Source organism: Quercus robur, chromosome 11 (genome assembly GCF_932294415.1).
Source record: "Quercus robur chromosome 11, dhQueRobu3.1, whole genome shotgun sequence".
Classification (NCBI taxonomy): Eukaryota; Viridiplantae; Streptophyta; class Magnoliopsida; order Fagales; family Fagaceae; genus Quercus; species Quercus robur.
In genome coordinates, this window is record NC_065544.1 from 10,278,138 (window position 1) to 10,339,085 (window position 60,948).

Sequence of the window (60,948 nt, forward strand, 5' to 3'; positions counted from 1 at the left end):
GTATTTGAAAGATACCCAAGTCTCAATGTCTTCATCCAAGACGATTCTTTGACCTCGGCTTAATGGTTTTGAGACATCTATTTTCACCATAACCCGGACAAAATCACCCCCTACCATCTCCTTCTCGGCTTCCTTGGTTAACACCTCCCCAAGGGTTTCTCCTAATTCAATGCCAGTCTCGGGGTCTAGCATTCTCATAGGCAGACCATGTATTTGCACCCAGAACATGATCTTTGTAAAGCGTAGATGTTTGGCCAGGATCGAATAATCATATCGTTGGAACAGAACAAGATGCTTATCAAACGACCACGGTTCTTGGGCTAATACTCTTCCGCATCTGTCTCAAGTTCGAAAACAAATAATAAAATGTGGTCTCCTACTTCTCTAATCTTGAACTCGTTCCTAGCCCTCCATAAGGGTTTGAAAGTTCTCCCTATAGCATCCACATTTAGGGCACATTTTGTTAGAAACTTCGCTGCAAGAACATATTCTTTTCTTCTTAGATTTTTTGATTTTGTCAGGCTAAGTTTTGTTCTTCCCTCGGTAGTAAGGGACAATTTTTTCCATGCACTGAGTACTTCGTCCATGGTTTGAGTACAGAGGATAGTGTAGAAGGTATGGAAAGAGGAAGAAAGAAAAGGTGAGATGTGTTTCCCTAAACCCACGAAAAAAATAAAACCAACGAGCCCTACTACTAATAGTGTTAACAGAGGGAGAAGGATATCATTCTGGAGAAGATAATTGAGTTTCTACTAACCTAGTTTCTCAGAGAGAAAGTGAGGCTGAGAAAATACATTTATATATGAAAAATCAAGATCTAGGGATATAATGCAAGTTCTTCCAAAAGTGGAACAAGTTTTAGAAGTGCATTCGATTGATTCAAGCTCAAAGAGTTGAATGTTGATACCCATTTTTTCACATATTTTATCCTAAGAAGAAAAGCCCAAAATAAACCCAATAAAAAGCAAGGCCTAGAAGCCCACCAAGGAGACCGAGAGCAAAAAAGTGAATAGGCTAGGCCCAAAAGCCTAAAATGAAAGAGAAGAAAATAAAGCCTGTAGACTTAGACTAAGAGAAAAATATAAGTGAGAGAAACCTGCAACAGAATGCCTTAGAATGGGTTAATAAATGGAACCTAAGGATGATCCACCATCCTTTGAATGAAGAACAAAGCAAGAAGGATAACCATTATAAGGGGCATCTTTCAAGAAGAGTAAACTTGGATCTAGTATAGCCCAAACACCAAGTGAAGAGAACAAAACTTGAAACAGGTCTTCTACAAAATGACTAGGGCAAATTAGGCCCAAGACTCTTTTAATCTAGTAGATAATATTTGGCCAGCAAAGGTCCAACTCCTTTTGTATAAAATGATAAGAACTAAACACTTGTCATGATCTAAAGTGGAGCCAAAATCCCAAGACAAACAAGCAAGGTAAGGCTTGGGCTCTGCCCTTCTACATCATAGCCATGTAATGAGAGTAAGGCCTATGAATATTGAAGCTTAAGGGGGAATGGTTTCATGGATGGGGGAAAGGCTTTAGTTTTGGCATCCTATCAAGATCTTTTTTGGGAGATACTCTGCTTGGAAAGTGTCTTTACTATAAATGGAAAAGACTGGTAGGAGTCATGTGATGCATGCTTAAGAGTGTAGCAAATGACATTTACGAGTCCTCATACTGTTTTGAGGAGGAATGAGTAGATGGAAAATGACATTTATAAGTCCTCAAGACTTCCTTAGTGAGATACTCGGTGCCTAGAGAAGTCAGTGGCCAATGGAGAGCATGAAAAGGAGCTAAATGCCCATAGCAAAGGTTAGGACATATGTGATTTGATGTTAGGAACATATGTCAAAATAGAATTGGCTAATCCTTTGACAAAATGCACTATACTTGTAATTGGGTAGATCTAGAATGTGTTTAATACTTCAAAGAACAAGAGTTAAAGTCTAGTATTGAAGTCATGCAAATTTGTCCAAGAAATAATTGAAGAAGAGCTATTCATTAAAGCTGGATAGATTCCTAACATATAGTTATCTATTGAGGTCTCGACAGCTGCTCGACAAATAGTATCTATCAAGGTTTAATGAATCTCGACAGCTACTCGACAGATAGTATCTATCGAGGTCTCAACAGTTGCTTGACAGTTACTATCTATCGAGAATTACGAAATCAGAAGTTTCAGATCTGATTTTCGGCCCATGCTGACATATATGTGTAGGGTTTTTTTTTTCTCACAACCCTAAACATATCTAAGGCTTATTTTAAAGGCCATCACATATGAGAATACAAGGAGAACACATGCAAAAGGTGACCGATGCCTTATTCTCTCTGAAAGAAGCTACTATGTCTTTGTGCCTTCGGGTTTTGTAACCAAGTGCTTGTTGATCTTCATTGTTGATGAAGTGAAGAACTTTGCATCCAACAATCTTCTTCAAGTTGGTGTGTTAGTCATGTACTAGGAGTCATGCATTATTGGTTAGTCATGTACTGTGATCCGTACAAAAAGGGTGGCATTTATATATTGAAGAGTTTAGAGGTTCTGAAGCAGTAGAAGGTTTCTACTGTAAGTTCATCTACAGGGATTGTAGAGTCTAGGGACAAAGGTTTTGTACTAGATCTAAAACTTCTCTTTACTATAGTGGATTGCTTTTCGGGAAGGTTTCCCCCAGGTTTTTACTGTGAAACTAGTTTGTTTCATTGGTTTTCTTGGGTCATCATATCTTGTCTTATTTACTTTTCCACTGTGCATGATATTGGCATTATATTGATGTTTGTTTGTTTTAATAAGGTTTATTCATAATAAATCTAATTAACAACATAGGTTTAAAACTTGTTAATTATATCAATCGGGGTCTAAATTTCCCAATAAGTGGTATTAGAGCAGGTACACTCTAATTGGATTAATTTCCTGAGTGTGATCCTTGACCCCATTGTCATGGATCGTGGACAATCTCTTTTGATTCCTCTTTTATTTGATGAAATTAATTATGCGTACTGGAAAGTTAGTATGAAAGTTTTTTTATAGGCTCTAGGTGAATAGGTATGGCAAGCTGTTGAAGTTGGCTAGATTAAGCCAAAAGAAGCGCCGGTGGATTGGGATGAAGCAATAATCAAAGCGGTAAATTTCAACAGTAGGGCCTTGAATGCTTTGTTTTGTGGGGTGACCAATGAGGAATTCAAGAAAATATCATCCATGGAAGTTGCCAAGGAAGAATGGACCATTCTTGAGATCACCTATGAAGGTACCAAGGCAGTAAAGACTGTGAAGCTTCAAAGACTCACTAGTAGTTTTGAAGAAATAAGGATGGAGGAGGACAAGACCTTTGAGGAGTTCTATGCTAAACTCAAAGATATTGTGAATTCTACCTTCAATCTTGGAGAATCTATTGCGGAATCCAAAATTGTTAGGAAAATCCTTAGGTCCCTACCTAAAAGATTCCATGCCAAGATCATTGTCATGGAAGAAGTGAAGGACATTGATCAAATTCCTTTGACTGAGCTTGTAAGGAACCTTCAAACCTATGAGATGGGATTAGGTTTAATGGGAAAAGGTGGAAAGAGTAGAAATTTGGCTCTTAAGGGTATAGAGGAAGAGATTGATGACTTTGAAGATGGAGATAATGATGAGGATGAGGATGATGATCTAACCTTCATAACTGATGAGATTATCAAGCTTCTTCAATTTAGGAAAAAGAATAAGGACAAACCTCTTAGGAAATCCAAATCATCTAGGAAGGGCAAGAATGAGAAACTCTTCGTCTAGTGCCATGAGTGTAAGGGTTTTGGTCATATGAGGATAGAGTATCCAAACTACCTTATGAAGGAAAAGACCAAGAAGTCAAAAGATAAAAGGTTGGTTGATACCTGGAGTGATACTGAGAATGACTCTTCTGATGAGTATATGGGTGAATGTGGTCACTTTATGGCTTTTGCTGCCACAACCGATAAGGTGATTGTGGAGAGTGCTAGTGACAGTGAGAATTCTTCTGATGATGAAGTACCTAAGAAGTTGACCCTTCAGGAAGCCTATGATAAGCTATGCATTGAATTAATAAAATCTGAAAAGACTTCTCATCTTTGTAGAAAAGAGCTTAATGAGGTAAAACTGATCTGTTAGTCAAATTAGATGAGACTACAAGGTTAGTTGAGACTCTTGTTGTGGAGAACACCTCATTAGAAGAGAAGGTCAAGAATCTCGAGGTTGAGCTTAGTCAAGCTAGAACTCAAATAGAGAGGATGTCTAGTGTGAAGCTTGATGAGGTATTGAGTGCTCAAAAATCTAATTCTGATAAGACTAGCTTAGGATATGCTATCTCCTTCGGCCCCTCCTCTTCCACAACTCCTAGATTAAAGATCGTCTTTGTGCTCCAATCTGAGAAAGGTGATAAAGGTATGAAATCCATAACTGATTTTTCTAATTCTAAATCCTTTGTTAAACCTCATGTTTGTCACCATTGTGGTGTTTTTGGACACATTCGTTCTAATTACTTTAAGTTGTATCCTTAAAAGCAAGTGCCCAAACGGTCACAGGTTTCCTCTCAAGGACCTACACCTTTGTTTGGAGAGTTATTAAAATTTTTGAGCTTTTTAACTCAAATTCAAGAGAATTTTAATTCTTCTATGTCCTTAAGTAAACATACTAGGACATGTGCCTTTTCATCTTCATAGCTAAAGACTCGTGTTGTGTGGGTGAGAAAGGAGCCTAAGACTTAATTGTCTTTTTTGTTTGTCCTTTACTTTAATTCTTTCTATCTAAAGTAAGACTCTTTGCTTGATTTCTTATTTGCATTTGGAATCATGCTTTCATGCATATGCATCTTTCTTTCATGTTGTTTGTCTATTTTTGTTTGGTCGTTTAGTCTTTATTTTGTTTGTTTTTCAAAATAAAAAGAGAAAAATAAAAAAATCAGAAAAATACAAAAACAGTGTGTGTTTTGTGTACATTAGTACTTGTGTACTTTGGATGGCCATTGAAACAAAGTTTTCTAAACTTTGAATTGTTTGTAGCTTAGATGAGCATCTCTATGCACAACGAAGTAAGTGAGCTTTATGGCTCGTGTTTGTGATGAGTAAGGTTAAGTAATCTCTTGTGCTTAACACTCGTATCACCCTTTTTTGACAGGAAGGACTAGAAAATCCTAAGAGAAAGGCATAAATAACCATCTCACCATTGTTGCCCGCCAATCATAAAATGACATTTGTATGCTTCGGCATAGCAAAAGTGGAATATCAAATGTTTAACATCATTTGGTATTTCTTTTATATCTCTTATATGCCCATGCATGGTTTGCTTAAAAGAAAAAAGATGCGAAGAAAAATAAAAAGCAAAAAGAACCAAAATACTTTATATATGATTACAAGCGTGTATTCTAGGAGATGTGGGAGTTATAGGATGTACCTCGAAGGAGATAGTCCCTATTAAACAGTTATGATTATGTGTGAGTTAAAGTGTTTTTCTCATATCTCAAATCGTCATAACATGTTGACACTTATGCAATCTTGCGATGTTTTTCACACATAACACGCAATATTCTTTGCTACTCTTGATACACATGCAAGTACAACGTGATTTGGCCATCATAAGGAATACATGTGTTAATGTATGCTTGCTAAACTATCTTAATTTGTTTTTGAAATATAAAATTGGTTAGACTTGTTTAGTGTGTGTGTGTGTGTTTTGGATCTAAATGCTTGTCATTTTTCTTGTTGAGAGATGATTTAAGAGCTTATAATATTGATTGGATCTTTGGTTGAGTAGCACGTTTGATTGCATTCATGTCTGTGTTTTTCTCTTCTTTGAAAGCTGATTTTAAGCAATCTCGACAGCTTTTTGATACCTCTTGACAACTAGGCTATCTATCGAGCCCCTCTTTCTTCTTGTCTCGATAGAAGTTAACGCAATCTCGATCCATCGAGCTTTTTGGACTTTGTCTCGATAGCTTCTCGATAGATTCTTGATCCATCAAGAAACTTTTTGTCTACTCGATAGATGCTTGATAGCTGTTCAATCCATCGAGGTTGACTTCTGCTCGATAGCTGCTCGACAGCTTCTTGATTTGTCGAGATCCTTTTGCATGCATTTATTTTCACATGTTTTGCATCTTTCTGTTATCTTGTCATCCATAGCATCTTGTTTCATTACATTTATGCATTTATATGGATTCCTTGTGCCCCTTTGATCATCCTCGATCATTGTTATGTTTCTTGGGTGAAGCTTTATAGCTTCTTGTACCCTTTGTCAATCATGACAAAAAGAGGGAGAAATTGTGGTTTTTTTTAAGATTCTACATGTTAGGGGGAGAAATTCATGACCTTGTAAAGGGGAGATGTGTTTCATCTTGTTAGGGGGAGTGCTTACCATTTTTACATACATTGTGCTTATCTTTGATATATATATATATGATGTATGTCTTCTTCACCTATCTCCACATGTGTTGTTTCTTTTCTCTCTTTATACACATGTTTCTATTGTATGCAATTTTTTATTTCTGTTTCACACTAAGATGCCGTGATGAGTTTTGTTTGAAATGTTTCAGAAATACAGGTTGTCAAAGTCTTCCATGCCATGAACTCTCTTCTTGCAAAGTTTTTCAAGAGTTTGTATTAGGATAGATTTTATTGTATTCAACAAGTGAATATGAGTTGAATGATTTATGACTTCTCTCATATTTCATTTGTTTGTTGTGGTTTTGTCACAGATTGCCAAAGGGGGAGATTGGTAGGACATATGTAATTTGATGTTAGGAACATATGTCAAAATAGAATTGGTTAATCCTTTGACAAAACGTACTTTACTTGTAATTGGGTAGATCTATGATGTGTTTAATATTTCAAAGAACAAGAGTTAAAGTGTAGTATTGAAGCTATGCAAATTTGTCCAAGAAATAAGTGAAGAAAGGTTGTTCATTAAAGCTGGACAGATTCCTAACAGATAGTTATCTATCGAGGTTTTGACAGCTGCTCGACAAATAGTATCTATCAAGGTTTAATGAATCTCGATAGCTACTCGACAGATAGTATCTATCGAGGTCTCGACAGTTGCTTGACAGATACTATCTATCAAGAATTACAAAATCAGAAGTTTTAGATATGATTTTCGGCCCATGCTGACATGTATGTGTAGGGTTTCTTTTCTCACAACCCTAAACATATGTAAGGCTTATTTTAAAGGCCATCACATATGAATTATACAAGGAGAACACATGCAAAAGGTGACAGATGTCTTATTCTCTCTGAAAGAAGCTACTGCGTCTTTATGCTTTAGGGTTTTGTAACCAAGTGCTTGTTGATCTTCATTGTTGATGAAGTGAAGAACTTTGCAGCCAACAATCTTCTTCAAGTTGGTGTGTTAGTCACGTACTAGGAGTCGTGCATTATTGGTTAGTCATGTACTGTGATCCATACAAAAAAAGTGGCGTTCATATATTGAAGAGTTTAGAGGTTCTAAAGCGGTAAAAGGTTTCTACTGTAAGTTCATCTATGGGGATTATAGAGTCTAGGGACAAAAGTTTTGTACTAGATCTAAAACTTCTCTTTACTATAGTGGATTGCTTTTTGAGAAGGTTTCCCCCCAGGTTTTTACTGTGAAACTAGTTTGTTTCATTGGCTTTCTTGGGTCATCATATCTTGTCTTATTTACTTTTCCACTGTGCATGATATTGGCATTATATTGATGTTTGTTTGTTTTAATAAGATTTATTCATAATAAATCTAATTAATAACTTGGGTTTAAAACTTATTAATTATATCAACTGGGGTCTAAATTTCCCAACAGCAAACAAAAGAGTGTGTGAGAAAGACGGAAAAAGAGTATAAAGACACTTACCCAAAATTGGGTATAAAAGGAGGAGTAGTACCCATGAAGGGGTAGCACAACAATCGAGATGATCATTTGAGGAAATAGAGCGAGAAAAGAAAGAGGCAAAAAGTGACATATGAGAGAAAAAAAGCTTACAGTATTTATGGCAAGAATAAAAAAGAGTTAGCATGTATCACAAAGGCATTTTTCCTTCCCTCACAAAAGTTATACCTTCTGCAGACTTCCCAATTATTGGAATGACTATCCTGACTCCATGACTTTAGTCTTTTATTGGCAGTAAGGTTGTGTGAGTTGGGGTTGAGATCTCTTTAATATATTTTCTGCAGGTTGCATTTTTACTTATATGATTATATCTGTTTTATATGTATTAGCTTATATATTGTTCTTTTGTGTCTTGGAGTGTATTATTTTGTGCACAAACTGGTTCACAATGCCCATCTTGCAAAGAGAACCAAACCCAACTCCCTTAAACTTGAAAAAGCCTTAGTCCAAGTTTGCATCAGTACAAAAAAGTTACCTTCACCACGCCATACTACCCAGTGTACATGTGCTTGTTTTTTGGCCACTAAATAGGAAATTTGTAATTCATGCTTCTAATTTATTAATAACAGTCTTACACAAACACAATGCACGAATATTCTAAAAAGAAGAAACAAGAGCCAAAAGAAAAAAAAAAAACATTGAAGACAAATTCTAAATAGGAAAACATTGAAGCTAAACTTTAGGATCTCAAAGATGGCCTTGTCTTTACCCAATAGCTGGGAATTAGTGTTGAGCTTAATGCTGCAATCATTGTCTATTTGTTAGAAAACCTCTATATAATTAAGCTTATGCTAGAACCTCTCTTAACTGATTATAGGAACCTTACAAGGATGATCCCTAGATCAACGGTGGAGCAAATTTTTGGAGAAGCCAATATGTGTGTGGATAGTTAAGAAATAACTGGGTCCTTGCAACCCATTGACTTTGTTATCTTTGATGATTCATTGCTTGTAATTGAACTTTTGCTTGCTTTTGATAAAGCTGAGATATTTTGTAATAGACTTGATTGTCGTTAAGAGAAATGTTATATTTACAATATTTTTACAACACTTTCAAATCAAACACTAGGTGACTTCTTGTTACTAGCTATTACTCGTGGGGCAAAAAGTAATTTCAATAGTGGGCTTAAATTAGAACTAGTAAAAACTAGACACCTAAGATTATTATAAAAGAGTTATGCAAATATTGTGGACATAGTTCTCGTCTTATTAATGACATCTATCCAATTTAACCAAATAAAGAAAGGAAAACGTTGACTTTATTTATTCATATGTTTTTGATAATAAGTAATGACTTTATTTCGGTTATTGGTTGACAAAGCCATTCCTTAATTAGTTGCCAGGCCTCTATCTATAAAATGATCATGTAGGTCATTCAAAATTTATACTGATAGCGATAGGAAATCCACGTATTCTTCTCCCAAGAGTAGCGTTTGGCACTCAATTTTCCAATATTCCATTTACAAGTATAATTGACTTTTTCATGATTGCAGTCATACATACTATAGAATGCTTCAAATTCACGTTCCATTTGTCTCCCACCCTTAAACGAGCAGTTGTATCTTGTTTTCCAAAATATGTTTACACGAAATGTAAAACTATATTGCTTCAAAGGATGCAATATATGTGGTTTAAGGGAATGGTCGGATGTGCGGCATTGTATTTGGATTGTATATGGTAAATGATTCGTAATGAGGACTTCCCGTTCATCAAAAATGTAACAAAAACTACATCCATATCTATCAACAGATGTTTTTATTCCTTCTGTCAAAGCAAAAAATACAGGGATGAAGATGAAAACCAGGATAGGAATCAAACGCAAAATACTAATATTATTAGTACTCATGTTGTTTTTGTTTTTTGTATCGACTTTTGGCTTTTGTGCGTGTACCACTGCTTTTTGCTTCCCTCTTCAACCCTACCGCTTTTATAGTAAAATGGAGAATAATATTGCTTAATTCCTTAGTAACTCTTTACTCTTATTAAATGAAATCAACTCCTAAAATTTAATACATATATTAATATCCAAAAGGAACCACTTCATCATGTTTTAACGTGGGAGCTAGCAAACGGTTCCGTTTCATTTCAATTGATTTTCTAGAAGTGGCAAAGTTGGGTTAATAAGGCCCTGGTTGGTACTTTCAACACTCATATCTCATAACTCCTATCTTACTTCTTATAAGTTATAGTTCAATAACTCACTCTCATAACTCATATCTAATAACCCATTTTATCTTAACTTAGTAAACATTCTATTTGGGTGCCATCTTCTCTTCATTTTCTTTTTGAAAAAGAATACTAAAAACCGAGGAAGCCCTTGCACGGATACGCGTGCATGTGTGGTACGACGACACAACAATTTTTTAAAAAGTAGGATGTGAGTGCGGTGGGGATATGCTTACTAATTAATTATTAAATATATTTTCTATATATTTCTAAGCATTTTTTTTTATATATTGGTCAACATAATCAATTTAAGAGTAATAGTAGATAATAAAGTGAATACATAACCATTATATGATATTTAGAAATTAGAATACAAGATAGAAAGTTTGAAATTAAAAATAAATAAAAGATAAGTGTTCAAAACAATCAAACAGAAGCATCATCATCTTCAACACGAATAGTGTAGTTACCGTATTTTGTATGTCCTTGGTTTGTGTGCCAAACCCTGTAAATTCCAAAAATATTAACTTTCTTCCAAAGGGCCATGGAAACACCTAGATTGACGTGACGCAACCCGTTCAAGCATTGTAGCACTCGAAGTGCCATTTCACGTCAAATTGACCAAAATGCCCCTAGTCAACCCTGTGTTGACCAAAAGTCAAAGTTGGTCAAAATCATCCCAAAACAACATGTTTCATGTTTCTACATTAAACCTAAGCTATTCGGTGATTTTCGTCAATTTTGACTAAGTTTGATCTGAGGTTGACTCTAGGGAGCACCAAAAACCCTAATTTTGATATGACTATCGAAATGGGTTGAGACTAGCATCATTATGGATATTATTGAATTCCTTTTCTAGTGACTATTCATGGGTTGAAATCAGAGTTATAACAGTTGAGATATCTTGAAAACTGTGCAAAGCACGTCAGCTTGTTTCCCGAGGCCAAAACTTTTGATGTGACAGTTAGTTTTCAATTTCTTTAGTGTTCTAGAAACTAGACATCTAGATCTTTCCAGGGATACCAAGATCATCTCAATCAAAGTTCAGAGAAGACCTTCAAATATGCATCCAAAGTTGAACCGAGGAAGAAGCTGAGATTGCTGATGTCAGCATCAGACTCGGTGGCCACTAAAGGGACGTTGGACCTAACCGTTAGTGGCTACTGGAAGTTGAATAGTAAAAAAACATCTATAAATACCCCTTGACCCCCCCCCCCCCCCACCCCCAAGATTAAAAAAAAAAAAATTGGGCATTTTGGAGCACTTTTCGGGGTAGGTTCTCTCTCTCTCTTCCTCTCTAAATTCTCTCCCAAGCATAACCAAAACTTTCAATTTCTCTCTTTTCTTAACAATCAAGAGGTAGTGTTCTTGCACTCTTTTTCTACTCCTTGGTCTTAGGACCTTGGATTTGAGGTTTTAAGAGTGTAAATGTAGCTTTTTAGCTACAATCTACACCCTTTGCTTTATCTTGCTTTATAACATGTTTTATTGCCTTCCTTAGTACATCTCTTGCTTTATATTGCTTCTTAGCATGTTTTAGGCCTTGCTTTTTGCCATGTTTTATCGCTTTGAAGATGTTGGCCTAGTCTTCTTGGGCTAGGATATGTCTAAATTCCATGTTTGTTCTTAGATCTACATGTTTTTGTCCTCTTTGCCATGCTTATGCTTAGATCTATATGTTGGTGTGCTCCTTGCCATGTTTATGTGTCTAGATCTACATGTTGGTTGCTATGTCATGTGTTTCTATAGCCCTTTTCATCTCTCTTTCTTGTGTTTTGGCCCTTTGGTTAGGGTGTAGATCTAGATCTTGTGGTCTAGGCCTACATCCATACACCTAGGTCTATATCAAAGGGTTTGGATCATTTCCTTTATGCATGTGTATGGTTGCTTGCTTCTATGCTTTATATCCACGTTTGCCGGCCTAGATCTAGCTTTTGCCATGCTTGGTGCCCTCCGTGGGCTTGTGTTTGTTGGTCTTTGAGGCCACTTACTTGCGTATGGTTGCATCCATCTTGTTTGTGGCTTGTTTAGGTATAACCACTTGTGAGAACATATCCCCATGATGTCAGTCCTTTCTCCGCTTCACGCGATGTTTTCTTGCCTTGCTTGCTTTGTGCCACCTGTTTGGCTTTCTTTGCTTCTTTACATTTTGCATGCTTGCCTACATGTTCATGCATGAGTCCTTGCTTACTTGTGTGATCAAGCCTAATTCTTCCTATCTCGTGCGAGTCCACCCCTGTCTTTGATACATAAGACCCCGAGTCTCTTTTGAGAATTTTGTTTGATGGCACATGTGTCGTCCATACACCAATCTCATGGAACTATGAACACTCAATCCAAACCTACATTTGTCCTCCTAGGAAACCCCCCCTTTTGTTTGATAACATGTTTGTTTGCCCCTTCGTGTGCTTAACATGTTTGTTTGCCCTCATTTGGCTTTCTTTGCTAGTGTGTCTCTTTGCATGCCCCCTTTACCTCTTTGTTATCCTCTTTGCTTGCCTACTGGCTGCTTTCTTTATTTGTTGCATGTACATGCTTGGAGCAAGGACGTTTAGAGTGAGGGTGCGACTTCCTAGGCACGAGCAACAAGGGCAAGAATGCAAGCAAGAAGACGTAAGCCCAAAAAGGGCAATGTTTAGTAGATTAGGAGGCCTAGCCTCCCTGAGTGGTTTTCTGTCTCCCTCTCATTTAGCTTTTCCCTAGAATCATGTATTAGGGTTCCCTCTCCATGTATCCTTTATCTTTCTTGCACTTTGCTTGGGCTGTGTTTCCTAGGTATGGCAATGTCTGTTTTACATTTCCTGTATCTTGCTAGGCCATACCCTTGGATCGTTGGCAATGTCTTCTTTACTTTCCTACTCTGTGTGATAGTATTGTGCATGAGGTATGAATATATATATATATATATGTGTGTGTGTGTGTGTGTGTGTGTGTGTGTGTGTGTGTGTGTGCGCGCGCGCTTGTATGTGGGTGATCGTGCACTTTGTATGGTGGACTCTCATGGCTATGTGAACGACCCTCTCTAGTCATGAGTGCTCTTGACTTTGTAGTGAGGGCATGTGCCTAAGGCAGTTGCTATAGGTGCATGCTCGTGCTATATTGTGTACGCAATCATTGCAGTGTGATTGTCTCGATCCATGTAACCCGAGTGACATCAGTTTCCCCATATATGCGACACACATCAATATGCTTGATGCTTTAAAGGGCTCCGACTTGTCCTAGCATAAGCATGTTGACATGCGTTGTATACACAATTGTGAAACCCTGCTGGGGCACCATAACGCACCAAATGCGAAACTCTACCAGATTTTTGTCGTAAAAATGGGGCACCTCCATTGCTATATTCTCACAATGAAAGCTTGGTGAGATTAACAATTCGTGTGTTATGATGCACCTGAGACGAAGCGCAAGTAGATTACTACCATGACAATAAGGCGAAATACCGTCGGATTTTCATCTTGAAAATTTGGCACCAATTCCAAACACACTAGGGAAGCATCAGTCAAGATCACACCCTTTCAAAAACCAAACCTCAAAGCCCAATCCATTTAAAGCCCCGAAAACTAATGCCAATAGCTTGTTTTTAATTGCCAATGTCCTTAAATTAAGATTTTATCAAAACAAAGGACTGTTTAGGGGCAGGCGTTGTGGGGTGCCAACACCTTCCCCACACGTAACCAGACTTTTGAACTCAAGAATCAATATTTTTTACCCATTCATATTAGATTAGGAAAAATGTCCTTTTTCTTTGCCTAGGATCAGTAACAAAATCAAATAGAGTCAGGTGACCAATCACACCTTAGAAAAAACCAAATGATTGGTGGTGACTCTACTTACGTTTGGTAACTCAATTAAAATTGACTAATTTTCTAGTCACACACCAGAGGTCTACCCTTCTTTATAGCACTCAAGCTCCCAAGCCTGAACTCACAGGCACGCGCAAGCGTCGCCGTGATGGGTGATCGAACTGCTGTGAGGCATCAACAAATAGCCTCATTACAAACTTCACTTTCACTAGTAGCAACACTACTGGTAGCATTCTTAGTAAGATTGGCCTCAAACTCTAGCTCATTAAGTGTAAAGGTAGCAATCTCAAGAATTCTAGCTTCTCCATATATGTTATTCTCATTCCAAGTATCTCCTCGAATATCCCACATCCTTGTTGCTACAAGTCCTCATGGCACCTTAACAAAAGTCAAAGACGAGAATGCACAAATATCAAATCCTCTGTATGTGAGGGAGCCATTTTGTTTCTTGTTAAATAATGAATGAATTTGTATGTGCTCCAATTCCCCTCAACATGTGAGGATGAACAAGGTTGTCCAAGAAATTTAAAGAAAGGGGTTTGAAGCCTTGGTGATGAAGCCCCATGGTATTGCCACCAAACCAAGGGATCTAAGAGCCAACTATCCTTCAAGGCATTTGGTGAAGGAAACCTCCTCCTGAAAATGTACCAAACTCAACTTTCACAACTCTGAATTCATATTCATCTTTAAAGTATCGCTCCATACACATGCTTCTTTATAAATAAATTTCAAGATCTTGATGTGGAGGGAGGCGCTTTAGATTTGCCGAAAGCCATTCAACGGAGTAATACATAGTTTAAAAAAAATGTAAGTTGAAACAATTCTTTTACTAGAAGAAGGAATTAAGGAAAATAGAAAATGAAAGTACTTACTTAGGATTTAAGGAATGAGTCATGCAATGTAGTGGTGTACAATTTTTAGTCCATCGCTCTATGAGTATATCATACACCACATTGAAAAATGAGCAATACTCATCTTCTTCCAAGCCTTCTTGCCAATATATTACTGCCTTCAAATTTTCTATTATTGAATCCCACATTTCATACACAAGTTGAAGACAAGGTTTATATGTGTCAGCTTCTTGAAGCATATCATAGATAGGTGCTATGAATTCAATGATATAATCAACATCCCACCAAGGATCACTTAGAAACAAATATTTCACTTTTTGAACTTTTCCAACATCATCCTCCCTATAAGAAGACCATTGGTCACTAATAAAAATGGTTTGAAGGCATCTTTCTATCAACTTCAACCTTTTAAGCTCAAGAATAACCGAAGAAAATCTAGTCTTAACAATAAAAAGCGGTTTTAAAGGACAAACTCATTAAACATTGCCAACCCCATTGAATGGTTCATGATAAGAACACATATGAAGGATGCATCATTAACAGTAAGTGTAATCCAACTACATTCCTCTAATGTAACTTCATTCTTTTCTGTGTTTTTTTCTACACAAATATTCTTCAAAGCTAGATTAAGATTGTGGACAATGCATGGTGTCCAAAATATATGGGGAACTCACCTTCAATAAAAGATCCAGTAGCCTTCATCACATTAGCATTATCAGTGATGACGTGGACAACTTTTTCATGTCTAATCTCTTTTATAACTTCCTTCAACAACCCAGCAATAAAATGCTTGTCTTTGTACTCACTTGACCCATCGATTGCCTTTATAAAAATTGGACCCACATTTGATGTTGCCATAAAATTAATGAGGGACCTCCTCTATTGATTTGTACACTCATTAGAAACTAAACTTACAAGTTACACCATTTGCAATCCAAGTGTGCCTAATTGGATCCAAGTGTGTCTTTCAACATTAGCTCTTTCTTTTTGCAAAAATTTTTTTCTCAAAGCATTGTATCCAGGAGGAACATAACCTGGTATGTTATGGGTAGTTGCATATCTATAGAAAGTTACGATAATTTGGGTACTTTGCAAAGTTAAATGTTACCCCACTGTAGACACCGCATTTTCTACTCCTTACGACTTGGGCCCCCATTCCCCAATGATGCTGAAATTTTAAGGCCCAAGGTTGGTTCAGGGTCTAATCAGATTACAAATTGACTTGAGAGGTGTACAAATGAAAAATATAACTTTTTATAAGCAAACAAATCTATTTTTGGAAAATAAAAGCCAAAGAAAACCCTCGGCCTGTGTATGAAGGCATGAACCTGCATACGCAGCCTTAAATCATGTGTACGCAGGTATGAGTCTACGCATGCAGGTAGAGCTTGCGCACGCAAGTAGGGTTTCAGAAACCTAAAAAAGACAAGTTTTTTGCATTAAAGACTGAGGTTTGGAACGAATCTCACTTCATTTGAGAGTCATTCCAAACCCCCATTTTCACAATATAAATAGCCTTACATGGTATATTTTCAAGACATGGAGAAAATCATAAGGGAAAACCTAAGATTCACTAGAAATAGTGAATCGAAGAGAGAGTTTTTCACAAAACACCCTAAAGTCAATTTTATTTGATTGAGGCTTTTTCTAGCCTCAATCCTCAAGTTTTGAAGTTTACTAATCATTTCTTTTAGGTTGTGAATAGATTTGACTAAGGGGAATGGTCAAAACTAAGCTTAAAAAGCATCTTACTTTGAGGTATTGAGTTATAACTTTTTCTTTTCATTTCTCCCTTTTCTTTTGTGTTTTAATCTTTTTTTTTTCCTGCTATGTTTATGCTTTATAATGTTTAGGTTAGGTTTATGCTAACTTTATGTTTTTAAGCATGCTAGATTGTTAGATTTGTTGTTTTAAGTTTTGCTTCATTTATGTTTTCTAGGTTAGGATTTAGGGCATGTCTGCGTATGCATGCTTCTTGTGTGCGTATGTAGGCTTATGTATGCGCATGCATACTTGTTCCCAAAAACCCTAATTTTGAGCTTTTTGCTTCTTTTGCCTTGTTTATTTTACATCATATGCCTCTATTTTAACCTTCTTATATGCTTTTGAGTCCCTACTTCTCTGTTTATGTGTTTGTTTGTCTTTAATATGCTAGATTAGGGTTTCCTTTTATTTTCTTATTTTAATTCACATGCCCATTCATTGAGGCTGTAGGTGCTGAGATGCAACAAGGTAAGTGAGGTAAGTTATGCATTAGTATGAACATGCATTTTAATGTTGTAATGTGTTTGTTTGATGCTTGATTTCATGTCTAAAGGTTTGGAATACATGTGATGATCTATGTTTGTTTGCCATGCCTATCTTTATGCCATGTTTTTGTTGTTGCCTTGTTTGAGATGATATGTTTACCATGCTTGATGAATGTTAGGGTTTGTGATGTGATGACAAGCATGATAGATGTATGGTTAGGGATGTTTGATGCCGTGTTGATTGTTAGATGAATGCTAGTGTGTGTGTGTGAGTTTAGAATAATAATATTGAATGTGTCTTTAATGAGATTAAGACATAAGACATAATGAGAGGAAGCCAACCTTAGGGTTGGGTAGTTTTGGGTGCCTAACACCTTCCCAAGACCGTACCTTAACTCCAAACTTGTATCTTTGGTAGTAAGATCAATGGTCCTTTCTCGAAAGGATGCTATATTCATGCTTCCTAGGCCATTGTAAAAACTAGGTGGCAACTCCCCGTTATGTCCACACCCATTGGTATAGAACATCCTAGCAATTCCACTATCCAATTCAATTATTGTAGCATTTTGGAATGCTTTCTCCAAAGGAGAATTCACATTCACCCTCCTCTTCTTATCATCCACCATTGCATCCATATGACCACTCCCTTCCCGCTCCCAGTATGAAGGAATAGGTCCATGGAGAGGCAGGGGTAAGGGAATTTAACATCTTTTATCAATCCTTCTCTATCCTAATTTTCTCAACCTCATCATGCATTTTTTGCATTTCCAATTTATGCTCTAGTGTCACTTTTGAACACACTCTAATACCATGACCCCTAATTTTTAATAATGAGCCTTAACCTTAGAATAGGATCCCACGAAAACCACACCACAATAGTTGCACCATTCTAGAAATTTAGTTCAACCTACATATAATTTGAAAAATATATAATAATTAAATAAGTAATCAACCTATTCTAAGAAAATAAATCAACATATTTTTTTTCAATTAAGGAAATCAACTCAACGGTACAACTTATCAAAAAAAAATCAACATATATATATTTTTCAATCAAGCAATCAACTCAACAATAGAACCTTCAAGCAAGGAAATTGTTGGAAAAATACATGTTTGTATCGCATACAAAACATACGCAGTGGAAAGTTAACGGATCTACTTCATTCACAATTGATAACATGTACTATGTAAATTTCAAACTATAAGAACAAGAGAGTGTACCTTGGTGCAGTGAAATTCAAAACCAAAGATTAGAACTACTTGGAAACAATTTTAATCCTCACTCCAATTCCACTTGAGCCCAAGAAGTGTGGTTTCTCAATCAGTTTATATGTATGTGTTCAAGGGAGAATTAGAGTGTCCTACACTCACATACAAACCATTTCACTCTCTTACAAAATTCTGTATGTTTCTCTCCTTTTAATTGATTATCTAATTGGGCCAGTCTTTTGGGCCATTCCAATTGGATTTTAGTATGTGGCTTGGAGTGGGACCAAAAGGGAATAGATAAGACATTAGCTCCAATGGGTCTTGGGCTTTTCTATTAAATCTTGACAAGTCCAAAGTTACCATTAATTATATTTAATACCACTATATAAATATAATTGCACTCTGAGCCTTATTAATAAATTATATCCCAGGACTTTATTGTACATGCAACCCTTTCATAAAATATTCGTAGTAATACAAAGTCATAAATGTAGATTGCCACTTTGAAATTACTACCTCTTAATCCTTGAGTACCTGGTTTAATCCTTTAAGTTATTCATCATATACTTAGGAAATCCAATTTCATAAATATATACTTTAGTAACTCCTTGCTAAAGTGGTTAGGCCTAACACTCTGAATAACCAAATCCATTAAACTTATATCAAGAGAATATTTTATATCTCCGTCAAGAGATTATGAATTCCATCTTGAGAATATATGTTTCATCAACACTAAATGTGGCTGCCCAACATACTGAGGTTTTGATCGTTACTTTAAATCTCACTCCTGATATATCAAGGTAACCTACATTTCATGATCAGGTCCATTATTCTCTTAGGATTAAGAGTTCATGTAAATAGAAGTCGTGAGATTTATTATTCATTTGACAGTCGTTAGGAGAATAATAAATCTCACAGCGGTCCAATTCAATATGTTTTAACTCTTAAAACATATCAACATATCAACTAAAAGTCTCCACCTCCATGATCAAGACAAATCATCTTAGTTAATATGTTATAGTCTTCGCAGATGAAATGCCTAATTTCATCACCGACTACGAATTAAAACTTTGAGTTTACAAAAAACTTGTGATTTATATCTTCTGTGACTAAATCACATAAATCACATACAATGCATCTCATGGACTATAGTATAATGTCCAAATATTCATGTTACCATTATTTTAGATAATAATATAGCAACTTTATTAATTACAACATTAAGTCATACATAGCATCATACAATAGGATTTAAGGGCACTAATCCTAACAATCTCCCACTTGCCTTAAAGACTTTTGTGCACTAATCTAACTCCCATTCTCTCCAAATGTGACTCAAAGCTCCTTTGGGGCAAGGCTTTGGTAAAGGGATTTGCTAGATTATTTGCACTATCTATATTTGCTACTACTACATCTCCTCGAGCAACAATATCTCAAATGATGTGGTACTTTCTTTCAATGTGCTTTCATACAACTCATGCATTGCACAACATGAATGATAATATGATAATGACCAAAGGTTTCTCACCCCGGCACACCAAATTAATTTGATTCGTTAAATGACTAATGATATGTGCAGAAATATTGTCCACATTTTTTTTTTCATTTTTACAAAAATTCTTAATATTAGAAATTTTACTGTAAAAGATTTATAAAAGAAAAATGTAGCTCCTAGAGGCCCCTAATGATGAACTTACAACTCATGCAGAACATCGCAAAGTAACAATAGGATCTTATCTACGATAAACAAGATGATAGATATATGTCAGTCATGTTGCCACTTGGTCCATAATTGCAAATCACTCACTTCTTTCTTGGTCCCCTCACTTATGTCAGTCATTCGACCGCTTCTCTCCTGGTGATCCAACACTAGGAGAAGTCCAATCTGCTTTCCAAGCCATTAAACAAGTAGAGTACTGTTCTATAATTAATCAACCTCCAATATTTTATTTTTTGAAGGGGATTCCAAAGGTGTCATTGAAGCCTTGTTGGATCTACACTCCTCCCCAACTTGTTTTCTAACTTCCTTCTTCACCAAATTAATTTAAGGAAGCTTTTTCCTCCCTCTTTTGTTGGGATTTCATTTTCATTTCTCGGAACATATGTTTTTTTGTCTCGCAATGTAACCCGATGGGCTGCCCTTTTGTAATTAGGATTGACCAATCTCCATTTCCTCTTTTCCTTCTTAGGTGCTAGATCAAGAAGTTCGATATGGTCTAGGGCTAGCTTATTCATAACAAAAAAAGAGTAGGATCTTATCTACACTATATTTCACAAAATAAGGGTGAGAACTGGGAACAATGAAAAGAAAAAGTAGAAAAGGAGAAGGAATGGAAGAGAGAAAAAATTTCATCCCTCGTGTTGTTTGGTTAGTAGGAAAAAATGCTAGAAAATGATTTATGTTATGGATCAATAATTTTTAATTAAAATTAAAATATTTTGTTTCACACTCTCTCAATTTTCATCCAAAATGGAAGGAAAGTGAATATTAGATTTGAGGAAAAGAAAATCCTTCCATTTTCTTTGCCTTTCCTTCACTTTTCCCCAACCAAATTAGGAGAAAAATTATTTGTTGCCTTCCTTTTTCCTTCCACTCATATTGCTAGTCTAATTTAGCAAATCCAACTTTTTAATCAAACAACCATTGAATGTGTTGTCTTTCAAATAAAAATTACAAGTTTTGAAAACTATGCTAATTTACTTACTCTTTAGTGAAAGAATGATATTGAACTTTTAAATAAATTAAATGATATATAAAAGTTTGACTTGTAGTTGATTTGATAACATTATGTTACATAAGTTTTTGAAACCTCACAATTTTAGACATTATTATTCTAATATATATATATATATATATATATATATATATTCCTCCTAAACTTTGCATGAAGTTCACTTTTCATCTTAAACTTGAAAGGGTTAGGTTTTTGTTACTAAACTTTATGTGTTTCTAATAAAAATATCTACAATTATCAAATTATAATAATAATGGATAATAATAATAATAATTTACATTAAAAAAAATAAATAAGACATGAAAGTAGGGCATGTGGCACCAAATAATTGGCCATTACTATTTCACACTTTTCCTTCGTTTTTTTTTAATTAAAAAAAAAACTTTTTTCACCACCGCACACTTTTGGTGCAATGGTCACACCACAAGTATAAGTGCTTGTGAGGTGTGGGGAGTAAGGGTCGGTATTCAAGTTTTCAAGAGAGAGATTCACATATATATATATATATATATATATATACACTTAAATTAGGCAAAAGTAGAATTTTTATCTTGGAAAAAAAAGAAAAAAAATTTCAAACAAAAACCTCATTTTCTTACCATTTCTGATCAACCACACAAACATTACCAAGCCTCTCCTCTATAGGTTCTTCGATACTCCCTTGGCTGAAGTAACCACTAGCTAATAATAATTAAGGCACTGAAGAAGCAGCATATTTGCCAAACCCCATCAATCACCATCAAAGTCTGTATTCATTCGTTGATTGAGTTTTTTGGATATTTGTCCATTTATTTATATTTTATTTGAATTTTGTTGAGGACCATTTTTTCTGTCCACGTGGCATTACTTCATTGGCAACCCATGCCACATCAATATATTATTGATTTTTTGGGTAAATTTATTTAAATCCCAAAATAAGCTCATATCTCATTCAACTACATGGATTGGGCTCCCCGCAAGATCCTTACTTCATGGTCCACATTTCCTCTTCATCAATTGGGATCATAACCCCACGACATCATCAACATCAACTTATGGATCGGGCTTAAGCAATGAATCAAAGCTCATGGCACATATTACCTCTCTTACACTTATAGCAAGCGGCTACTTCAACAAGAGCTCATATTTACACAAAATGACAACAAAACCTGAGGTACGTCATCTCATCTTCGGCTTATGATCCAAGCTCATAAGTCTCTTTGGGGAAACTTTGGGAGTCGTGGTTTGGAGGGCCAAGAGGTATGTTCCGTAAAGCTCCAGCGGTTTAAAGTTGATAAAAGAGACATGTAGCTTGGCGTGTCTTCTCCAACTCTCTGAACTTTAACAAGTCCGTGTGTAGCGGGTAACATATGGTAAGCATCTCTTATCACATAGCACTTTAGATGATAAAAATTCCCTATTGCTCTTTTCCTAAAATTTAACATTCATCATGTGACAAATACTCAATATCTCCAACCATCTAACTGCTGAGAAAATAATTGTTCATTCAATCCCCAACTGTTGCTATACAAATTTAGAAACTTCATTATATTATTTTACATAAATCTTATTACTACTTTCAGCTAAAATCCAACTTAAACTCATGGCCTAATCTGATTGACTATCTTTTATCTCCAAATATATGCAAAATATTCATGATATCTTTCATACCCAACTGTTGTCTGCCACAATCAAACCATATATTTTTCTGCGAGCTGCCAGAGCAAAGTATTAAATACTCTTCTTGCTCACCAAGATTATGTCACAACCCAATGAGGCCTTGACTAAATCTCCAAAACTTCATTAACTTTCAACCAATCCTTCTATTATTTGCTAAAAATGTGTTGTAATGGAACCTTGGACCAAAAACACAATTACCCGAAAAGGAAACATTTCCAGCTAAACCCCAGTAGTGTATTCAGCACTTAACACTTGGCTGAAAGTGATATCACCAGCCATTTAATGCTAAAATCCCAGCAACCAGCTAATATACCCAAAATAGCAAGATACCCTTGAAAGAGATCTTACCATTTTTAGCCAAATCTATAAAATAAATGCTAAATGTCCTTTCTAGCAATCTAAAATAACCCAATTGGCCTCATTTGCTTTTGCCCAAAGCAAACAACTGTGATAGTTGTCTTAGGATAGCTGTCACAGTTTTTTCCTAACAACTAGGACAACTTTTTCAGAACAGCTGTGACAACTGACCCAGCAGCCTGAGCATTACTGATTTTTCCACATTTGACTAAAACCAAAACCAACTATTGAAATTATCTTTCTCTTGCTAAAATACTTTCCTTTTCTGCCACTCTTTCCCCAACAGCTCTTACCCGAAATAGTAAGAATACTTTAAAGTTAAACATACCATTTTTGGCCAAATCTTAGGATGGATTCTCTGAAGATTCATTGCTAGTTGGGACAGATTTTGGCTAAGATTATTTGCTAAAATACCCCCTTAAACTTAGCTCTAAAGGGGACCCTTCATCAATACCTCAAGGGGGACACCAATGGAGAACAACTCTCTCATACACTTCCCTATTCTTTCTCCCTCTAATAATCTTCTAAAGCTCTTAATGAAGTTCTGAGCTTCTAAGTTTTTTTAGTTTGTAAATTAGGAACTAAACTCTTAGCCCTTAGCTCATAAATGCCCTTGATAAGCCCTCATACATCCCAGTAAAAAATCCCAGCAACTTTGCTAAACACACCACAACTCTTCTAAGCTCCACTCTCATACTCTCTCACTTTGAAATTCTACTGTTTTGCTGCCCATAAACACATCTCTATACTCTTTTCTTACAAAATCTTTCCTCTTGGAAAGCAATCCGTGCTACTCCTCTAGCAAAAGATCCCAGCAGTAGATCCCAGCAACATTGCTAAACACACTACAACACCATTACTTTCTTATACTCATTCTTTCACTCTCCATGTCTAGAAAATACGTCTATCTTACTGCTCTTATCTCCAAATACCTAAACACATCTCCATACTCTTCTCTTACAAAATCTTTCCTCTTGAAAAGCAATCTTTACAACTTCTCCAGCAGTTATAATCTCATATTTTGACTATCTTTAACATCCATGCCTCTTATACTTCCATATATCATACATATTACAAATACTACATCCCACAAAACATCTATATCTTTTACCTTCTCTGCACTTTTCAAGAGATATCAAACACTCATAATAAAAGCCTTTCTCATGGAAGGCATGAACTTCTATTACTAAAGCCCTTCTCCTAGAAGGCACTAAGATCTCATATCAAAGTCCTTCTCCTAAAAGGTATAACTACTTCTTACAAAAGCCCTTCTCTTAGAAGGCACAACTACTTCTTACATAAAACCCTTCTCTTAGAAGGCACATATACTCCATACAAAAGCCCTTCTCATGGAAGGTAACACTATTCATAACTTTTCAACAACTAAAAGAGCATTGTTAAGGGGAAAACTCATTTAAATACATGATAATAGGGGCAAGCTTAACCAGCCCCTACACACAATTGGACATACTCTCTCTCTCTCCAGTTGTACCCATTTTTCTCCCTCAATCTTGAAGTTATCATGGTAAATTGTCTTTCTACCGCTGGGGTCACTCTGCTGGGATATTATCAACTCACAGAAGCTGTACAGCTAGGGCTACAAACCATACAAAGATAAGTAACTTTGCTTCCTTATCTTTAAATTTACATCATTGAATATATGATTACTTCACATTTAAGTACATGTTACTTTATTCCAACTACTATTACAATTATTAATCAAGGCTTAAACTCATTTAAATGCATGATAAGAGGGGCAAGCTTAACTAGCCTCTACCACTGGCACTCTGCTAGGATATTATCAACTCACAGAAGCTTTTCCCTAATAGCTGGGGCTACAAACCATACAAAGATACGTGACTCTGCTTCCTTATCTTTAAATTTACATTGTTGAGTACATGATTACTTTACCTCTAAATAAATACTACTTTATTTCAACTGTTATTACAACTACTAATTAAAGCTATTATATCAAACACATATTACATATTTATTTGACCATTATTGTGATTCTTAGATTTTGGCTTTAATGGTCTTGTAGGCTTAAAAGTATGCCAGTAGCCGTTGGATCACGTGGCCCAATATTGAGTTCCAGAGGCAACTCCCTAAAAAGAACCTAGGCCTAATAAGGTCATCCCTCCAATGGACCACATGTGGCTGGGCAACCGAAAAAGGTCCCCGAACAAATTTAAGAATTGCATGCAATTGATATATGATATGATATCCCATGAACAAAACTCAAGACAGTTGGTGTCACTCTGACACTAGCATACCCATCACGTTAGAGCATTAGCATTCGGTATTTTCAAATTATTCTATTTTACCATCTTCAATTATTCTATTTATAAAACACCCAACATCCTAACTTTTATTTTTCTATACCACATGTGGGGGTGTTAGGCCTAGCAATATATATATATATATATATATATATATCTATGTATATATTGAGCCGAAGGCCCTATCCGATGACATGAAGTAGTACGAGGAGGTGCAAACATAATCAGAGGAGTCCGTGTTAGTAAGTGAAGAAATTAGTTTTGATCATAAGGGTCCGTGAGGGTGATCCAAGGATGAATCCATCCTCGGTTGAGTAAAGCCGAGGTCTGAGGGGGTGGTCTACCATCCAAGGCAATGTTCCAGGAGATTCTATTGATATGAATAAGCATCACAAAAGCACAGGATAAAGGGAAGTCCTAAAATATCTAAAGAGAAAGCTGCTACCACCGCATTGAATGCTCTACACCTAACCAACTAGTCGCATTAATGTGGAGGTGATACCTGAACAGTAATTTTCAGCCTTACAGCTACTACTAGAGACTTCAGGAAGGTGCTGATCGGACAAGGATCAATACTAGCAATCTACCCTACACGTAGAAGGTAAAGAGGAAAGAAGGAAGATAGTATAAAACAGAAAGAGGACCCTGAGGACAGGGGATCGAGAAATTGAAAGAAAAACACTGTAGCAATCAAGAGTTGAACTTGTAATTAAACTTGAGCAGAAATATATAAGAACTGATCTCCTTGGATTGTGCCGAGGACAATTTTCTTTAAATTAAATCAGCCTATCTTCATTTTCTTGTTATCTGAATCCACTTTACTTGTTGCTTGATTCATTAAAGCCCAGTTTTCCAACCCACTCTCTACAAATTCATTGTATTGGGTTCTTTAGGCCTAAGTTCATCCATCCTTTGGGCTTGGGAATCAAATTGTGTCCTTACACCACACATTAAAATAATATAAATTAAAATAAAAATATTTCTCACTTCTCTCTCTAATCTCTGTTTCTCATACTCTCTCTCAACCACCCATCATCACCACCGTCCAGCTTCCCAATCAGACCACTCACCATCTCTGAGCAACATAGTCACACCACCCATTACCAAGAATCATATTAAATCAAACCAACCAAGACCAACTACAACCAAATAGACCCACCACAGTCACCACCACGCCACTACCACACCACCACCATGCCCACCACACCAACCTAAGCCAACCAATCCAAATCCAACCCAAACCCCATCAGAATCCAAAATCCAAAATCCAACCATACGAATCCAAAATCCAACCATATGAATCCAAAAAACAAAAATTCATAGCAAAAAATAAAAATCAAAACCCCATTAGAATCGAAATCAAAACCAAACCCCATCGGAACCCACCCAAAATCAAAACCCACTCACCTCTGCCACGACTCACTCGATCTCGCCACATTGTGACAACGCCGATCTCCACCACTGCACACCTTGCCACGCACGACCTTACCATGACCCACCACACCACGACCCAAATGAAATTTAACTCGAAACTCCCAACACCAAGACACCGATGGAGCTTCGGTTATAAATCCTAGTCATCGGCGAGCGGCAAAGCTTGAGCATGAATCCCAATCATCAACGAGAAGATTATGCCGCCAAACCCACGTACGCTCAGGCCGCGAGACCCATGCCACGAGACCCACAACCCAGCTCATGCCGCCATACCCATGACCAACACCACCACCTGACCCATGCTAGACCTACGCCCACGCTAGGAAAAAGCCACCACCGTGAGCTAGAGAGAGGAGCTTGGAACATTCAGGAGAGAGGGAGAGGAGATGAGAAACTGAAGAGAGAGAAAAGAACAAATATTTTGGAATAAAAAATATTATATGAGATTTGGGATGTTGCTACAATACCATCATATATTTGAGATGGTACTGTAGCACAATTGTAAAATTTTTTGGGTTTACAAGTCCGACGAGCACTAGCATTGAAAAATGCTAAAGCCATATTTAAAGCATTTTTAACATTTTAGAGGATAAAATCACTTACATCAAAGAATGCTAAACCGCACTATTGCAAAAAATTTTGCAATAGTGCTACAGTACAATTCTAAACTTAGAATTGTACTATAGCAGAATGTTAAAAGAAATATATATATTTTATTCGCTCCGTGTTTCTCTCCACCCAGAAATCTTCTCTCTCTCTTCCTTCTCTTCTTCGTTTCTCCATCTCTGCTCTTTCCTCTCTACGGACCCAAACGCCACCTCTACTCTCTCTTCCTTCTCTGTTGGGTCCGGTGTTTAGGTTGTGGTTGGGTTATGGGTTGATCGGTGGTGGGTTGATGATATTTTTTGAATGGGTTTGCTCCGGTGGGTTTCGAATAGGCTGGGTTTCAAATTGGCGGTGTGGATTCGGATCGGTGGTGGGTGTGGTGGCCGTTGTTGGCTTTGGTTTGATGGTTTGTGTGTGGCTGTGTATGGGTCACTGTGTTGGTTCTCTGTTTTTTTTTTTTTTTTTTTTTTTTTTTTTTTGGCTATGACCGGTGCTTAAAGGGGTTGTGGGTGGTGGTTGGGTCCGGGGTTTGGGTCGTATTTGGGTAGTGGTTGGGTTGTGGGTTGATCGGTGGTGGGTTGATGATATTTTTTGAATGGGTTTGCTCCGATGAGTTTCAAATGGGTTGGGTTTCAAATCGGCGGTGTGGATTCGGATCGGTGGTGGGTGTGGTGGCCATTGTTGGCTTTGGTTTGATGGTTTGTGTGTGGTTGTGTGTGGGTCACTGTGTTGGTTCTCTGTATTTTTTTTTTTTTTTTTTTTTTTCTGGCTATGACTGGTGCTTAAAGGGGTTGTGGGTGGTGGTTGGGTCCGGGGTTTGGGTCGTGTTTGGGTAGTGGTTGGGTTGTGGGTTGATCGATGGTGGGTTGATGATATTTTTTGAATGGGTTTTCTCCGGTGAGTTTCAAATGGGCTGGGTTTCAAATTGGCGGTGTGGTTTCTGATCGGTGGTGGGTGTGGTGGCCGTTGTTGGCTCTGGTTTGATGGTTTGTGTGTGGCTGTGTATGGCTCTGTTGATGGGTCTGTGTGGTTCTGTGAGAGGAGCTGGTGCTAAAGGTTAAGCGAGGCTGAGGAAAAAAAAAAAGAAACGGTTGGAAAGCCTAGGAAAGTAGAACTGAAAAAAAAATTGGTTAAAAAGAAATAATAAAAAAAGATTAAAGAATAATATTTTAATAAGAATAAAGTTTTAGGATGTGGGAGGTATTGTAAAATGGGATGGTATAAGTAATAAAGTGGTTTTTTGGGATGGTATAATAGTATAGCATAGCATTTTTCAATGCTAGTGCTCTAATGCGTGTTTTATGGACTTTGATGCTAAATTTTAGCATATCCGAAGTTTTACAACTCTGGATATTGATGCTCTTAGTAAATTACAGGGCCGGGCTATCCTAAATTCATCTTCGGGAATCCTAGCATGTGGCAAAACTATGAGTTAGGGAAGTGGCACAAGTGGCAAAAGGAATCCTAGTAAGTGACCCCATACAAGGGCAAAACTACAACCAAGGGTGGGAGCCATGCCTATATATATATATATATATATAAGCAAGTTGGGTCGAGTTTTGGCGGTTTAAAAAAACTCAAATTGTCACCCAACCCGACCCTCCACTTTAATGGTTAAACCTGCCCAATCCACTTTGAAATAAATATTATATTTATATCCATGCAAGGTGAGGTGGTGCGGAAAGGGTTAGGCAGTTTGGACGAATTAAGTGTGTTGTTGCAAAAGCCTAAACCTAACCCATTCCTTGAGCCATGGATCTTCCAAATACATAACAAATAAATATTTTATTTTATTTCCAAAAATAAATTTCCAAAATACTAACATATTTACAAAGAAAAAAAAAAAAAAAAAACCTGATGTTGAAATCATGGGTTTTAGTTAAATTGTAAAATTGTATTTTTAAGACATGATTCCACTATTTCAAATTTATAATTAAAATTATGTTTTGAACACAAGATTCCAAACGTTGAGCAGTGTGTGCAACGGTAATTTTCCTATAACCATTACAAATTCAATTTATAAGTTCCCATAAAAATAAAAATAAAAATCAATTTATAAGTAAAGTATATATGACGTTTGTATATCGTAAAACCGTTTGATCTATATTTTTCCTACAACATATTTCTTGTTCTCTTTCCTTTATTGTTTTTAATTTGTGCTTGTCTTTTTATTACCAACCATGCAAGTGGTTCTTTCACTAGTTATGACAGCATGATAATGCATGCATAGAGCCAGAGTCCCACTTATACAAAGACAAAGAAGGTGGTAGCTAGTTCTCACTTATCTGTTATCAGCAGGGCCGATTGTTCCCAAAACTAGTTGTGTAATACATTCCACTCATCTGTGTCTGCAGTAGTGGTTTTAGAAATTTTTTTTAAGGTGATCATTAAAAAATTTAAAGGGGTAATTGCACTTTATTCATCTGTGATTTATCTCAAACTTAATTTATTCACTCGTGGTTTCATTTTTGACACTTGACCCACTTGTGCTTTACTCTGTTACTATTCCATTACCCACCTCTCTATCAGACATTACTCTTAACACATTTTTTTTATCAAAAACAAAACCCAAATCAGATCAAACACTCCTTTCTCCCAAAACACACTCTCATCCACGCGTGCTCATCAAACTAAGATCCTAGTCCCTAGATGCTACAAGGTAGAGAGCTTGAGATAATAGACTGAGAACCATCTGGGTTTTGATTGTGCAAGTAAACCGAGGAAGAACGAGACACCGATTCTGGGTTTATCTAAGGCAAACTCGTATTTTTTATTATTGTGTCTTGATCCGTTCGCTTTCTCTTTATTGGGTTGGAATGTCCTATCAATTTTTCTTGGCAATGGATATGGAAACTCGATACAGTTCCAAAAATTCAAATCTTTGTGTGGAAATGCTATTTACATAGTTTCCCTGTCAAAGATATGCTTATGAGTAGAGGTATTTCTGAAGATTGCAATTGTGAAATTTGTGATAGAAAGAGTGAGACCACAATTCATGTTTTGCGTGATTGTAGTTTTGCCAAAGATTTTTGGTTACACTCGGGTTACACGAGTTGTGATAGTGTGTTTTTTAATTCTGATATTTGCTGCTGGTTGAAGAGAAACTTGTGTTCAGAACAGAGTACTAGTGAAGTGTATTTGCCATGGAACCAGTTCTTTGCATTTGGAATTTGGAGTTTATGGACTCGTCGCAATAAGAGAATTTTCAAACAGGTGGAACCAAATCAGTACCTCAGCAAAGAGTTTTGACACAACTAGATATTAGAAGAGAAAATAAGCTTATATAGCTAGAGTTTTGAAGAGTAAACTGATAAAATGATTGTCAATTAAATGGGTCAAAACAGGTTTCGCGTGTCTGATTTGAATTGACACATTTAATAAACGAGTTAATTTGTGTCGAACTTAATTTGACACAAGCCCGCTAAGGCTCAACACGAATCTTCTAATTTCGTGTTGCATTTGCAAGTCATATCGAATATTGCCACCCCTATCACAAAGCCAGCATAAGGGAGGCATGTCATGGGTTGTGCAAGATTTTTAAAAACAACAGCAGGTTGTGTTGCCTCATGGTGATTCAAGCCTACACAAGATGGCTTAGAGGCAGTGAGATTGTGGCTTTGCAAAGAATTATTTCATGGTTAAGGCTTGGCAAGTTGCAAGCCATCCATGTGATGTGGGTAGCAAGTGCAATGGGGCTGAGACATGGTAGCCTTGTTGCATGGGCTAGACCATGGACTAGTTTTTATGCAGTGGAGTAGACTGCAAGTTGGCAAGGCAGGGCTGGGATGTTTAATTATATAGTGTGATGATTTAGTATAAAAAATACTAAATTAGCCTGCAGATGGCATGGCCAATTGGAGCTATGTTTGCAATTAGGTGGTGCTGTGTTGATGGGCTGTGTGCTATTTGGATGGTGCTGGACAAACTTGGAGGTGGCATTGGCGTGGGCAAGGCCATTTACTTGATGGTTCATTGACAAAGGTTTAATGCTGCGCAGGTTGCATGGGCTGCCTAGTGGAAAAGCAAGGCTTATGGTGGGCTAGAACATGTGCAGCACGGTGTGCACATGTGTCCAAGTGGCAGCGGCGTGGGATGGCGATTACCGAGCAATTATTGTTGTGGCGAACTTTGTGCCAGTGTTGTCAGGAACGCAAAGACCCCAAAAGAACTAGTCCTATCCATTAACTAGGGTAAATTTCACTAACTACCCCCTGAGGTTTGGGGTATTACCAAGCACATCTAAAGGTTTTAAAAAGTCACCGTCTGTGCACCGTTTTATTAAACAATTTTTTTTTTCTTTTCTTCGTCTCTCCCTTCTTTCTGTCTTTCCGATTTGGAGCCTTCTCCAGAAACCAAACACCAACCATGTCAACAACCTCAAAAACATCGTTGAAAACCCTTCCTACGAAGGCCCTGACTCCAACCCAAGTTGCTACTGTTTCCACATCAACAAGAACAAGGTCGTCTACATGAGCGAGTCCTTGGTCAAACGCGCCACCAACGTCGCTCGAAACAACCTCATCTCTCTGGGCACGTGTATCAGCAAGTACACCCATGGCCGTAGCTTCCACCTCACGGTCCAGTCGCCGAGCTTGTTGGTTGCCAATGCAAAACACAAGGTTTGGCTCAAACCCACCTCAGAGGTGGCGTTTTTGTATGGGAACCATGTTTTGAAAGGTGGGTTAGGGAGTATTACTGAGAATATTGCTCCTGATGATGGGGTTGTGGTTTTTTCAATGTCGGATGTGCCTCTGGGTATTGGTATTTCGGCTAAGAGTGCTTAGGATTGTAGGAAGTTGGATCCCAATGGGATTGTGGTGCTTCACTAGGCTGATATTGGGGAGTATTTGAGGATGGAGGATGAGCTTTGAGGTTTCTTAGGAGGTTTTGGCAAATGGGTCTGTGTTGTTTTGGTGATATTTTTTCTGATTTTGGGTAATATTAGGTTGGGTTTTATGTGGGATTTTGATTATTAGGTTGCCTCCTTTATAAGCGTGTGTTTTTGACATGGTTGGTGTTTGGTTTCTGGAGAAGGCTCCAGATCGGAAAGACAGAAAGTAGGAAAAGCTTGGCGTGGGGTAGTTAGTGAAATTTACCCTATTAACTATGTTGACTAAAGCATTCTCATCATGTGCGTCAAATGTCAAATATTTGGCATTTGACACGCCAAATACCAAAAACAGACCCTCATGAGCTGTGTTAAATGTAAAAAAATTGACACACCGTTACAATACCGTCTCAAATATGAAATAGTACGAACATCAATGCTATAATTTCTTTTGTTTATTTTATTTACTTTTCGCTCTCCTCCCAACACATATCTCTCTCTCTGTCTACAACACAGCTCTCTCTCTCTCTCTCCTCTCTGGTTTCCATCTCTCTGTTGCTCCCTATTTCTTTCTCACTTTCATTTTTTTTTTTTTTATCTCTCACTCTCTTCCTCTCTCCTCTCTCCTCTCTCTTTGCATTTTGGTATTATCGTCGGAGATCCGACCCGATTCATATCAATGAGGCCGAGATCGGGCGAAAACTTTGATTTGCTCTCACTAATCCATAGAAAATGGCTTCTGAGGACGTGAAGATGAGCGAAACCTGGAGCTGCCGATCTCTCCTCTCTCCAAACCTCGCCGATATCTCTCTCTCTCTCTCTCTCTCTCTCTCTTTCTCTTTCTTGGTGGTTGACGCAGTGTTTCTAATGGTGGTTGTTTTGATTATTGGTGGTTGGCTGATTTTGGTTGAAGGTGGTGGGTTGATCGGGTTGTGGGTGTGAGATTTGGGATGGCCTCAGATCGGTTTGTGGGTTGTGGGTGTGAGATCGGGTTGTGAGTGTGAGATTTGTGGCTATGGATGGGTCTCACCAGCGTCACCGCCAATATTGGTTGTGGTGTTTTTTTTTTTTTTTTTTGTGTAGGGGCTAATGGTGGTCGGTGGTTGATTTTGTGAGGGTGGTCGGTGGTTGTGGGCTGTGGTAGTTGATCTGTGGGTGTGGGTAGTGGAGGATTTTGTGTGTGTATATATATATGTAAAAGTTTTTTTTAGATTATTTTAATGTGTTGGATATATTATTTTAATGTATAGAATTGAAGAATAGAAGATGTGATAAATGGGGAATTGTAAAATGATGTGGTAAAATAATAAAGTAGGCTTTTGGTGTGTCAAAATGACACATTTTATAAGAGAGATGATGAGAATGCTCTAAGGGAGTCCTAATTGTACCCACATTCCCTTACAATTGGATAGGTGGATTTGTGGATTTTGGGTATAAGTGTTTATGAGGAGTCCTAATTGTAACTTGACTAATTATTTTGGGGTATAAGTATAAATGTGGGTATATGTGTAAATGACTAGTTCTAATTCCCTTACAATTAGGACTCCAAAAGAACTAGTCCTAGTGAAGTTATACCCACAGTGGTATTAGTACAAAGAAACCAATTCAATCGAGACTAAAATTATTAAAATAAAAATTGATGGCTTTGCAAGGAAGTGATCAATGAATACCATCATTGGGATATTGGAAGAAACCAATAACTCTTTATAAATGGTGTTGGCCTTGGTCAAGTTGAGGAGCTACTTAACCTTGTTGGTGGAGAATACCAAGTTGGGCACTTGGATGGCTTATGTGTCAAAACCTCTTTCTCTTTGTCTAAAATATGGAAGATATTACAAACTCAACATTTTCTATATTTTGTTGTACTATGAAAGTGTAATTTGATTGGAATGATTTTTTTTTTTTTTTAATTGATGTGTAAATCTTACACAAACTTTGGACAAAATAACACTCCCTCTATTGGGATTTATAGATGCATGATACTCCTCCCTAGGTATGTATAAATTAATATGATTTTTATTTTATATATAAAAAAGGAAATATTATATCAATGAAAACCTGACTATTGCATTTATACAAACCTCACAGGATTGTCATTTTTTGAAACATTTGGGGGACAATTTCTTTTCGTAATACCCCAAGAGAGGTTGGTGTAATTAAAAAACTTGTTTGACTTGAAGGGTAAAATTGACACTTCAAGTTAATTTGACATAACATACAATTGGGTTGGGTATGAATTTCAAGACAATTGAATTTTTAGTTAAAATTCCAAAGTTGACAAAAGTTGTAAACTGTTTAGGCCAATTTGTCTATTATCAATCAATTAGGAAAGATATTTGGATGGGTGAAAAAGTGAGAGGATAGAAAATTGAGAAGAAATAGAAAAGTGGGAGAATAGAAGTGATTTAATTTAGTTTCCTTCATTTGTGTTTGGTTGAGGGTGGAAAAGTAGAGGAATGAAAAAAATGAGTTTATATAAATTTACTCATATGCCCTTGTTAAAACAAAACAAAAGTGGCAAATAACCTAAAAAAAAAAGTAATCACCTAATTTATTAAAAAGAAAAATCATGCCTAGATTCAAGTCCAATTAACCCCCCCCCCCCCCCTTCCAAAAAAAAAAAAAAAAAAGAGGAACCAACAATTCCGTGCTTAGGGGGGAAAAAGTGTGAAAAAGCAGCCATCATTTACGCCTAGGAAAGCAAAAAATAAAAGAGAGGGTAGTTTAGTCATTGACTGCAATTATTTCTCTCCTCTCTATTTTCTCCTCAAATTGGAGAGATAAAATTTTGGTCGGTTAAGGGAGAAAACACCTAACCCCTACAAATTTTCCATCCTTCCCTTCTCTCCAACCAAACACCCATAAAATTAATGAAATGATTAAACTTGACCCCATAGTTTAAGGGGAGAAAGGAAAAGTAAGTACTTTTATTTAAAAAGTATAAAAGGGGGGCGACGTCATAGACTGAAACTCTTTAAAAAAAAAGTACAGAAGGGGCACAATTCTAACATACATTACAATACAAGAAGTATTACAAAACAAAAGTCAAAATAATAAGTTGATAAACCATAAATGACAAAGAAGTCAACATCCACGCTCATAGGGATCTCTAAAACAAAAATGGTGAACTTACTAATTTTTTTTTTTTTTTTTTTTTTTGGTGATAAAAAGACTAGAAATTTCATTAATTACAGAATGACAGTACATTAAGATGAAGAGTTTATTCTAGGAAACAAGGATTTTCTTCCGACCAAATAGAAAAATCAACAATGCAAATAGCATGTTTAGCTAACAAGTGTGCACTTACTAATTTGATCCTTCAACTAGAAGTAATAGTAGGTAAAGTTTAATTTAGTCCTTCATCTACTAATTGTGTCAATTTTTAGTCTCTCCACTATTAATTGTACTAATTAGTCTAATTTGGTACTTCAACTTTTAAATTTAAGTCAATTTTATCAATGCATTTCATCTCTATTTATATTTTAATGGAATCAACTGACGACTGATGTTTTAAATAAAACACATATCAAAAGATTATTATTATTATTATTTTTCATGAAAAAAAATATAAGTAGAGGGGTGATTTGAGTTCGTGTTAAAAGGTTATTATAGAATCAATTTTTTTTTAATATATAAATAATTTTAATTTTTAATAATTATGCAAAAATTTAAATAAAGAAAAAAAAAATCCAGACTTAATTTTAAAAATTGAGAGATTAAATTGAAATAATTAATACTTGAGGGGCTAATTTAACTTAGCCCAATAGCTAAATTAGTAGTTTAACCAACAAAAAATCAAGTGCTGCATTCCCTCAAAAGTGTATTTGTTTCTTTTTGTCCAAATGTTCCACTTCCACGTCCAAATGTTCCACATCGGAAGTGACTTCCAAATCTCACTACACTATTATGATTACAAAAGCTCCTTTTCCAAAATGACAGGAGGGCAGCTTCTAAACACGAAATCAGTACAATTACAAAAATTCATCTTCCCGCCTGACTCATGCAAGTCGAGGGCCGAGCCAAATCTAAACAAGTATCAAAAGTACAAATTTATTCATTTAATTTTATTTTCGAATATGAGCCCAGCTTTAGCTTATGGTCAAGCAAGATTATACGTTCAAGCTTATTTCATTTTCTTATTAAATATGCTCAAGTTTATTAATGAGCTACTTAATTAACCATTTTTTTTCTCATCTATAACAAAATTATGACTAAAATTTTTTACCCCTTCACGAATCAACGATTTTTTTTTTTTTACTATAAATGGACTTGATATATTATCATTAAACTCTAAATAATAATTTGATATCATATAAACCTATACTTACACACTCTAATGTCAATATAATTGTATTTTAAGACAAGATACACGAAATTATATATAGTTAAATCAAGCCTCATTTTTATGCGCTTGTTCACAAACACATTATTATGTATTTATATTTGAGCTCAACTTATTTAATAGTCAAGCCAAAATTTGAGCTTGAGCTTGACTTGTTCGCTAAATAAAAGAATATAATCTAGTATTTTTCCAAGCCAAGATCAAGTTGTTTACAACTTGACTCATTTACAGCCCATGCAAGTATTCTTCACCTCAAAGAAGTGATGGGGTAAAGATGGGTTCTACACATTTACTCCCATTGTCTTGTCTTGTCTTGTCTTGTCTTGCCTAGTCCCAAATCCATATATATATATATATATATATATATATATATATATGTATATAATTGAATCTTTTTTATACATATCTTCTTTTACAATTTTTTTTTTTTATTTACAAAAAATTTGCTTCTATCTCTTAGCGCACACACACAAGTCACAATTGCCTCCCTATTTTTATCTCTTTATCTCTTTTACATCATTGATGAAGCCAAATACCTCCGCCCTGCATGGATTTTTCCCGCCTCAAAGAGGAGACAAGACAGGGATGGGAAGATATCATGCTCTAATCTGACCTTGCTCCTCAAAGATATGTAAAACCAATGTCGATAACTGCCAAGTGACTTGACAGTGTAGAAATAAACGTCTACAAATTCGCCATTGAATTCACACATACATCAATCCATAAATATTTTTTGTATACTATAGAAGTATATAGATGATGCTTCTCTTATTTACAATTGACTTGGCCCTCATTTATCTCTCTCTCACGTAAAGACATTATACATATATATTTTTCTACAAGTAAGCTACTTATTCATAATGGAGACATACAAGAAGTACAAGATGATTTCCATCAAAATCATCCCTATAACATTCTAATACAAATGCGTAGCATCTAAGCGACACCCACAAGTCTGTAAAAAAAATAAATAATAAAAAGGAAAACACTACAATCATGTCTTTACCACTGGTACATATTCTCATTTTCGGTGTGATTTCAGAGTCTCCTCTCCTTTCTTTTTATATGCAATCCCTATAATAATAAAATATGTATGTACTGCCTCCACAGTCTGCTTCAGGCTCCAAGACTATAATTTAAAGATTTAGGCATATATAACGGGGTAACACTCTTTCAATTCTCCATTTCATTGCTTCCACACCGCCCTCATTCACAGGTGTGAGACCTATGAGGACGATGAGCAAAATCAGTACAAATCCAGATCATGAGAAGATATCTCCTGTGTCCGCTCCGTGAAGTGGGCTTATGAGATATTTATTGCCAAATCACAGGTGTGTGGGACCTACACCTGCGAGTAAGGATGATGTGGAAGCAACAAATAGGGAGTTGAAATAATGTTTTCCTATAACTTGATGTCGAGGCAATCCATTTTTGAGGCTGTTGAGTTTTGAGCCACACATCATTGCATGGGATTTTGATCTAAGAACTTTCTTCTGGAGAGAGTATGAGGATGATTGAAGAATAGCTGAGCATGGGGTACAGGTTGGCATCCAGGAAGTGAGCATACTGATCATATGCAATATCTCTTCCTGGAAGGTCAATCGAGAGGAAGTCATATGGTGTGGGCTTGCTGGTGTCCACCAAGGGCTCCCATCTGAATCCAGGCCGCTCTGGCAGTGTAATCATAACAGGTAAATGACTGGTATTGAAAGCAACGTAGATTTCTCCCTTCACTGAGTCAATCTGGGTTCAATTTCATACCTCATGAGAATGCATCTCAGTTGAATATAATTTCATCATAGAGTCTCAAAGCAAGACAGTGACATAGCAAATTGGGACTAAATCTCAGAGGATTTGTATGAGAGGTGTCAAGAGCAAAGTATTAACTTCGATGGAAACAACAGATGCCATAAAGTCTTTTTCTTTGTCCTACCCAATTATGGTAAATGTTGGCAATTAATTTGAGTGAGAAGTTCCTCTATGAAGGACTATATGCCTCATAATCTCCAGCCAAAGAAAAAAAAAAAAAAAAAAAAAAAAAAAAAAAGACGAAAAAGTGTAATAAATGAGCACTTAGTCCATACTAGGTATTTCATGTATGGAAGTGTGAAGATAAAATATTACTGAAAAGTGAAATAAATGACTTAAAGCATATAAAAAATTGCGAATAGGATATAGTCGAGAACCCAAATCTACAGAAATCTGGAACCAAAAAGAGAATTGGTTTACAAACTATCATGTAAAATGTACTTATGATAATGCTAGGGAACCCCCATAAGCAACATGTTATATCCCAGAGCACTTCAAACTACAAACTTGACCCTTCCATAGAGCCCACTTAAAATGAAGTTATCTTCTGATTTTGACCCAGTTTGGTAAACTAAGCTCAGTTAATTGAAAATGAGAATCTGTTTTGCATTCAATGGAGCTAGTTATACTTGGTACTTGGATCTCAAACAATGATCCTGTTAGCAGAACTAATATTCCAGATGAGAAAGTATTGCTGTTATGGTAACAATATGACATGGAAGTTGACAAGAAAGCATACCAGTGTAAAGGCCACAAAACGGCTGGTTTCAGACCAGTCTGGCATCCCAGGAGTATGACCATGCCACTGTAGCTTCTCTGCTGTTGGAAAGTCATTCAAGCCAAGTGACTCACATTCACTGCAAGATCATTACTTACATTGATTGAGTGAGATAAAAAAAAAAAAGCTCAATCAGAAAGCTAACTACTTAAAGCAAAGTCAATGATATAAAGCAGTACTTACTGGCGGAATTTAGTCATAAGGCAGCAAAATCTGAAAAAGTCTGACGAAGACTCCTCTTTCTTATCCCACTGAAAGTAATTCATCTGCAACATTTATAGCTGAAATCATTAAACATTCCGCAAATGGACTTGATTGAATGCAGAGATCATCAAGTTGTAGAGGATTACGTAGTTATCATGGCAATATGTGTTGTTGTTTCCTCCTTTAGTGTGACCGTATTCATCACCCATATATATCATTGGAACACCCTGGTTAAATAAAAATCAAAGAAAGAAAAGATTGGGGATTAGTGCATTTTGAGCACCATTTGTGCAGAAATTGCTTTAGGTCAGCCCCACAAGTTGTAGCTAATGTGCAAGGTATATTTACGTCTAATATAGAAGAAACGGTAATTGGGCAATACATTAGATCATTTTATGCATAGTTTGAACATATCAAATTTTGAACTCTTTACAACGTTTGAATCACTGTTGCATTCCCAATTTATTATATTCTAATTCCAAGCAAATTTTAATCACCTCATTTCAGGCTTTTCATTTTTTTAATGCTTTTCTTTTTAGTTATTGCTCAACATTCTTTTCCTACCCAATATAACAATTTTGATGCTATACATGCAAATATCAGGATTTCTGCCCACAAGGTACATAATGCCAACTGAAATATTCAAATTTGGGTTCTCAAATCATGTCTACACAGACTTGTTTGTGTATGTCCTAGGTTCCTAAGGGACCTTCACAAACCAGAAAAACTCATTTAAAATGTTATAAGAATTTCTGGCCAATAGAAATATGTTATGAGAAACAAATGAATCATTTCAAAAGATATGTAAAACAAAATATTACCAAATATGCATGGGACATCTAAACAACCTGCAATCTCTAATGTCATGTTTGTAAGTCTAAGAAACTTGGTGAACCACACGCCGATTAGTGATCCAACAACCATGATCATAACTTGTTCATCCAACCTTTCCCGAAGGTGAGAACTCCACTAAATGATAATCAACACCAGAGCATGATGACTTGATTTTTTTTGGTTAAATATATTGACTTGAATAATACCCTTAAGTTGAAAGTTAGCAAGTTTGTTTATTTTTATTTTTTAATAAGTTGAGGGGACCTTGCCCCAGGTTTTCAAATCGGAGCTTTCCCCATAGTGCCACTCTGCCAAGAAGCTCTTGGCAAGTTTAACAAAGAATGATGTTTGGAGTACCTATCTTTAAGAAACTGTAGAATGTGGCACAAAGTAGGTTTCTTAGGGCAAATAATCAAGAAAATACAATCTAGTAACATATGCTACTCATTTATCAGTTAGGTAAATACATACTTATGAATACAGAATGGGCTATACAAATTGAACCTTACTTGAGAAACCATGAGGCAGAGAAAGAAATTCCGCATTTGTCTTTTCCTCAATTTCTTCACAGAAGTGCGAGCTAACTCTCCCTCCTGAATAATTGTTTTCAGAAACGGAAAGAAAACTTGCATCTACAAGTAATAGTATATCCAACAGAACTTACAACTCAATGAATAGAATGTTGTAGTATCAAGTACATTAATGTGACAGTTACAGAAACCTTTCAGAAGATATTTGCAAAAGCAGATGCCTGCACAACTAAAATACTCTTAGATTCTTTGATGTGAAGTACTAAATTGATGTTTTATTCTATAGCATAAATGCTTATTAACTTTCCTCTTTAAAATAAAGGCCCTTTGGAAATCTCAAAATACAAGTCCAAACTACATTATAAACAATATTCTCTTGAGCACAAATGCTTATTAGCTTCTCTCATTAAAGTAAGCGCTCTTCGGAAATCTCAACATACATGTCCAAACTAGATTATAAACAATATTCTCTTAAGCACAAATGCTTATTGACTTCTCTCATTAAAGTGAAAGCACTTCCTCCCCCTACAAGAACGGGTGGAGGGTGAGGTCCTGGGGTCAAGATTCACAACATGCATGTGAACATTAGTAATAATGAGTAATTAAATATTATGGTCCCACAACATACATTGTTAGAAGCATGATCATGGTATCACTAAAGTCAGTGGAAACTACATTCATATTATCTTTACTCTTGCCAAGGACATCTGATATCCTGTCCAATAAAGCAGTGATCTCCTTTCAGAGTCCAGAAACAGCAAAAATCATGAATTGTGGGATATCTTGCTAGAGGGACTAATGGCATTGTAACACCAACGAGAAACTTAATCATATTTCTCAGGAACATTCAAGTGATAGTGTGTGTGTATACACATACATATATCAAATACTCAGTGATTTAAGTGATTTAAAAATAGCCAACAGATTCCTAACAACACAGAATACACTCGCAATTTGCAAAATCAGTTTGAAACTTGCAAAATAGCCCTTGCATGAACATATGGTAAGTAGTAAGTGGTAAAAAAGTGTAATATTATTCTCTTTTCTCTTCTCATTTAGAAATTATAACCCCCATTACCATTAATATTATTCATTTGGCCAGTAATTTATTACTATCATATCACTGAATTTTTCTTTACACAACAGATATCACTCCAAGGATTCCAAGGCCATGCTGCATCAATGCAACTGAACATTTATGTTAAGATGTCAAGATCCGAACAATCATGAAAACAGATATATGCACAGCCAAAAAAAAAAAAGAGGAGATTCATCCAAAGGAAAAACTTAAATCTTATTGAACATATATAAAATCTGAGGAATTTATAGTGAGTGTAGCATAAATGGTAGAGTAACCAGGGAACAACCATGTTACTATCCTTATTCCTATTGAAGACAAATTGATCCACATGCTTGTTGATTATGTGTCAGCACAAAGCTGCGTTATTCCTATTGAAGACAAATTGATCCACATGCTTGTTGATTATGTGTCAGCACAAAGCTGTGTCAAAAATTTTTTATATTAATTTTTTATTATCAAACTTTGGGCCTTAAGAGGTCACCATTGTGGAAACCTTGAATCCCATATACCAACATTAATGTAAGTGATCTTTTCACACAGAGTAACACCAAGCATTAAGCCATTAAGCAAAGTCCAAATGCAGAAATCAGAGCACATGTGCAAATAAAATTTTTACCTGTCCACAGTTCCAGCTATTATTATGATTCTCTCCATCCTTGTTATCCTCCCCATTTGCTAAGTTATGTTTGTTGTTATAGGTCACTAAATCAGCCAAAGTAAAACCATCATGTGCACATACAAAGTTGATACTGTTCCACGGTTTCCTTCCTCCTTCCTGGATCATGGAAATAGTAAGGGAAGCTGCTCAAGAAAATCATTTAGCATAGATGATTTTACATATTACATCATAGAATTTTATCGCACTTCTGTTTTATATATATATATATATATATATATATATATTTGGGTATCGCTCCAAAATGGTTTATTAACACAGAAATCAAACATTACAATTGAAAAGGAACATTGTAAATTTTCAATTTAATGAAATAAAAAGGATTTTCATAGATATAGAATGAAAGAAATACAACAACAACAACAGCAATACCCGGTATAGATTAGGGCTCCCACAAAGGCATTCAGCAAAAGCCCCAGAAAAGCCACCTGTGCCCTTAATAAACTGCCGCACTGTGTCACGATACTGAGAATGACAAGAAAATACATATCAAATCTCACCCACACATTATGCAAAATGATGGTAAATGTATGTAAAAACTTAAGTATGGTTGCCAAGAAGGTTATATGAAAAATAGCAATCAGAACTGCACTGTGTACAGATGTCAATGGCCTGGGAGGAAAGGGACAATAGAAGGTCAAACAACTGGAGGTAGAAATAGGATTGAGATTATATCTCAAAACTCAGAGAGGCTTAAACACTGAACACCAAAATTGTCCATTTTTAACCTATCAATGACTGTTATGAGATCTATTGATTTTGAAAAGTTAGCTTAGTCTATATATATATACACGCACATAGTGCGATTTGAGTTAATAGAGCTCATTGGTGCTTAGTCTTAAAAAAATTTGAACAGCCTAATGGTGCAACCATTGCATGGCTAGAGAAAAAAAAATCCTTTTTAGAAGCCTAGGATTAAGGCAAAGCCGAAGAATAATTGTCTATAGTAGTTTAGTAGGTTATGAGCATTTTCTGATAGGAAGGTTATTAGCATTTTATTTTATGTTTTGTTTGATTTTTCTAGGGTCAAGGGTATTTTCATAATTTTATAATTGTCAGTTGGGCCTTGGGTTTTATTTATTAATAGGTAAGTCTTATTTAGTTTATGCATTTTTATGTGTGAGGGCTTTGGTCCAATTCAATTAGGATTTGGTTTACTAGTCAAAGTAAGAGTTCTATTCTACTATTAGGAAGAGTTAAGATCAAGATATAAGAGTGTCATTGTCCTTTGTACTATGTTTCAGTGGGCTCGTATTTGGGGTTTTGCGCATTATATTTCTATTTCTGATTTCCTACAATCTGCTAGCTTTAGTTCTTGAACTATGTGTATTTTTTCCATGCTCAAAGTGTTCATCATCATGAACACGATGTTCATTTCTTTCAATAAAAGTGTTATTGCCTATCAAAAAAATAAGTGCCATTGTACTACAATATGATAGATTTGATTAATAATAATATTGTGTTAACTTATCAAAAAAACATTTGTGTTACGAGTATTGAGGCACACGGGTCTTATTTTACTCTTTTACTTTTTGTCTCCTCTCTTTCTCCTCTTTTTGATATTCTCACTGTTTCACCAATACTATTCACACTACTATACGATAGACGTGCACTGTTCACAAAATGTCCCAAATACCATGATTGAATAGAAAGTTGGATCTATATTGGAGCTCACCTCAATTGCCCCATCTATCCTCTTGAGGAAAAGTTTGGTTTCAAACCTTGGTTTGAATAGGAGAAGTACGCCATGCTAATGTGCCTTGGATGGTCCACTTCCCTACTAAAACCCTAGTCATTCTTGAATACTAATGCTTCTCTTTAAAAGCTCTAACCCCGAAGTCCATAATTCCTCCTAATTCTAAGCCTACAAATTTCCCAATTTATCCTACATCAAAGCCAATACCAAAAAAATTGAAAATCTGGGCATGGATTATAAAGCCTTTGAGAAGACAAATTGCTTGGAAGTTGCTGAGGAAAACTATTGTCAAATCTACAGTATTATGATCAGGGCACCATATTTGACCACCTAACCTGCGTGTATATTACAAGCCCTATACTTGAAGATGCGAGAACAAAATTGTAAGCAACAATAATTTTGTGAAGCCCTTCCAGAAATTCAAATAGATGTAGGATGAATTCCAGGTTCTAGTTCACATACGCAATCCAAGCAAAGGTTCTTTATAATGGAGCAGTTGACAAAAGTGGATTGTTGTGTAGTTGATTAACAAGCAGATTAGTCACTAATCAGCATACATCTTTGCAAATTACATCTGGAACAAATAGAACGAGGAAAAGGCAAAAGAAAAAGAAAACTAGTACATGCAAGTTACAACCAAGGTTTACTTGTATGACCTTTCTACCTCAGTGTTCACAAGTTTAGGATTGTGCACCAAGTGGTTTTTAAAATAAGGGGGAGGGGGGGGGGGGGTAGAGAGAGAGAGAGAGAGAGCAGATGGAGTATAATGGGACGCTTACATTTTGCATGTTGTACAGTATATTTGTCAAAAAAATTTAACTGGGATGAAGAATACAATAGTTGAATATCAGCTCTGACCTTCCCATTCCATTCTGACCAAATACCCCAGTGAGGAAATGTGCCAACTTGGTATAGGCCACCCGTATCCCATGCTTCAGCAATAAGCTATTTGAAATAGGCATAGAATAAATTTAGTTGTAATCCTTTTGACAATTTGGCAGATACACAGCTAAGAATAACCGCTAATCAATAGTTGAAACCAGAGAAAGATTTTGCGCAATAAAATAAAGAAATGTTAGATACACTGCATTACAACAAAAATCCAGAGGCTAGACATACAACAAATGTTAGATAAAGAAAACTAGATTTTAAACATTATAAGAATTAAAATGAAATAAAAAATGGATACGTTTAAGATTCTGTGCAGAAGAAAATAAATCCAAAGAAATTAATACATCTAAAAGCAGCAATGTTTAAGGCCTTTGGAGTGGTGTGTGGACATTTTTCCCCAGGGCACTTTGCTAGGTAATAATTCATCTTTCTAGCGTAAAAGCTAATTAGCAGCAACCTGTATTACACAGTCAGTCATAAACTGAAGAATACAAAGGCCGTCCTATGTCAACTAGTCAATAACTTGTAATTGGATTTAGATTTTGACAGTCACACCATCGGGTTAAATATTATCTTCATAGTTTCCACACATGTCCATTTTTTTTTTTATCATTATTTGGATAAAATTTTCAACCTAATCAATAAAATCAATATTTTTTATTTTTTTGAAAACTAACAAACTAAAATTTTAGACATTTTATAGATGAGATTGTTCTTAATCTTTTGATAATCTTGATATTTGTTGTGCATGAAAGGCATAGGAGACCATGTAATCTATCAGTGAGATTATCAAATTTCTCAAATAATGAGTTATTAAGTAGAGTAATATTGACAATAGTTACCTTAGATGCAATTTGAATTTAATCCTGTATATACCAAAAGTATGTGGATCATCTCCTTATTCACTGTCATGTGGCAAATTCTTTATGGGTTTTTATGCTTCAAGCTTTCGGTATTCAATGGGTCTTGCCTAGCTCTGTGGTGGAATTATTATTTTGCTGGAATCATTGGCTTGGGAAACATGATTCAGATATTTGGAATTTAATCCCAGGATGTTTGATGTGGACTGTATGGATGGAGCGTAATCATTGGTACTTTGAAGATTCTAAGAAGTCTTTGGTTGAGTTAATAGGCCTGTGCCAGAGAAGTCTTTTTGATTGGTCTCGGTTGATTGGTCTCGGTGCTGGGGTTTTACAGAATGTTCTTCTATTGTTCAGTTTTTTTCTTCTCTTAGTTTAGTCTCTTGATTGTTTTCTGTGGGATTTTGTTTTGTGCTTTGCTGTGTTCATTCTCATGAACACATTGTATGTTTCTTTTTCCATTTTCATCAATAATAATTCTTATATTACCTATCAAAAAAATATATTAAGATTAAACCAAACACTCTTCCTCCCCACCCCATCACCCCCCCCCCCCCTCCCCCCAACGTGCATGCCCACTAACAATCCTAAACAAAGAATGGGCCTAAAGAGAATGCAGGCCTTGCACATTCCATCAGAAGAGAAGAAACAAGAGTAGCAAAGCTTGAACCAAATAGCTTCTCGGTTAGTCAAGGCTAACCAATTATCCCAAAAACCTAAACCATTAGGAAAGGGGCCAAATTAACAAGCTTACACATTGAATTGTCTCATAATAGAATCTATGCCAAATGATATAGGCAGATTATTTGGAGCTTCTCCATGCCATCAAAATTCAAAGGAGATGTGCAAATTCATTTCTCCTCATAGGCATATGGAAATTGAATCAGTATTTGTCTAATATTTTGGTTTTGTGTTAATATAATGTTATTAAACAGGTCAGATCATTTTCACACTGCTCTTTGATGTACTTAGACTTTTGAGAGATGAAAGCCTTGAGAAAAAGAGATTAAGATTTACAGGGGAGAATAAGGAAGGAATCTACAGTAAAAACCTTGACTCCATGAAGTATTGGATCGTTACTTATCATGTCAATCAATGGAGGGCTGCTGAGAGGGGAGCCAGTCGTCATCCAGTCACCTTCAATTGAATTCCCATAAACATTAACTGCATCCCAGAGACTGTAGAGAAAGAAGGAATGAAATTATTTATAAAAAAAACTGGAAAAACATCAACCCCCAGTTTGAATGGAGCTAGGTAAGATAGTTTTAGCACATAACCTGCTGCCCCTGGTCATGATAGAGGCAAGATCAAAGCGAAATCCATCAACATGCATCTCTGTTACCCAATATCTGTTACAGAAAATAGAAATGAAGACCTTCAATTCCATATAACAGTAATATAACAGATTGCAACTCAAAAATACAAAATTGAAACAAATTCAAAACTATAGAATATGGGCAAACTAATAATGGAAACTAAAAAGTGAAGTGTGTGTAACATACACCTTCATTACCTGAGACAGAGATAGAAGAGAGGGAATAAAACCAATAAATATACATGAAATTGTAAAAGATTCAAGCATACAGCAAATAGCACAATGTTATCACTAATCTACCAAACAATCAAAAGCATTGACAAACTAAAGTCACTTCCTTAGATTCTTCTACTTTATTTCCTAGTGGTGGAGACTGAAATAGTTCTCATGATGTTTTTGATGGTGGTCATGGAGGCCCTTTTTTTGTGGAGGTTGTTGTATTGGCGGGTGAGGTGATAGGAAGTGTGATCATTGTGGATGTACCAATCATATTGAGCCTTATTATTGGGTTAAATATAGCAAGATCGATTATATGCATCAGGTCATTGACAAAACTATCTACTTTTACTCTTGGGTGCAACTCCTAGTTCTGGTTCTTGTGATGCACTAACAACTCAGCCTAGCAATCTCATTCAGCAATTGTGCACTGCACTTTGTTCTTCTTCCACTGCTACATTAAGTTATTCAGGTAGTGCTGCATGTGTGGTTGTGATGCAGCCAGGAAAGATTGATTTACCATTACTTTGCTATTTACCTATCCAAGAATTAAGGATATTGTGTTAGTTTAATTGAGTCTATAATTATCTATGAGATCCTAAGTGTCTTAGGTTTTATTTTCTTTGAGTCCAATTTAGACTTTTATTGGTCTTTTAGTTTAGTAGTCAAACTAGGAATCCTAATACTACTTATACAAGAAAGCGTCTTTATATATATTTATGCTCAATGCATTCAAAAGAGTTAGGGTTGATTGGTAAACTTATTGAGAATTTTAAGCATTGAGGCATGTTGGCCTTTGAATGTTCTTTTCTCCTTTCTCTTCTCTCTTTTCTTCCTCTTCTTCTCTTTCTTGTGGTATTGTTTACGGGTATTGTTCATACAACCTCTGAAAGTCATAAAACTTCTCTTTTTCTTCTTCCTTACAACCTTAAATCAAGCCCTTTCTTTTACCTATCAAAACCCAAATTTCCACATTATTCCTTCTACCAAATAGCCACCAAATAACTCATCAAACTAATTTTTATTCCTATCAAAACCTCATCTCTCTTTCTTCGACAATTCTAAACCTTATCTTCACAAATTCTCCTAACAGTAAACCCACACAACCACACGTAAAAAAAAAACACCTAATTCGTCCTTTGCCAGGTTGATTCCCCACCTTCTTGGGTCATTGACTCTAGTGCTAACTGCTAACAAACATATATCTGGTATATTATCTTTCTTTCCTAATTTGACTCATGTTCAACACCAACACCAAATTGTTTTAGCTGACAATTACTCTTGGCTGGTGCTTGGGAAATGTTCTCTTCAAACTTCCAATTCATTATCTTTACCATCTAGGCTATATGTCCTTAGTTTTCCTTTTAAACTGCTTTTTGGTAGTCAATTGACTAAAGCCTTGAAATGGGAAGTTTTTTTTTCTTCTACTTCTTTATCTTTCAGGACCTCCAAACCAAGGAGATGATCGATTCAGGGTATGAGAAGGACGACCTATATTACCTTTCTCTCTTCATACTTCTCTCCCTTTTTCATCTCACCAAACACTGAACTTCCAAACTATATGATTCAACTCTTGCAAATGACGGATATAAAATCATATCATAAAGGCACATTCTAGTTTCCAAGGAGTTGTCCATTCATGGCTCTAATTAACATTTAATTTCGGTAATACAACCGTATTCAATAATATCACCTCAGCCATATGAATTATGGTTAGTTTTGCTGCCATGTCTTCCAAGTGTAACTAGAAAATCTCAACATGCATTCAACCTGTGACTTTAAAACCCAAAAGAAGTTTTTTATTATGCAAAAATCAAACTAAAGAGACAAGATATTTTAGTAAAAGAATGCTTGTTGTTACGCATCTTTATTATTATAATTTCTATAGTTTCTCTTATATGTCTTTATGAATAAATATTTTGAGTCTGTCAAATATTGATATGTACATCCCTAAAGAAGTCAATATACATAATAAACTACCATTTAGAATATTCAAACAAGAATTTATCAAAACTTTTTCTAGGTAAAGCGGGAAATGTCAGGAAATAACATAGGATAAAATATCTTTTATAAAAAATTCTGATAAATCTACCTTAAGCAGTCCACTATAAATTGACGTACAACAGGATTGTTGCAATTGAATGTGTTACCACATCCAGAATAATTATAGAACTCTCCCTGTAAAACCATTAAAGAGTCACAATAAATAATCTCAAGGGATATCAAATGAGGAAGACTGGATTAGAAAAATGAAATAAAGAATTTGCAATGTTGTAAACTAAAGCTAGCTTAAAACATATTGGGCCATGGAACCCTCACTCGAACACTTGTAAACCAATACTGCACACGATCATAAGATGTTCAAGCACCAACATAGTCAAACTTGTGTCTATAGGTGGCTAATTTATTTATTTGGATTGAAATGTAACACAAGTGAATTAATCTGGTGGTTTGTTTCAAATTGATAGCAGCTATGAGATTAATGTATAATTTCATACACATGGAAATAAAAGAAAAAAAATGCAAAAAAAAAGAAAGTTTAAAAATTCTTAAGCAGAAAAGTAAAAAAAAAAAAAAGGAAGGAGAAGAAAGTAAGAGCAAGGATATTGATCAAAACCTGAATGGGCCAGAATGGACAGAATCAAAAGGAAATGGACCATATTTGATGAAACTAGTAAAAACACCAAGCAGATTAACTAAAAAAACCTAGCAGGCATAAAATGGGAGCCTTCATGTTCTGCTTCCCCAACAAAACAGAGAAAATTTGATGACACTAGTAAAAAGAATTCCAAATTAACAAATCAGTCCAATTTAAGAGAAGCAATTGCATGTATGTCATTTCCTTAGAAGCACATCATCATTTTCTTTCCATTCACTTTGTGCTACATATATCATAGATATACACACCTATATAAGATACATATTACTTTACCATTTCAATTTCTTAAAAAACAACTCTATTTATTAACATAGGAAGGAGTCCACAAGCTAGACAACTTCTTTGCATACAACATATATGTCTAGTTATTCTCCGGTCAACCTCATAAAAGGAAAGATATTAGATTGGTTTACAGGTTTCCGTTCTTAAAAATTGAATAACCTTTTTCGTTAGTTATACATTATATGACCATACTTACAGGTTTTAATAGACTGTCTTCTTCTTCTTCTTTTTTTGATAGATAATAAAAGATTTCATCAACCAAGAAGTAAAGATACACAAGGAAACAATGGATTATGCTGGATGCATGCACAAAAGTTCCTTAAAACAAATTGCAGGTACAATATATCCATGAAATCAGAAAACATTGGAGGTCTACTAGACTTTGTCATCTAATAAATTCAATGACCATAATATTTGAACAAACTGCAAAAGTGAGAAACTTTCCAATATTAGAATTATGTGTGCTTCTCTCCCAAAAAAGAAGAAGAGAAAAGTCTATGGAGGAGCAGTGAGTATTATTAACATTCTCCAAAAGTTTTCATTATTTATACAGAACTGCGCATACAAATTGTAAATTTCAAAAAAATACCTTAGGTGCAAGCATGTAATAGACACTATTATCAACACCTCTAAAAGACAAAAGAGGGCCATTTTCGTTCCCTTCAGCTGTGTGATTGAAAACCACGTCCATGATCACCTGCTTAAGTAGATTTGGAATTTAAACCTCACCAAAAAAAGGAAAGAAAGAAACTAAATGCTTAACCATATTGCAATTAATTGCCACCTCGATTCCTTGTTTATGTGCTTCTCTAATAAGAAGCTTGAATTCATTTATTGCATCACGGCCACAGTTGCGCACACCAGAAGAAGAATATTTTGCCATGGGTGAAAAGTAATTTACAGTTGAATATCCCCAAAAGTTAACCCTGTACAAGAAATGATATTGCATTATAAATTATATGACTAAAATGTGCCAACATGCTGTTTGTCAAATTATATCATAATTTCAGAAATAACAAATTTTGTTCTTTTTACCTCATTTTGAGGGGAGTCAAATTAAAGATGCTGTGAAATAGAAATTCTTTTCATTGTTATATAGATGCAAATTTTATTCTCTTTACTTTTTCTGGGAGGGGGAGTAGTAATGTGTCACAATTTCTTAAATTCTTCAACACAGTTCAAAGGTTGAATGACAAAGGACAGAATTAAGATGATCAGTGGTTGCAAAGAAGGAAGACAAGAGAGGTCCAAGCGCTGTTAATTGGCTGTGAACAATAAACCCCTTCCTTCCAAGCAATCCTAAAGTGATGGTCCTGTGTCACAATCAACCACCAGTCCCCACCACGTAGAGCATCCTAGGACTCATGGAACATTTCTCATCCAATCCAAAGGTATCTAAATTTTTAAGGGGACAACCCCAAGTATGAGGTTAGAGTCCTGGACCATAAAAGGGGACCCAGGTCCCTAGTCCCCAATCAATTGAGATGTGACATGTCAGTGACTATGTGGCACTCATATTAGGCATGTGATACAAACTGCAGATTGTGGCATGTCATTCAGTAGTTGGCTACAAACACTAATTAATAAAATGTTGCATAGCCCGAAAGAAAAAGTTACTAAATGAAATCTAGAACATCATTGCAATATTTAATAAAAAAAATTTAGGTTGAGGCATTGTACTTGTGGTCACCCAAGACAGAGTTGTAGCTGGAATACTCCAATTCATTGAACTCATGACATGGCATTAACTCTATACAATTTACTCCAAGTTCCTGAAAGATAAACAATACCTCTTGAGGACATTTAGCAGTGTATGATCATACATTTTTTTTATGATAACTTCAACAAATCATTGCAGCCGTTATCAGATGATTACATATATCATGTTGTTGCAAGATATTACTCAAGCATCATTCTAATTGTAATGAACTACATATTACAACTACAAAATCTTCCTCATTAAAAGCTGATGTCAGACAATAAGTTAAATATATATAATTTTAGTACTTTTTTTTATAGGTATAATTTTAATACTTATGTATCTATTAATTTTTTTATCTCCATCATATTTATAACCTACACTTTTAAAAAAATTGTGTCAGAGATTTAATGCAATTTGTTGTTTCAGGAAGTGTGTTTTGGGCCTAAAAATTAATTCCCTAACACAGGTTAAAATTATTCATATGTAGGCAATTGCAATGATAAAACTATTTTGCCTCTAACTTGATACAAACTCATAACACTCCCCCTCAAACTGCATGTTACATAACAAATCCAAACGTATCTTGCACAAAGCTTTGGTAAACATATGAGGCACTTGAGCTCCCGTAGAGAATTGAAGTAGCAATTACACCAATTTCCACTCTTTCTCAAACAAGATGAGAATCCACCTCTATATGCTTAGTCCACTTATGAAACACAGGATTAAAGGCAATATGAATCACTAGTTGATTGTCACATAGTCATAGGAAATTTCACATCAAACCTTATTTCCTCAAGTAGGAGCTTAATCCACATAAGTTCACCTGACATATGTGCCATTGCCCTGTACTCCACCCCTACACTAGATCCAGAGACAACATTCTACTTCTTACTTTTCCAAGTAATTAAGTTTCTGTTTAGAAAAATGCAATATCCAATAATAGACCTGTCTTAAGGATATTCCAGCCCAATTTGAATTTGTAAATGGTTCTACTCGTAAGTGACCATTAGTTCTATACCAAAGACCACAACTTGGATGTGCGTTAAGATACCTTAGCATCTGAAGAATGACCTCTCAACGTGGAAGACAATGAGCTGCCACATACTGACTCACAACACTAAATGCTAAAGATATATCAATTATCTAGGTGAGTAATGGTAGGATAGTTAAATTTGCCAAAGAGGCGACAATATCTCTTAAAAAGATTAGATAATAACTCCTCCTGATCCACATTTAGTTTGACATTAAGATTGGATCTTCATAAAAGACTTATGAGAATGAGACCAAGATCATTGTGGAGATTTCATTTAATGATAAATAATCACTAATGAATATAATATCCCTTTTTCTTCAGTCTTTCAAACGGCAATTATAGAAATAACATACTAATCCATTCTTAAAAGGGTGAGTAAATTTTACACTAGCCATCAGACTACAAAATAAGACTGTTAGCATGAATAATATTTTTGAACTTTAAGTGCATATACTATTCAATTAATTTAATAGAGTTATCTAAAAAGCCTCAGAGATTTGTTTTGGTTCTCTAAATTATACCTTTAAGTGATGAAGCTTCTCCACAACACCAAGGTATGTACCAGGGAACTCAGTCCTACTAGATTCATGCCTTGTAAATCCTCGCACATGCATTTCATATATAATAAGATCTCTCTGTGGATACTTCAAAGGCAAATCTCCTTCCCAATCAAACTGCTAACAAGCACAGGAAGAAACGATCATTAATTTCAGAACAAAGCTTAACAATGATATAAATAGAAAAAGAAACTTTAGATTGGTTGAATGATACAGGACGATAATCTCTAAGAGAAGGACTTGTATTTGGGAAAAAAAACAAGAATAAAACCAAGGGATATAACCTAGGAATCAGCTCCTAGGGTTTGCTTTAAATTTAATATTTTATATAATTCTCTTGTGCTTTACAAAATATACACTATCATGATTTTTGATGGCCGCGATCAAAATGAAGACATGAAGTGCATGGTTGAAGACATTTTAGTGTGGGCTTTTGAGTTGTGGAGCTTTGTACTTAGGATGTTTGGGATTTAGTGGGTATTTCCAGAGAAGGTTCATGATTTATTATGTGGGTGGCGAAATTGGGGACCGAATCTTCTTTTAGATAAATGGAATCTTGTTCCTTTATGTTTGCTGTGGACTATATGGGAGGAAAGAAATCGACATTCTTTTGAAGATGTAGAGTTCACGTCAACTCAATTGCTAGCATCTTTTATTAGTTCTCTTTATGAGTGGTCTTTTGTGTCGAGTCTCACAGACGGTAACCATGTTCAATCTTTCATAGAGTCAATTCATATGTAGATATTTTTTCCATTTGTAATTCTTTAGGAAACTTCATGGCTTTTTCATGAAGTAGTCTCGTTTTAATAAAATTATTCTTACCTATCAAAAAAAAAAAAAAAAGGAGCATGATTGAATCACACTATACCCAAAAGGCAAAGGCCAAATGCACTAGAATGTTCAGTTTTGATTTCCATGCCAAACAAAAGCAATGCAATCCTAAAAAATATATAATCATCACCCTCACTAAGCATAGGACCATTATCATTGTCATCACAAGTCGTATTGGTCATGAAAAGTCATAAGCATGTTTTTCAGGGGGTAAACCCCAGTATCTTCATATTGAACAAGAACAATGAAAAACATTGTTACAAAAATCATTAAAAAAAAAATTCTTAAAAATCTAGGCAGAGATTTTGTGACAACAAAGTGACACATGTTTGACTGTATCATAAGACAAACCTATTTACATCTAACCTTTAGCTCCTTAATAGTAATATAATTATATAAAACATTAGTAAAATTAGAAAGTAATAATAATAAATAAAAAATCCCACAGTTATTGAAGTAAATGCAGTATGTACTACCTCATCATCAAAAGAAGGTACCATGCAGGCCATTTGGGGCCAGCAATTACCATCAGCTCCTAAAGCACCAAACTCCCCTCTGCTTATAACAGCCTATACAAATGAAAAGGAAATCAGAGTCCATTGCATTTTAGAAGCAAAACCTGGATTTCCAAAAAAAGAGCCATGCATAAATTATACCATCTAGACATAGGAAGCAAATGATCTACCAAACTTAGCAGTCAAAGGAGTGAAATATTTTGGTCATAGAAAAAATAGTTAATAAGTACATATTAAATGTATTTAGGAGTAAAAAAAGAAACATAAAGGGTACAACAATGTAAATAACTCATGCAGGCCACTAACTTTTGCATAAGGATCCAATAGAATCCGAGAAAAATCATAGTAAAGCCCTTCGTCTGGGGAAAATTTTCCATCAAATTTGTAGCCATAAAGCATGTCTTTGAAGTCTCCTTTCAGGAATACATGCCAGACATCACCTGTCTTATTAGTCAATGGATCAAGTGAGATTTGCTCAGCCACTTTATTCTGCAGAGGTAAATGGCTAAAATTAGTTATACATGCTCCACAAACTATGAGACTTAAAGACTCATAAGTTTGATCAATGACTCTTAAAAACAGTATCATTAATTCAAACAGCTGATCTTGTAAGCCTCAATACTCATGAAATATCTCTGCTAATTACAACATGCAACAACTCCTTGGTATAAGAATAAGAAGGCCATAAAAACCATCGGTTTCCAAGATATACAACAATTCACATGTTTCATCAAGTAGCACATACATCCATAATGGTCCAATGAAATTCATAGATATGGGAAGAAATCTTGTCAAATAGATATTTTTTCTTTTGACAATCTCTTGAGCTTTAGTTCTTATAGTAATATGTGAATTGGAAATTATTATTATTATTATTATTTTTTTTTTTTATGACATAGGAGAACTTCACTCAGATTAGTTGCACGTCATAGAGTATACTGTACAACAATCCTCACTGTTAATCAAACTCTTACAGGTAACTAACCCCACCCACCAGAACCAGTTACCAGGTAATCTAGGAGCTTTTCCCCCTTGACGGGCTAAGCAGTTTATCCTCATGTTCATGAGGCACGTGTATTGAAAATTATTGTAATTAGGATCAGGAAATGTACTAATAAGGCCTACTTTACACTCAAAAGGATCAATGAGTCCTAATCCATTTTTTGAGGAATAATATATCCTATTGTCAAACTTTCTTTCCAAATAAGTTCAACCACCTATAATTAAAAGTAGAGCCAATAAGGGTTGTAAGACTTGATGGTTGAGAAGAGCAAGAGCTTTCAATATCTTTGAGCAATAATTCATAAGAGTTGAGAAATTAAAGAGAATATGAATCATAGGATAAAAGGTGAGTGGGTGAAGTGGAGAGGCAAATCAAGAGTATAATGTGATCATAGAGTATCTATGTAGTTAAAGGGAAAATTTCATAAGATTGATATACTAAATGTTGGGCTGTTAAGAAGCAACATGTTCATAAAATGAGTGTAGTTAAAATGAGAATGTTAAGATGGAAAGTGAAAATTCAAAGAAATATAGGATCGAAATGACGAAATTCCCTCAAAGATAGGGGTGGCCCTACTAAAGATAAGTTGAGGGAGACTCGCTTAAGGTGGTTTGATCGTGTCCAAAGGAGAGCGATTAATGCACTAATGAGGAATAGTGAGTTGATTCAAGTTGAATGAGTGAAAAAAAAGGTAGAGAAAGATCTAAAATAACATTAGTAGAGGTAGTAATAAATGACATGTCAATTAAGGAAACTAGCCTCATCACACGCGTTTTGCGCGTGCAATGAGGGAATTTTTAGCAAAATAAAGAAGAAAAACTCTGTGTTTTTATTATATATATAATTTTTATTTTGTGAATTTAACAGGAGAGTGCTTTTTTAGCAAAAAAAAAAATTCTATGTTTTTATTTTATATATATATAATTTTTATTTTGTGAATCTAATTTATAAATGGATAACATAATTTAAAAATTAACAGGAGAGTGGTCTTATTTTTTAGGTAATGTTTTAGTAGAAGTTAGAGTTGCATTTTTACCAGATTATCCTTTAGTTTTGTCTCTACTTAAATATAGGAGTGTAGGGGTATTTTTAAACTAAAAAAATGAGGAATCCAAATAGGGGAAGCTCCTTAAATAATAGTATAGATAATATAGATAACATATAGTTGACGTATGATTGAACAGAACAACACGAAAAAGAATGCAAGAGACTTCTCTGATTAGTTTATTACGAATCCGTGAAGTGCATTAGAGCTTATATAAGATTAAGCACCCATCACCATTTGAACTAAAAATACCCTTCAGCATTAGTTTCTTAGAAACAGCATTAGTATTACAAAATAACATACTCCCCTAAAACCCCCATTTGCGATGTAGAATATATTGACCACCAAAATTAATTTTTCACAACAATTAAGTTGGCAAAGTTTTCAATTGGTCCCATCACTAACTTTACTTCTGTCATTTAGAATTCACTTTTTTACAAAAAAAATTTACAACCGCTCAGTGCCGTAAATGGTAGACAATAAAGTGGTGTCAGTGGTGGAGCCAGAAGAGAATCAATAACAACTTTGACAAAGTTGTAAAATTTGTTGTAAAAAAACATTAATTGTACACGTAGCAATGCCCCTAGAGTTACTGAATGAATAGAAATTGTACCACAGAATAACATACTCAAATTCAAAGTCCTAAACAACATTTACGAAGTAAGAATACATTGATCACCAAAATGAGAAAAAAAGAAAAAGAAAAAGAAAGTGAATTCACTCACTTCGTGTAAATCGGAGAGAGAGATGAAGCAGAGAGTGGCGGAGACGGCATTGGCGGAGAAGATGGCGAAATTGACACCGCCGTCGCGAGCGGTGGCACCAAACGGCGTCGGAGAACCCCTATACACCTCGAACCGCTCCGATTTCGGCTTCTCCTTCACCGCCACGGCAGTGTCGACCTCGGCTCCATCACCACTTTCTCTCGTCGCATTCACGATCTTCAATTGAGGAGGACCAGGACCGCTTCTCTTTTGGTTTCGGAGAGTGGTAGTACTTATCGCCAATCGTCGAGAAGTTTCGAGAGGATTGTTGAGAAGTTTAGGGGTACATGATAGTAAGCGTGAAGCAAACTGAGCCGTTAGCCCCATTTGGTTTGAAGCTCAGTGAGAGTGAGAGTGAGAGTGAGAGTGAGACGGGGATAGAGGCATAGGCATCTCACAAGTCACATCTGATCTCAAGTCTATGGAGCTCGTGAGTGAGAGAGCTATTGATTATTATTTGATTATTATACCTCTTTCTCCTTGGCGCTTTCTACCTAAATTGATGGGACCACTTGATTTTTTGTACTTTTTATTTGTTGATTGATGGTTATGCAAGTAAGATCAGGTGCAACAGCTCGTTTTGAGTGAGAGAGCTATTGATATTTGATTTTTCTGCTTGGCGCTTTCTACCAAAATTGATGGGACGGGAGCGGACCAGAAATTTTTGATTGGGTCAAGGTGTGACACTGTTATATTTATCAAGATAACTTTCATATATATCTTTCTCAAAAAAAAAAAAAAAACTTTCATATATATACATACATACATACATATATAAATATATATACACACTTTTTATATATATATATATATATATATATATATACACACACCCAACAAAAAAAAAAAAAAAAAAAAAAGAGCTAAGTATTTTCAATCAAAATGATGTTTGATAGTGATTTTTTATAAAATGAAATTCATTTTATCCATTTTCATAGTGAAATTCTTAGAAAGTTTCATTTTAAACACAAATTATCAAATTTTATACTAAAGTAAGTAAAAAAATCTTTTAATTGAACTAATGAAATTTTCAAAAATATGAATAATCCAAAACTTGGAGGAATAAATTAATCTCCAAACATATTTGAAACTATTTTACTCTAACCTATTATGTAGCAACTAAAGACACATTTCATGTATAGTTTTAGTAACAAGATTTTTTTAATAAGTTAATAACTTGTTAATCGTCACATAACATATTAAAAAAGATAGATTCAAACGTGTTTGATGCCAAACTTTATCAAATATTTAATAGATATAAGAGCACATTTTACAATAAAAAATAGAATTGCAAAAAATAAAGTTATATCTTTATAACTATTAGACCAATTATTTTTTTTAAGAGCATCATTAAACTAATTCAAATATTTGGGGGGCAACTCTTATTTTTATAGACTAAATTTTGAAAACATTAAAATAATTATATATATATATATTTCAAAATTTCAAAATTTTAGGGGGGCCACCCTTCAACACAGCTCCGCCCCTGGATGGGACCACTAGTAGTTCTTGATTTTTTGTACTTTTTATTTGTTGATTGATGGTTATGCAAGTAAGATATACGGATTGAGATCAGGTGCAATACTTATGGTTTTGCGTCTGATTCAATTTATATAGATGGTTGAAATTTAAAGTTGCAAAAAGTAACTTTAAATCTCAACCATTAAATATAAAAAAAAAAATGAGGAAAAGTAAAAAAGTAAAAAAAAAAAGTGAGGGAATTGGGTGAATTGCACGGCGCAATTGCTAGACACGGTGCAATTGCATCTAGCAATTGCACCGGATCCCAATCCTACATTGGCTAATAATGTCGGGTTGTTTCATGAGTTTCCCTTCTCTTGACAATATGGAGTTTTATTTGAAATACTTCATTTTTTATATTAGTATTTGGACTACTTCTCATTTTTTAATTAGTGAACACTTCAAACTTAAAAATGGAAAAAGAAGGTAATAAAGTTGTACTTTAAGTTTCTCTCACGCTAAGAAAGCTCTCTCTAACTTCTCTTAGGCAGTAGAATGTGGTCCCTTCTTCACGAAGGAGTGTTATTTTTTTGTTGTTCCAAAAAATAATAGTGTTATTTTTTGGTTTGTGGGTTTTCTTTCGTGGGTTGTGGGAAATAGAATGCTCTACCCTCTTATTACCTGCCTCTCCAATTTTCATCTCAAATTAATATGGATGAACTGTCCAACAACTGGACTTGTCTCTCTCTATCTGACAGAGAGGGTCCGAGTTGCTGTTTAGACAACGATCTCAGCTCTCAAGAGGTTGTATTGGCAGCAAAGTTTATGACTAAATGTGCTTTGAACATTGATGCAATCGCAAAAATTTTTACCCCAATGTGGCGATCGCGTAATAGTTTTAAGATACGGAATATAGGCGACCACAGGATACTATTTGTTTTTTTATGACAAGTCTGAAGTGGAAAATATCATCCATGGTGAACCATGGAATCTTGACAAACATCTTATGGTCATGGAACGATATGAAGTGAGCAATCCGGTGGATACACTGAAGTTTGACAAAACTATGTTTTGGGTGCAAGTCCATGGTATCCCTTACAAATATATGAATGTGAAAGCAGCTGAGAAGATTTGCAAAGTACTTGGAAAAGTTATTCACTCTATTGATCCTTTCGAGACTGATGGTGGAAACTTCATGAGAGTTAGGGTGATCATGGATATCTCTCTCCCTTTGTGTCGAGGTCGTGTGATTGCTCTGGCAAATGGTGAGAAAATTTGGGTCTCTTTCAAATATGATGACGGTACCACAACAGGGGAGGGAAATTTTCATGCCGAATGGTTTGTTGATTGAAGATATTCACCTTAGCTCTAAGACTTTTACTCAATTACACTACTCTCACACTAAGAGGGAGGGTGATACGGTTGCTTATAGTCTAGCTAGATATGCTTTACATGTATCTGGCGCTGTTGTTTGGATCGAAAATGTTCCACCACAAGTTGTTTCTATTTTATAGGCTGATTTAGACAACATTCGTTAATAAAATTGCTTAATCTTGTTCCTTAAAAAAAAAAAATTAATTAGTGATAAAAGGCGAGGTACAAAGCTTCGCACATAATTTATTTTAGTGTCTATCTAAGAGTAGCTTATTTAATTGAAATTGAAAACTTTTTATTGAAAGTACCGTAAATAAAGCTAAAAAGTAGCTGAAATAATACAATAGGACCTATAAATAGTTCAAAAAGTGCAACGGAACTTATGAATAATAGCAATCGAATGAGCTAAATTTTTCAACTTATTTCTACTTTCAGCTTATTTTTGGTACTAT

General features: G+C 35.4%; 1 protein-coding gene and 1 pseudogene across 2 annotated transcripts; one reads left to right on the forward strand and one right to left on the reverse strand.

Moving 5' to 3' along the window:
• The first annotated feature begins 3,789 nt into the window (after nt 1–3,789).
• LOC126704692 (uncharacterized) lies at nt 3,790–32,087 on the forward strand (annotated as a pseudogene).
• A 5,124-nt stretch (nt 32,088–37,211) lies between these two features.
• Nucleotides 37,212–58,102, reverse strand: LOC126704549 (isoamylase 1, chloroplastic). Of its 2 annotated transcripts, none has more exons than XM_050403523.1 (18): nt 57,623–58,102; nt 55,156–55,338; nt 54,811–54,903; nt 53,468–53,620; nt 51,892–51,983; nt 50,996–51,137; nt 50,801–50,908; nt 49,363–49,448; nt 47,017–47,088; nt 46,791–46,917; nt 44,847–44,933; nt 42,665–42,757; nt 42,233–42,391; nt 40,515–40,598; nt 39,318–39,398; nt 39,151–39,233; nt 38,929–39,046; nt 37,212–38,123 (listed from the first exon to the last, which is right to left on the reverse strand). In XM_050403523.1, exons 1-18 carry the CDS (start codon nt 57,986–57,988, stop codon nt 37,860–37,862), a joined length of 2,391 nt encoding a protein of 796 aa, XP_050259480.1. In that variant the 5' UTR covers nt 57,989–58,102; the 3' UTR covers nt 37,212–37,859. The 2 variants fall into 2 exon arrangements, with proteins under 2 accessions (XP_050259480.1, XP_050259479.1); XM_050403522.1 differs by having other exon boundaries at nt 53,468–53,623.
• Nucleotides 58,103–60,948: the final 2,846 nt, after the last annotated feature.

What these genes read in the sequence shown, in the direction of transcription:
- LOC126704549 (XM_050403522.1), bottom strand. Translation starts at nt 57,988, where the DNA reads ATGGGGCTAACGGCTCAGTTTGCTTCACGCTTACTATCATGTACCCCT. An exon ending in AGAAGCTTCATCACTTAAAG is followed by an intron (nt 51,984 to 53,467) that starts GTATAATTTAGA and finishes TTTATCTTTCAG; the next exon opens with GAACTTGGAGTAAATTGTAT. An exon ending in CAATACTTCATGGAGTCAAG is followed by an intron (nt 44,934 to 46,790) that starts GTTTTTACTGTA and finishes TATTTCAAATAG; the next exon opens with CTTATTGCTGAAGCATGGGA.